We start from the raw sequence: 60,948 nt of genomic DNA, 5'->3' as shown, positions 1-60,948 counted from the left end.
TGACTATTTCAAGCAGCATTTCCGAGTGCAGAGTATACACAGTGGAGGTTAAAAGAGGCTATTTAAGGGCAGATACAACAATCTGATGACATTGGAAGGCTTTTCCAAGGAAGAAGATAATTCTTAAGACCAGAAATTGGAAGTAATATAAAGAAATAAATTGATCACACCGTGATTTAACTAAACAGACATCCCTCAATTTGCAACTCTAGATTCACATATATCTTAAATATATAAAATGATATGGGGGAAGTGACTCAGGGTTCAAGTTCCTGGGTTTTGTTGGAAGAACTAGTGTTTGTTTAGTGATTTAGAGTATGTGGGGAGAACCTTACAAGTACGCAGTTGTATTTTCTGTAAATAAAGGAACGCAATGACAGTTTCTATTTAGCAGCTATGAATGAACAGAAAATTATTAGTTTATGATATCCCATTTGGCACTTGTGGGTATTAAGACCTTTTGCATACAATCTACAACATTGTCATGAGGCAGATATTCCTGCTTTCATTTTACTGATAAGAGGCTGCTCAGAGAGGCTCTGCCACATTTCCAGGTTTACAGAGCGGAAGGCATTTTCGACGTCCAAGGATCCCAGTCTTATTCCATGTTATGAAGTAAGCCCTAAATTTAGAATTGCACCCATTCCCGAGAGTCAGGGGCCTGAGGTTTTGCTCACAAATGCTGTTGGCAAATCCTGTGATTTATCAGCGGGCAGATCAAACTAAGCTGTAGAGCCAAGTAGTCTTTCTTTTTACCACCACCCACCTGGACGAACCTTGAATTTCTCTTTCTGATACCCCAGTTTTATTGAGGTGTAATTGACATGTAATATTGTATTGGTTTCAGGTGTTGCTTTTGTTCAGCTTTAACGCCTCTGCTTCTTAAAGAAGAATTCCCAACCCAGGAGAGCAAGCACTCAATTTCCTCATTTTTGTCCATAGAAAACAGGCCCAGAGATGGGTAGTATCTGTGGAGCCTCTCGGAAAAAGTCCGAGATCTGTGCCGCCCGACGGGTCCCAAATGTCTATGCAGAGAAGGCCGACTACCTGGGGGCAGTTTGCAGACTCCGAGCTGTTAGGTATGGGGGCTTGAAGTGGAGTAACCCAAGCTTCGAACTTTCTCTCCCCCGTCCCCCAGCACTTAATCAGCGGAGGCCCCAAACCAAGGCCTCTGGGGGGTTTCCTCCTCCAACCTGCACCTCTGACAGCTGGACGGAGGAAGAGCGGAACTCCTTCCCCAGGTCCCAACGCCCCTCCCGAGACCCACCCGCCCGCCTCTCACTTCCTGCCCCTGCCCCTGCCAGGCAGCTCCGGGCCCGCCCCTCCACGCCTCTCAGGGAGGCCGGCGCCCGGCGAGCTCCTCCCCGGGCAGCAGCGGGAGCGGCCACTCCCTGCGCGCCGAGCTGGGCTGGGCCGGGGTCTGCCTCTGCTCTTGCTCCCTGGACGCCGCGAACCCCTCGAAGCCAGGCGGCGGCCGTCGCGCCCCGCAGTCCTCGTCCCCGTGACCCCCCTGGGCTGAGCCGACCCTCGCCTCCCGGACCATGCTACGCTGGCTGCGGGGCTTCGTGCTGCCTGCGGCGGCCTGCCAGGACGCGGAGCCGCCGACGCGCTACGAGACCCTCTTCCAGAGGCTGGACCACAACAAGGACGGCGTGGTGGACATCCGCGAGCTTCAGGAGGGGCTCAAGAGCCTGGGCATCCCGCTGGGCCAGGACGCCGAGGAGGTGGGTCGCTGTGCGGCCGGGACGGCTGCGGAGATTCTGGGCGCGGGCGGCAGAAGGCGGAACTGCGGGTTCCAGCCCGCGACTGGGTTCCGAAGCCCGGGAGTGGGGCACCGGGCCAGTTACTCCCGGAGCCCATGCGCGTCAGCCTGAAAGCCTACAGGTATTTTTCCGAATGAAATGAGTGCAGCGAACACGGTGGCCCACTGTAACAATTTAAAAACGCCGTTCCATAGCACTTTTGGTAGGAATGCATCCCAGGTCCTTCACCTGCCTTTTTGCAAAATTTAATCAATAATTTTTTTTTTTTTTTAAGCTCTCAGACTTAAATGGGCCTCACGTTCTGTAAAAGGCTCACATTTTGCATCCCTTAGAAGCTGCTTTGTTACACTAGCTAGTTTTGTCTAGTCTTTCAGAACTTTTGAAAACCAAAAACCAGTCCTATGTTTCTTCCAACTTCCTGTTGAGGAGAGGCAACATTCCATTGTTTAAGACCTTCTTAACGTCCTAACTGCATAAATTCATCTAAAGGGTTGGCCCGTCGCTGAGCAGTTTCAACTTCTCTGAGTCATTTTAATTGTGACTCTGAAGCTCAGCCCCTTTACCAGGGTGGAGATACTTGGAACTTCTCCAACTCCTCTGAAACATAAGAGGACACTATGGCATTCCCTATCCCAAGAGGGAAGGTGATTAAACTCCAATAGCCAACAACTGTTTCACAGTTATATTTTAAGCTACCCGTTCAATGTCTTTAGTAGTTCTAGGTGCCTTTAGTTTATTTACTATTTCTTATTGAGTCAGATTTAGTAAGTTACAATTTTTAGAAAACTTGTCTCCAAGGTTCGTTAATACTCAATTATGATTTTTTAGAACGTTCTGACTCTATGGGTGGTTATATGCTCTATTTCATTTCTGATATCGAGCTCCACCCCCCCCCTTCAGTCTTGCCAAAGATTTGTCTACTTTATTTATCCTTTGAAAGAACCAACTTTTGGTACTTTTTACTGATGTTCTCTTTTTAATTTTTTTCTCATTAATTTCTGTATATTTCCTTCTATTTTCTTTGGGTGTACTCATTTGCTCTTTTTCTAATTTTTTAGTTGAATGCTGATTCCTTAGTTTTGAGCTACAATATCCCTTTGATCACTTTTTTGCCTTTAAAGTCAATTAGCCAATATAGAGTACATCATTAGTTTTGGGGGTAGTGTCCAGTGATTCATTAGTTGCATATAATGTCCAGTGCCTTTCACATCATGTGCGCCCTCTTTAATTACCATCACTCAGTTGCCCTATTCCCCCACCTACCTCCCTTTAGCTGCATTCCACAAGTTTGTATTTCTGTTTAGTTTCAAGTACTTTGTAATTTCCAGTGTGATTTCATCTTTGACCCTGAATTATTTAAATGTGTGCTTTAAATTTCCAAAGACATGCTTTTTCAGTTGGTTCTTTGAAAATATGAATGAAATAGGGATGCCTGGGTGGCTCAGTGGGTTGGGTCTCTGCCTTCAGCTCAGGTCATGATCTCGGAGCCCTGGGATCCAGCCCCGCATCAGGCTCTGTGCTCGTAGCCCCGCATCAGGCTCTGTGCTCGTTGGGGGGGCCTGCTTCCCTCCCCGCTCCTCCCACCTGCCTACTTGTGATCTCTTGATCTCTCTCTCTCTGTGAAATAAATAAAATCTCTTAAAAATATGTGAATAAAATAGACAAGCCTCTGACAAGATTAAGAAAATATGAACTCAAAATCAGGAATAAGAAATATGTTTAATTTTCCAAAATTTATATATGAATAATTATAAATTGTATAGAATCCTGTCTATACAAACATACAATAGGATGGCATATATTTATCACTGTCATATATTTTATACATAAGCATAAAATGTACTTTATACATATATACACATATTTATAATATCACTCTCTGTGCTTATGATAGATATTAACTAACCCCAGCACTCTCTTCTGACTGGTGTCTTCTTCAATAAGGTTAGTAATGGTTATTTATGGATGGTAGGAGTTGCCTTTTTACTTTTTTCTTCACAATTTTTGTATTTCCATTTTTTTTTAAGATTTTATTTATTTATTTGACAGACAGAGATCACAAGTAGTCAGAGAGGCAGGCAGAGAGAGAGAGAGAGAGGGAAGCAGGCTTCCTGCGGAGCAGGGAGCCCGATGTGGGGCTCGATCCCAGGACCCTGAGATCATGACCCGAGCCAAAGGCAGCAGCCCAAACCACTGAGCCACCCAGGCGCCCCTGTATTTCCATTTTTAAAAATAACTGTATATTATTATGATTAGGGGAAAAAAGAGGTTTTTGTTTTCATTTTCATTTTGTTTTTATAAATACCACCTCCTCTGAGATGAGTCTTTCTGGGCCACCTTCTATGGAAGAGTTGATCACACCCTACTATGTGTAGGTCCTTGGTCTCACATGTCACTAGTATCATAATTTTCAGAAAGTGTTATGTTTAGTTATTGATTGTACCCTCCACTAAGACCAAGCATCTCAAAGATGAGGGTCATATCTTAGATGAGGGTCATCTAAGCACAATAATGCAAAAAGATTTAGGACTTGATTTGAAATAGCCTAAATAAGGCAGTGCCTCCTTTGAGATAATAGAGAAAAAAGAGATAAAATTTAATTGTAAAGTTGTCAGTCCTTGTATTTCCAGTATGTATAGGACAAGATGACCAAAAATCCTCCTACTGCAAGATATCAGAAATTCTGGATAAAATAAAATAAACACTTTTTTATGAAGACTTTATTTTTTTAAGAGCAATTTTAACTGAGAAGAAGGTTCCGAGATTTCCCATACACCATATGCCCTTGCATATCACGTGCACAGCCTCCCCCATTGTCAACATCACTTAGCCGAGTGGTACCTTTTTTTAACCAAGCGTGAACCTACACATCATTATCACCCAAAGCTCATAGTTTACCTGGGGGTTCACTGGTGATGTATATTCTCTGGGTTTGGACGAATGTGTAATGACATGTATCCATCATTATAATATCATAGAGGATTTTCACTGCCCTAAAAGTCTTGTGCTCTGCCTGCGTATTCATCCTGCCATCCTGCCCCCCACTACTGATCTTTTTCTTTGCTCCACAGTTTTTTTTTTTAATATTTTTAAATTTATTTTTTATTTATTTTCAGCATAACAGTATTCATTATTTTTGTACCACACCCAGTGCTCCGTGCAATCCGTGCCTTCTATAATACCCACCACCTGGTACCCCAACCTCCCACCCCCCGCCCCCGCCACTTCAGATTGTTTGCTCCATAGTTTTGCCAGATAATCCTCTCTTACATGTATAAGAAGAGAACGCTAATCAAACGGTCTGGGTTAAATCTTGATTCTGCTGCTAACTAGTTAACTTTGGGCAATTTTCTTTCTCTCTCTCTCTTTTTTTTAATGGAAGCATAGTTGACCCACAGCATTACATTAGTTTGAGGTGTACAACACAGTGACTCGACAACCCTGTTGGTTCGGCTGAGCTCACCACAAGTGTAGCTCCCGTTGGTCTCCACACAACGCTGTTACAGTGCCATTGACTACCTTCCCATTCTGGGCCTTTCATCCCCCTGACTCACCATTCCATAACTGGAGGCCTGTACCTTCCACTCCCACTCCCCTTCACTCATTTTGTCCCTCACCCCTCTCTGAACAATCTTCTTAATCTCTCTACCCCCAATTTCCTCATTGGCCACAGAGGCCACACAAGTATCTATCCCAAAGGGTTATTGTGAAGAATAAATGAATTAAAATATGTAAAGTACTTAGAAAAATGCCTGGTACCTAATAAGCAATCAGTTAGCCACTAACCTTTAAATTATTAATTACTGTTACTACTATCACTACAGAAAGAGAGATGTCAAAAACTCTATGATTATGGATTTGCCAACTTTTGTTTAGAATTCTGTCAATTTTCCCTTTTATATTTAAAAAAAAAAACAGACTATATAGTGGAATATACAGGTGGTATAGTCAAATTTAGCATTTTGGTATCTTCCTGGTGAAATGCTCCTTATAGAAGTATACTTTCTTGCCTATCCTTATAGCATATTTTTCAAATTCCTGAGCTATTACCAGAGTGTTGCCCTCCAACAGTCACTTCCCAGATCACCAGGGGGAAATCATCAGCACTGGGCTCCCACCTTGTGCAAGACATACTTCTTGCCCCATATTCCAGTCAGACTCTTGTCAGTTGGATGAGTGATCCAGTTTCCAAATTCCACGTTACCACCTCTTGGGTTGGACCACTCTTGGTCAGTTCTGGTCTTCTGAGGGGCAGAAACCAAAATGGGATTGGGAATGCAAAAGATGTATTGGGAGAAATCCTTGTGAAGGGTAAGGGAGAGGCAAAAATGATGAGTTGAGGTCTTAAGACTGGACACAAATTTAACCCCTGCTAGAAGAGTTCAAGAAGGAATGATTTAGGAAGAACTTCGACTGAAGTACAGTTCTTAGAATGTCTCAACTAAGGCAATAGGGGGGTTCCCGGGGGGAAAATGTTATCAGTTGGGGAATCCTATGCTATTGGCTGCCCCGTGCTGGTACCCTGCTGTGGCCAGTCGTTGGTTGGAGCAGCCCAGGGCAAGCATGGACTTGCTGGGAGTGCTGCAGCACAGGCGCGAAGGTGTTGCAGGCAGGGTTCCCTCAAAGGGTGATCTGACCTAGTCACCAGAGCCCTGTCCTCGTGCCACACACGTCTGCGTCTATCAGCTTGGGGAGCACTTACCTCACTGTTCTCTGCCTCTTTTTCTCAGGGAGGTCAGTGGGACAAACTACAGTCCCCATGGGTTTAGTTAGTCACCAATGGTACTCCTCATTTCCCTTTTTGACTGTTTACTTTAACTCCACTCATACTCTTCTATAATCACTGCAGGTCCTCGTGACTTTGGGTGGTGTGCCCCAAACCTTCATTTGTGAGGGGTCTGAGCTTCTCAGGCCACTGTTCTGCGTGCCTGTTCATAGCGATCATTGTATGGCGGAGTAGCAGGCAGCGTGTATAGGGTCCCAATGGCTCACCTGAGTCCACACCTATGCCTCTCTGTCTCCACTATGTAAAAGCAGCCCTATCTCCTGCTGATTAAGGTCAGCATATACCTACTAAGATGATGACTTCTTTTTTTTTTTTTAATGGGCAATTATTTTCTTTCTTTTCTTTTTTTTAATTTCTTTTCAGTGTTCCAGAATTCATTGTTTATGCACCACCTTTAGTGCTCCATGCAATATGTGCCCTCCATAATACCAACCACCAGGCTCACCCAACCTCTCACCCCCGCTACCCCTCCAAAACCCTCAGTTTGTTTCTCAGAGTCCACAGTCTCTCATGGTTCATCTCCCCCTCCAATTTCCCCGAACTCACTTCTCCTCTCCATCTCCCCATATCCTCTGTGTTATTCCTTATGCTCCACAAATAAGCAAAACCATATGATAACTGACTCTCTCTGCTTGACTTATTTCACTCAGCATAATCTCCAGTCCCATCCATGTTGATAGAAAAGTTGGGTATCCATCCTTTCTGATAGAGGCATAATACTCCATTGTATATATGGACCACATCTTCTTTATCCATTCTTCTGTTGAAGGGTGTCTTGGTTCTTCCCACAGTTTGGTAAGAGTGGCCATTGCTACTTTGAACATTGGTATCAGTGTTTTCACTACATCCGTATCTTTGGGGTAAATACCTAATAGTGCAATTGCAGGGTCATAGGGAACCTCTATTTTTAATTTCTTAAGGAATCTCCACACTGTTTTCCAAAGTGGCTGTACCAACTTGCATTCCCACCAACAGTGTAAGAGGGTTCCCCTTTCTCCACATCCCCTCCAAAACTTGTTTACTGTCTTGTTAATTTTGGCCATTCTAACTGGTGTAAGGTGACATGTCAATGTGGTTTTGATTTGAATCGCCCTGATTGCTCATGATGATGAACATTTTTTCATGTAAGATAGTGACTTCTTTCTTTGACTGTTAGTCCCTGGGCACAAGGAATTCCAAGTGTCCAGGTGGAAGTTGTAGCTTGTAGTTCATTGGGACCCTTGCTGTATTCCCTGGCAAGAGTGTGTCCTGTTTGGGACCAGAAACTAACCCTCCAGAGCCCAGAGTTGTGGAAGTGGGAAGCAAAGAGTCTCCCAGTGGGTCACTGGGAGTGCTAATAAGTGGGACTGCTCCTGCTTCCACCTCTTGGTTCCTGGACTCCTGTATTCTCCCTTTTGAGGGCATGGAGCTCTATGGAGGTCTCTCATGTCATGTGTACTGCATCCTAAAGGCTAGCAACTCATTTTTGCCAAATATTGTCTCGATAATGCTTCCGTTATGGTTTCTGTAGGCCATTCCAGCATCCTGTGAGGATGGCTACTTCTGGGTGATGTGATGTATGCGATGGCCAGTGGATCTCTTGGTCGTGGGCCCACCTACACACCTCTTTGACTATGAAGCAGATTCCCTGGTTAGATGCTATGTTATGTGGGGATTTCGTGCCGATGGATCAGACATTCCATAAGCCCCCAGATGGTGGTGCTCTCTAAGCCTCTGTGGGCAGGAAAGGGTAACCCCTACCTGGAAGAGGTATCTGTTTCTGTGGGGGTGAGCCAGTGCCACTCCCATATAGGAGGCCTCAGTAAAACTGACTTTTCACCTAGTGACTGGTTGGACTTCTTGAAGAATAGTGTCATATTGGGGGCAAAGAGGGGCCAGGTCATGAAAAACAATTTGGGCCCACTGAATGGTTTGGATTTCATATGAGTAATGGGAGCATTGAGAAGTTTTAAGTAAGAGAGGGACACAGGCTGACTGAAGTTTTAGGAAGATCACTCTGGTGGCTGTGTGGGAAATAGATGGAGGAAGAGAGGGCATTGAGGCAAACCTGGAAAATAGTAGCCAACCAAATACTTGGAATTTTGATTACATGGTCAGTCTTTATGGGGGAAGATTTCAAAGGTGTAGGTCAAGGGTTTGCATAATGTCAAGGATTGGGGAGATTTATCTAGAAATGAGAGTATCATTTGAGCATCTACAAATGAGAACTATGAGGTGACTCTTCAAGGGAAGGCTTCAAGATAATAATTTGCATCTAAGACAGATACTTAGCTTGAAGTGAAACTCTACTAAATTTCTACCTGATTTTTTCTCCTTTCTGTGTATCAAGCTTTCGTAATGAATTTAGCAATTAGAAGAGAGCAAATATCCATTTATGGTATAAAGAATATTAAATGGAAAGAATATGGAAAATAAAAGTAGAGTGTAGAAAATGGGCATACGGGATACAATAGCTAACTGTTACTAAGCGTTCCAAGACTACCCAGGGAAGAGAAAAGGCTTCAAAGCAAGTCTACTTTTTAGAGTATTTTCTTTTTTATATTCCTCCTCCTCCTCCTTAATGTTTGTTTTTTGTTGAAGACCACATTAGAACATTCTCAAAGATAGTCCCAATGTTTGTATGTCATTTTAGGTACTCTAAGGAACATGTTTTAGGACATTAAAGAATAGAGGAAAATATGTGAATTTTAGTTTACTCAAATGGAAATTGTGAGGAGAATAAGCTGATGAAGAGTGAGCAGTTTAAGCTGGAAATATGCTTTTTAGTTTCAATTTGGGCTTGGAAGAATTTGGAACAGTAAAGGCCCCAAAAAACACAAAAAAACACAAAAAATTTCCCAGTTTTAGAATGAAGGCAGTAAAATGAAAAAAGTGGATCTTGCCCAAGAGGATTTTACAGATTTTTTTTCTTACCTCTCCAATCTTGACATCATTTTAGTGGTATCTCTTTTATTGTATGTGGAGGAAAAAGGGGGGCAGGTTTTGTAGGGATTCCTGTATCCAAGTTCAGACCTGGCTGGCTTGATGAATGTGTTCAGCTAGCCTGGTAAATTACAGGTAGTTTGTTTTTTTTTTTTTTAAAGATTTTATTTATTTATTTGACAGACAGAGATCACAAGTAGGCAGAGAAGTAGGCAGAGAGAGAGGAAGAAGCAGGCTCCCCGTTTAGCAGAGAGCCTGATGCGGGGCTCGATCCCAGGACCCTGGGATCATGATCTGAGCTGAAGGCAGAAGCTTTAACCCACTGAGCCACCCAGGTGCCCCTTGTAGTGTTTTGTTTGTTTGTTTGTTTGTTTGTTTTTAAGAATTACAGGTATTTTAAAAACTAAGTTGTTATCATATCTTCATGTGCACAAATTCTTACTTTAACTTTCTTAGGAGAGATTTATCATCATAAGGGGCCTAGGACTCTTAAAACAGAATTGCTGAGAGCATCTTGGCCAATGAGTTCCATACTTCGTGTAACTGTGTGGCCTTGGTCAGGTCATCGAACCTTTGGTTTACTTTCTTTATTCTTAAAATGCAAGTATCTTCCATGACTCCTGGACAGAGCTTTTGTCAAGATCCCATGTGACTGGATATGAAAGTTGATGTAAAAAAAAAAAAAATCCTTTAAAATGTGGTGTCACATGATGGGCTTCTGGAGGACCCGCTGTCCCCATCAGTACTGAGTAAGTGCTGAATGATTAGGCAGTGTCTGACAAGTGGTTGGACTGGTTGACCTGATTTAAGGGCTCTTCCAACTCTGATACTCTGATTGTTCTGATTCTCTGTCTTAAAATTTTCTATTTACAACTACAGATGGAATAGGTTCACATACAAAAACAGTAGCTTAATAAATGTTAATTGCTTTGAATGGATTTTCTTTTCAGGGTTTCACTCCATAGCGTAATTCCTCTGTTAACAGGAGGGACTTATTTTATTAGCATTTTTGTTGTTAGAAACTTTAGGAATGTGATAGAGAAGTCATAGAAGTCATAAAATGTACTCAAAAGTACATTTTAAGGCATCATAGCAGGGAGTTTATGGTATAAGAAGAACAATGAATTTCAAATACATTTATGTCAAATGTTTTAAAATTTACAACATCTGTACCTTTTGTGTTTTCTCCTTGTATTCTAAAATCTGATGTTATCCCTTCTTTGAGGCTCTTTATTTTGGAAAGAATGAAAAAAATAGAAGAATTCTTTCATAAGGCATAAAATACCCTTTTCACCTTGGTAGCAGTCTACCTGTTAGTCTCCTTCCCAAACCCCAACATTTTGTTTCCCCAGCCAGGCCACAGCCATGGACATTTGTCTCTTTATTTTCTTTTCTCTGCTTGGCATTGCTCTCACTTCTTTTCTGCCTTGTCAGTTATTACCCATTTGTTTAAGGCTTCAGCTCACCTGTATAATTGTACCCTAGCACAGTCAGAATTATTATTTTTTAATCAAAATTCAAGTTAATATGTTTAGAAATAAATATACTAACTCTCACAAGGCAACATACTGTAAGGGTGCTGCTTGACTCCTTTTGACCACTCTGAATTAAAAGATGTTATCTTTTTTTTTAGTTAATTTATTTTTAAAAGATGTTATCTTTTTAAGGGTCACATAGAGTACACTGAGAAGTCTGTATTGGACAGGATCTATGAAAACAACAAGAGAGTTTGAGGAAGTTTGATGCCTCACTCTGGAGTGCAGACCATCATATCTACATCATTCACTGGTGCAGTGTTTGTAGTGGTTATTTTTATGAGCTGTGGACTCAGACCAGGGTTCAGATGTTTTCACTGTGTGCTATACTTGTGGCCTTGAGTGAGCTATTTAATGCTTGGAAAACACAAATGTAAACTAGGAATGCTACATAGTAAGTAGTACAAATATTATATAAATCCATTCAACTAATATTTTTGGATAGTTCAAGACACTGTTCAGTGAACTGGGGTATATTAGTGAATAAGACAGATAAGGTCCCTGAACTTTCTTTATAGGAGGTGTATTTGGGGGTAATTATAAGTAAATAAGGAACAGGATAATCTTTTTAAAAAGTGGAAAGAATTGTTGAATACAACAAAAATAGTTGCCCTTTTATTAGATGAGACTGTCAACTCTGTTTGGTTCCTTCCTATCCCTTGTGTAAAATTCTGTCAGTTTTCCTTATTACTCTGGCCCTGACTTTTGTCCTTTTTCCTTGGACCACTGGACTCTTGTGCCCTGTCTGGACGTCTCTCTCTCTTCGATGGCTCTTGGTGGCTACGTGCCTCTCTGCAGTGCACAGTGCCCCTGTGGATTGTACAGTTCTCTTGTGTGGGAGAATTCATTCTTGACTGGGCCACAGCACATCTTGTGAAACAGGATTAGATGTCTGCCACTGCTCAGTTGTTCTGGGGGGAAGCGTTTATTGCAAAGCCTACAGTGGAACTTAGAACTAACTGTGGTGCAACCTCCTTCTAAACGCAAACTGTGGATATTTCACGGACATATGACAGGCCTCTATATGTTGTCAGTACTTGACAGGATGAGTGAATAGAGAAAGAACTAACAGATAATGGCCAGATTAAATTTTCTTTGAGAATTTTTAAAAAAGAATCTATTTATTTGCTTGGAGCAGTGTTAGGTTCACAGCAAAATGAAGAAGTTACAGAGTTTCCCCATAGACCCTGCTCCCACACATGAATAGCCTCCCCCATTGCCAACATCCCCCACCAGAGTGGTGCATTTGTTTCAGTTGCTAAACCTACACCAACACTTCATTATCACCCAAAGTCCATAGTTTACCATAGGACTCACTTTTGGTGGTGTGCTCTGGGTTTGGACAATTGTATAATGACATGTAAGCATCATATCTTCATAGTATCATACAGGGTACTTTCACTGGCCTAAAAAAGTCCCTTGTTCCCTGCGTATTCATTCTTCCACCCTCCCCAACCCTCTGGCAACCACTGCTCTTTTTAATGTCATAATTTTGCCTTTTCCAGAATGTCATATGGCTAGAATCATATAGTATGTAGCCTTTTCAGATTAGCTTCTTTCACTTAGTAATATGTAATATGCACTTAAGGTTCCTTTGTCCTTTCATGGCTTGATTCTTCATTGCTTTATAGCACTGAATAATGTTCCACTATCTGGATGGACCACAGTTTACTTATCCATCACCTACTGAAGGCCATCTTGGTTGTTTCCAAGTTTTGGCAATTATGAATAAAGTTGCTCTAAACATCTGTGTGCAGGAGTTTGTGTGGACGTAAGTTTTTACCTCTTTTGGGTGGACACCTAGGAGCATGGTTACTGGATTGTATGGTGAGAGTGTGTTTAGTTTTTGTAAGAAACTGCCGAACTGTCTTCCACAGTGGCTGTGCCATATTGCCTTCCCACCAGCAATGAATGAGAATTTCCTGTTGTTCCACATGAATTTTAATAGTCAGCTTTTTAAAGAGTACTCCATGTTTAGGAAAATAGATTACAGAAAAAATGGAATTTTTACTGTGAAACTACACTTCCACATTTTCAGTGGAGCAGGTGAGGGACCACAGGTCCATGAATAGGGAGGCCAGAGGCCTCAGGGACTCTGAAGAGTGGGATTAAGAAGAAGCCACAGACATCGTGTATGAATACCCACTGATTTCTCTCTGTGATCCCAGCTGACTTAACTTCTACCCATTTTGAGGATAACCTCCTGAGTGTGCTGGCAGCATCTGTGAGGACAGAGCTGGGGCCCTGGTGGTTAGCATAGCATATCCTTGCTCTGAAACCACTGCAGATGCTGGGTGAAGATAAGGACCTGGGGGTGGCGGGAGTTGGGGCTGGCTAGAATCAAAGCAGGAGAGGCACAAGTGGGCAGATTTTCATTAGGTCCTCAGTTCCTAATCACCACAATAGTCAGTGCTTCAACCTTCGAAGAAGGCTTCTAAGAAGGTGTAAGGAAACAACTATTTAAAAACGTGGACTTCAGGGTGCCTGGGTGGCTGAGTGGGTTAAGCCTCTGCCTTTGACTCAGGTCATGATCTCGGAGTTCTGGGATCGAGTCCCACATCGGGCTCTGCTCTGCAGAGAGCCTGCTTCCTCCTCTCTCTCTGCCTGCCTCTCTGACTACTTATGATCTCTCTGCCAAATAAATAAATAAAATAAAATAAAAAAAACATTTTGTTAAAAAAAAAAAATAACGTGGACTTCACCACCGTCAATATGGCCCCACCATCCGTGTCCCAACACTCCCCCACCCACTTCTCTCTAAAAAGAAGCCCTACCTTTAGACAAGCCCTGTGCAAAGTTCTTTCCGGAAGTTTGGGGGGAAGGATGTGAGTTGTCCTTTCTAGGCTCCTCCTGGATTGGGGTGAGAGCCTGGCGTCTCAGCCGCTGGTGTAAGAGCACAGCCCAAGTGCCGAGGCCTCGGTGTCTGGGTCAGACCCCTAGCCGTCGCCACGGAAGCTGCAGGGCTCACGGATGCACCTCGTGCCTCGGCCCTGGAGCCGTTGCGATGGGCCCGCCCCTTCCTGCGCCTGATCTCGCGGAAGGAGCCTGAGGAGGACATTGCTATCGCAGGTCCCTGCTAACTGGATGGGTGGTGCCCCGGAGGCACCTTCCTCCCCCCCACTTCCACCTCTGCGAGGCTCCCGGGGGCCAAAGCGTGGACCACCCCTGCTGCTGGAGACGTCGCAAATGGAGGCCCTCTATGAAGAACTCTTTCGGTACCTGGACTCTAATAAAGATGGGACCCTGGATATCCTTGAGCTTCAGGAAGGCCTGCAGCGTATAGGGTTCATCGAGTTCCTGGAGGAAGGGCAGGTGGGCCTCAGTGGGGCTGTGGTCAGAGAGATGTGGGGGCTGGGAGCCCTGGAGACTCCTTGGGCAGAGACGGAGGAAGCCAAATTGACACCTTATCTGGCTTCACCTGGGACCCACTGTAACTTTCAGGTTGATTAGCAACGTGTTACCGTTTTAAGAAAAACAACACAGCTGATACTTTTCTCAAGCGTTTTTCTTATTTCCCCTGGCTCTCATAAAACTTCCACATTCAAAGTGTTCTCAAGATGTTGGCTACCACCTTGTTTTGGGGAGGGTGGTCACCTTGTTCAATGTACTCACCTGTTACTAGTAGCCTGGACGGGTATCTAGGCCAGTGAGGCTCCCGCCCCACTTTGGGGAACTGGGATCGTTTTAGATGTGTTGGGAGTGGGATGGTAGTTAGAAAAGGTCTAGTATTATCTTTTGGTTTTTTTTCCTAGAAGGAGGGCATTCAGTCTGGTGGCTTGTACCCTGGGGGTCTGGCAAGCTCTGACCTTTCCTCCTAGCATGCCTTCATTAGCAGACTTTTTTTTTTTTTTTTTAAAGATTTTATTTATTTATTTGACAGAGAGAGATCACAAGCAGGCAGAGAGGCAGGCAGAGAGAGAGAGAGGAGGAAGCAGGCTCCCCGCCGAGCAGAGAGCCTGATGCGGGACTCGACCCCAGGACCCTGAGACCATGACCTGAGCTGAAGGCAGTGGCTTAACCCACTGAGCCACCCAGGCGCCCCATTAGTAGACTTTTAAAGACGGAGCTCGGGCATCATTTTGCCTGGGAATCCCTTTTTCCCAGCTGCCTAGATTCCAGATAGCGTCTCAGTATGTAATGCTTGATGCATATTTCTCTCACTGTATTTCCAGGTTATATTCTGTTTGGAAATTATTCTTGAATATAAGTACTTCCAATTATATTTTCTCTTTGGGTGTTTACAGCAGTAGACTGGGTAGGAGATTCAGGAGAGTGAGGACTGTTGAATTCATTTCAGATCATTGGTACTTCGTGCTCAGAAATCTCTTGGCTGAGTTCTGTCGTGTTAAGATTGAATAAAGCTCTTCTTACTAGCTGTGTGGTCTCTGGGGCACTCTACTTTCATCGCCCAGGGGTTGAGCAGCTGTATTTTGGGCACGTTCTGTATGCCAAGTGCTACAGCTCAGTTTTCTCATTTGTGGAATCAGAGGCCTGGACGGGGTGTTGTCTGTAGATTAGGCCAATCCAAAATGTTATCTCCATAAAGTTCACTTGGTTTTTGTAATTTCTAGAACAAAAATGGAAGTTTTTTTTTTCTTTTTTCTTTTTTCTTTATTTTTAAAAAATTTTTGAAGTGCTTTTCTTTTTAAAGCTAAATATCTCTTATGCTCATTATTTATTTGTTTGCTTTCTAAAGATTTATTTCTTCATTTGAGAGAGAGAGAGAGACAGAGTGAGCAAAGGGAGAGGGAGACATACAGACTCCCAACTGGGCAGGGAGCCCAATGTGGGGTTCGATCCCACAACCCTGAGATCATGACCTGAGCTGAAAACAAGAGTCGGATGCTTACCTGAGTCAGATAGGCTCCCCACACTTTATGCTTATTTAAATATCGTTTATTCTTGTACTCAGGTTTCCAAGTGTGACTTGTATTTCTTTGATACAAACTAAACTTTCATAAGAAATTCTTTTATGCCATAAACAAGTTCAGTTCTTTGAAACACATTTCTTCCTTAAAAAAAACAATTTTTTTTGCGAATCTGTCTTTTGTTTCTTAAGAGACAGTGTGAGCCATATAAGGGTTTGTATGCCTGGTGGTGGTGGCAGGGCTCACACACTAAACCCAGGAAGAGTTAGCTCTGGGGGGCTGTCATCAACCACACAGAACCATTGCAGGAGAATGCTGATGTGGCTTTTCCTTGGGTGACAGTGACATCTTTAGGGGGTTCTAATGTGAGTTTTCTCCCACATGTCTCCATCTTCCCTAGTAGAAAATTCACTTATATAAATTAAGAATTCATCAGTTAAAAAAATAGAAATGGTACTTACATTATATAATGATAAGAAAGAAAAGATACAGCTTTTTAAATTCTGATAACAGGTTCTTTGAATGATGTTTAATTGGCTTTTTACTGTGGGGAGGAAGAGACTGAATATACAAGTATGGATCATGGTTTGCTCATATTTAAAATTGAACTTTGACCCACTTGAACTTAGAGTAACCTGCTCAGGAAACCAACCCCTTTTCTGTCGTAAACAACCCAGGGAACCAACCTGCTATAAATCAGACTTACAGGAGTCCAAACTGCTATCTCTAGAGACAATCCAGGAAGCAAAATAACTTCTGTAACAATCAGCCCCAATGGTCGGAGATTGATACCTGACACCTTCCCTAGTTTTTGTCCCCACTTCCAACTTAGGACCATCTAGAGAGAGGGAAATACTTATGCCTAACCAGTCACACAGGATGCCCCACTTCTCTTTAGCCTGCCTATGACTTCCGCAGGCCCAGAGCCGCCAATCAGGGCGGCTTTTCCCCAGAATAAAGCTTGCCCCACTCTTCTGCCTGCCTTTGAGTCTCAGCCAAAACTGTCCTCGGCTTACTGCCTTGCTATGTAGTAGGCTCAGAACAAATTGCCTTTGCTTTTCTCATTTGATTGGTCTTCATTTATTTTTACAGAGGAATACAAAAGAAAATTCAAAAGGGAAACCCTAGTCTTTCATACTATTGTAGGTTAGAGTCCTTATTTACCATAAGAAGGGTAAAAAAACCAAGCTCTTCAAAGATAGGGTCTTTTAACTTGCAATTTCCCAAATGATAGTTGTTCCCTGATACTTCCATGGACCAAAATATAAGCTTAGATGAAACTTCAGTACATAAATGGGGCCCCAGAATGCTGTGCCATTTTCTCTTGGATTATGCACATCTCAGTATATGTTGAGGAATCAAGATGTAATTTTTAGGTGAACATGATCCTCCATCTAATTTGAAAAGTAATTAAATAGTAGTAATTATTTTTTAGTGATAATATACATGTATTTGCATTTATTTATTTATTTGAGAGAGAACGTGCATGGGTGGGGAGAGAGAGGAGTGGGTAGGGGAGAGGCAGAGAGAGAATCTTGAACAGGGGGCCTGATGTCATGGCCCTGTGATCATGACCTGAGCCGAAATCAAGAGTCCCAGGCCTAACTGACTGAGCCACCCAGGCACCTCAGGAAAAATACTATTTTAGACATCTAAATCCTGTGCTAGGTCAAGTGTATGTTTTTTATCTTGGGGTTTATAAAGTGCATGTCTTACTGGGAGATAGCTAATCAGGCTGCTGGAACTGTATGTCCAAATAATTCAGTAGTTTAGCCTATTTAAAAAAACTCTTTTCTTTTTTTTATAGAAAATCTTTACAACTGGTGATATCAACAAAGATGGGAAGCTCGATTTTGAAGAATTTATGAAGTATCTTAAAGACCATGAGAAAAAAATGAAATTGGCATTTAAGAGTTTGGACAAAAATAACGATGGTGTGTCTTTATTTTATTTTCATTACCAGCTACGAAGAAGTACTTCTCATATTTCGAAAAGTGTAAAATGATATGTATTTAGTCTCTCTTTTTTTGGGAGAATAATTACTAGTAGTTTTAGTACTTGTTTTTCATAGTAATGTGATTTTTCTGTAGAATTTGTTTTTAATGTGGAAAACTTGTACATAGCTTTGTCTACTGAATTAAAAACAGTGAATAAGGCTTTGTGTATATGTTCACTATAGAATATTGTGCTGATTTGACTTACGGTTATATATTTTTAACCTCTAACTTTTGGGTTTTTTTTAATATATATATGAACAAATTTGTTTTTGTTCATATATAGGCATAATGCTATATATTCTAAAGTTTAAAAACTTTCAGATTACCTTAGATTTAATAATCTTTTTGAAAGGCTTACTTTAGGGCAACTACTCTCTAATGAAAATTGGGAGGAAAAAATAGATAACTATTTCAAATATGTATCTTCTTTTTTTTAAATTAAGTAAACTCTACCCTCAATGAGGGGCTTGAACTTGCCACCCTGAGATCAAGAGTCACATGCTCTGCTAACTGAGTTAGTCAGGTGTGCCTAAATTATGTATTTTCTGGTTGAGATAATGGTTTCACTATTTAGATTAATAGTTTAAATTTAGAGTCCCAGTATGTAGAGAAAAAAGCAAGTGCCACAGGAGGAGAAAGGTGGAGTCATGAAACCCTTAGCACTAGAGGTAGCCTTTAATAGGAAGTAGGAATTTATTTTAAAACATTATAACACACACAAAACTTAATAAAAAAACTAAAACGCATCGTCAAACCCCTCACTCTATATGAATAGTCAGGGCCATTCCATTCACAGACTTGTTATTCAAGAAACAAGTTAAACAAATAGATTGAGGAAAAAATATGGTTCATACCTGGGGCAGGCAATTTTTTTTTTTTTAATAAAAATCCAAATAGTAAATATTTCAGCTTTGTGAGCCATGTGGTCTCACAGGTTGTAGCTACTCATCTCTGCTATCATCGTGCAAAAACAGCCATGTACTATATATACATGAATAAACATGGCTGTGTTCCAATAAAAATTGATTTACAAAAGCAGGCAACAGACCTTATTTGGCTGGAAGGTCATAGTTTGTTGGCCCCATGTTTATACTTAATAAAGAAATGTAACTTTAGTTAGGGATAAAGCAAATCACTTCAAACAGCTAAACCCTTTGAATGGATTAGATGATGGTCCGTGATGAGTATCAGTCCATGATACTCATCAAGGAAGTTGAGTTTGTGGTGGAAAGTAGTGCTCTTTGAATGTTTGTTACCTCCCAGAAGCCTTACACTGCATACCTCCAAGTCTAACCTTAGTCCAGTCTTCTAGCAAAATGTAGTTATTAAAAGCAGCTTTGCTTCTCTGCAAACTTTCATCCTGTCTTGAGCCCACTATGGTTCAGCCACATAGGTAGGACTGTCTATGTTGTGTGAAGGCCGGCAGTAGCTGAGAGATGGAGCTACCTCAGGGGCAGAGGTTAATCATCCCTGTACATAAGTTGTGCCCATATCAGTTGTCCATTTCAGAGAAGTCTCCATGAACCAGAGGAAATAATTCAAGGTGAAATTTTGTGATGCGTTTGTAGTAAATGAAAACTGTTTTTACTTAATTTATCTTGTTTGTAGATTTTCAAACAGTTTCTCATTAGAAGTTCATATTTTTGTGAATCAGACTTCTTCAAGCAAAGCACAGACAGTCTTTTGCTTATTTGTGGATTGTGTATTTGAGAACTTGCCTACTTGCTAAAATTTAACCCCACAATTAACTCCAGAATCAGTGCTTGCAGCATTTTGGCAGTCCTTCATGGACTTGACTTCATTCGCTTGACGAGCACGTTTCTCTCTGAGAGAAAAGAAAAAGATGTTTGAGCTCTCGTACTATAAACAGGTGTCCTTCTGTTTAGTGCCATGTGTCTTGCATTTCTGTGCTTTTTGTTGGTGATTTTGCTGATCGCAATGGCTCCCAAGCATAGTGCTGAAGTGCCATCTCGCATTCCTAAATGCGAGCAGGTGTACGTCGCTCAGGCATGAGTTGTAGTATGACTGGCCATGAGTTCAACGTTACAGAATCAACACTATAATATGGAATTACATAGTATTTACACACACCTGTAACAAGGTTTTATACCGACAAGGTTTTATTTTGATTGGTTGATGAATACGTTGTGATCAGAGGCTCAAGGAACCTAGCCCTGTATTCCCCATAAGTACAGTGGTTTGTTAATTCAGAGTTTGTAGTGACCCTGTAGAACATAACTACAAATAATGATAAGGATTGGCTGTATTTCTTTAAGAGTGCAATTGTAATGGAGGATATTCAGAATGGCATTTAAGGAATTTCTTTGCTAACAAACTGATCCCTCTGTTTTTTACGCTGTGCAGATTCTCATGTTTCTCTTTTCCTCTACCCAGGAAAATTCTTCCCAAATCCTGGGACTTCTTCAGAGTCCTTCTCTTTTTTTTTTTAAAGATTTTATTTATTTATCAGAGAGAGAGATGGGGAGAGAGCGAGCACAGGCAGACAGAATGGCAGGCAGAGGCAGAGGGAGAAGCAGGCTCCCTGCTGAGCAAGGAGCCCGATGTGGGACTCGATCCCAGGACGCTGGGATCATGACCTGAGCTGAAGGCAGCTGCTTAACCAACTGAGCCACTCAGGCGTCCCCTTCAGAGTTCTTCTCTTAAATGAAGTCTTTGCCTTCACCACTAAGAGTAATTTTTGTCCTCTTTTCCTGGAGAACTCCCCCGTCAGGCCTGCTTGGCATCAGACCCTCTCATGCTTTGTTTGGTTTCCTCCTGTTTCATGCATATTGCTCTTGGGCTCATGAGTCTGTGAGCTGCCAGAGGGAAACATAGTATTCATCACTCCCATTTATTGCTTCTCTTTTCTCTTTCTTCCTCTCTTCTAATTCCTCTCATTCTATCTACAAACATGCTCTAATTTCTCTAATAATAATAATCTTCCCTCTTCCATTGTCCTACCCCCCCCCCCCACTTTCTTTAGTTTTATTGCCAGATTTCTCAAAAGAATAGTCCACAGTCTTTGGCTTCTTTTGATCATTTTCTACTTCCTTTTAACCCTGTGCAACACATCTTTACAAGTGTGAAAGTTGCCTAGTCATTTATTAAAGTGTAGAAACACATACGTGTAATATTTTTTTTTTAAGATTTTATTTATTTGTCAGAGAGAGAGAGGGGGAGAGAGAGCGAGCACAGGCAGACAGAATGGCAGGCAGAGGCAGAGGGAGAAGCAGGCTCCCCGCCGAGCAAGGAGCCCGATGTGGGACTCGATCCCAGGACGCTGGGATCATGACCTGAGCCGAAGGCAGCTGCTCAACCACCTGAGCCACCCAGGCGTCCCGCATACGTGTAATATTGATAGATCCTAGCCTAATGGACTTCACGTCAGAGTCAGAGTGTCCTGATTTGAATCTCAGCCATGCTGCTGCTTACTGTTGGTACTTGGTAGGGCCACATAAGTTCTCAGTCTCTTCTTCTTTAGGTGGAATATCATTATTTACTGATGGGACTGCATGCTTTCTGAATGAGGTAATGTCCATGTACTTGTTAAATGTATTTGTTACACTTTGAGTTGGTGTTGCAATATGTATTTAAGGAAATCCGTAACTTGCCTAGAGTCATAATTTTGCCCTAATGAGTCCAAGACTTTCCCTTACAAAATGAGAGGTTTGGAATTCATGACTTCTAAGATCCTTACCCATTCTGAGTCTGAGTTTATGCTCTTTTTCATTTTTTAAAGGTGTAATTGAAGCTTCCGAAATTGTCCAGTCTCTCCAGATACTAGGTCTAACTATTTCTGAACAGCAAGCAGAGTTGATCCTTCAAAGGTGAGCTCTTTATCTTATTGGCAATCGTGGGGTTTCTTTGACATTATTTTTCATATCTTGTATTAGGGATCTTCATTTTAAGAATAGCTGAAACTCCCTGCACCTTAACCATTCCTCATTATGTGTGTTCAGTGTCTTTGTCTTCCCTTTTGTTTCATATGTACACATTAAAGTGTAGGAGTGGGTAAGCATAAGCTCAGCCTGGATTCTCTCTTGCAAGGATGGCCCCTGGGCAGTGGAATGGCAGTGAGATATTCACTCCACAGAGAAGGAGCCTAAGCATTTTCATGCTGCTGTTTTTCCCATTTGGTCTCCAAGGTGATAATGGATCTCATTATTCCAAGATAAGATGTTGAGCAGGTTCATCATGTTATTTAACCTACATATGACTAGGTAAGAAGGAAATTCCAAAGGTTCACAAAGAAACACCGATTTACACTTAGAAAACAGAGATGCCCGTTTGAACATTATTGCCCAGGGTAATCCGTTCAACTGTTCAATGAGTTCAGACCATTATAGCCTTAATGTTTTATTTCTCAGGATAGAGCAGTGATCTCTGAAGTCCCCGTGCCCTTGAAGATTCTATTACAAACACACCCTCGGGACTAATTGTTTTGTGGTAATAGAAAACAGGAAAAGGAATTCTATTCCTATGGATGCTTTCAGTCTTTGATGTTATCTCAAAAGTTTCTGCTAAATGGCTTTATCATTGAATTTACCTCCTTTTTTATCTGTACCCGTAGCATTTTCCTCCTTTCTGTCTATTCAGAATTTCTTTTAAAAGCAGCCATTCAACAGGAGACCCAATGTCAGAGCTGGGCATGCTGTTGTTAATATTGGATATGGAGAGCTTTCCTGGGGAAATGATCAACTAAAAAATGAAAAGAAGTAAACTGGATTTTGACAGTAGGTTATGGGGTATGAAATATTCTGTTCCTGAAGTCACATTCTTCCAGGGAAATGAAGGTTTTTCTCTGGTTCTTAGACCAGAAATCATATTCCTCTGTTTTTGTTTTTTTTTTTTTTTAAGATTTTACCCATTTATTTGACAGACAGAGATCACAAGTAGGCAGAGAGGCAGGCAGAGAGAGAGAGAGAGGGAAGCAGGCTCCCTGCTGAGCAGAGAGCCCGATGTGGGACTCGATCCCAGGACCCTGGGATCATGACCTGAGCCGAAGGCAGAGGCTTTAACCCACTGAGCCACCCAGGCGCCCTCCTCTGTTCTTTTTGATAGCTTTAGGAATAATGTGAATTATAAGCCCAAGTTCCAGAATAGACCATGGGTAATGCAAGAGAATGGATATTTGAAATTGGCTGAATAAAATTATGGAAGTAGCCCAAACATCCTTCAGTAGATGAGTGGGTGAAAAAGGTGTGGTATGTATGTATCTATACATACCTACATACAATGGACTATTACTCAGCCTTAAAACAGAACAAAATCTTGCCATTTGCAACAACATGGATGAAGCTAGAGGTATTATGCTAAGTGAAGTAACTCAGAGAAGGACAAATACCTGATTTTACTCATATGTGGAATTTAAGAAACAAATGAATAAAGGGGGGGAAGATAAACCAAACAACAGACTTTAAGAAAATTTTTTTCATTTTTTTAATTGACATATAATGTATTATTTGTGTCAGGGGTACAGGTCTGTGATTGATCAGTCTTACACCCAGCACTCACCACAACACATACCCTCCCCAGTGTCCATCACCCAGCTACCCTATCCCCCTACGCCCGTCCCCTCCAGCAACCCTCAAACCCCAACAAAACCTTTGTTTCCTACAAAAAAAAAAAAAGAATAAAAACTGACTCTTAACTAGAAAACAAACAGGTCAGTGGGTAGGGGGATGGCTGAAATGAGTGATGGGGATTAAAGAGTACACTTGTCTTGATGAGAATCACTGTATTATACACCTGAAACTAATATAACACTGTGTGTTCACTTTAGTGGAATTAAAAAAACAAATGAAAGTGGCTAAAGAATTATACATGTAACTAATTTAGGGCAGCTTTATTGATATATGATTCACATACCAAAAAATTTGATCTTTTAAAGCACATATAGTTTGGTGGCTGTTAATATATTCGCAGAGTTGTGTAATCAGCATTACCTAATTTTGGAGCATTTTCATCACCTCAAAAAGTAACCCTGGGAGCACCTGGGTGGCTCAGTGGGTTAAAGCCTCTGCCTTCGGCTCAGGTCATGATCTCAGGGTCCTGGGATCGAGCCCCGCATGGGGCTCTCTGGTCAGCGGGGAGCCTACTTCCCTTTCTCTCTCTCTGGCTGCCTCTCTGCCTACTTGTGATCTCTGTCAAATAAATAAAATCTTTAAAAAGAAAATTACCATGTACCCACTAGCAGTCACTCCTTATTCCTCCTCTGCAAGCCCCCAGCAACCACTTATCTCCATTTTGTTTCTTTGGATTTGTCTGTTCTGGACATATCAGAAAAAAATGGAATCATACAATATGTGGTCTTTTGTGTGTGGCTCTTTTCACTTAGTGTGATATCTTCAAAGTTCATCCATGTTGTAGTGTGTATCAGTACTTCATTCCTTTCTTAGACCACATCACTTCCATTGTAAGGATATATCACACTTTGTTTCTCCATTCATCGGGAGATAGGCATTTGGGTTGTTTCCATTTTTTGACTATTATGAATAATTCATGCATAAATTTTTGTGTGAACATGTTTCCAGTTCTCTTGGGTATGCACCTAGAGGTAAAATGACTTGATTGTATGATAACTTGATATTTAACATTTTGAAGAACTGCCAGACTGTTTTTGAAAGTGACCACATCATTTTACAGTTGCAATAACCAGGAAGGGGGGCTTTAGTTTCCCCACACCCTCCCAACACTTGTTATTTGCTGTCTTTTGATTTTTACCATCTTCATGGGTATAATGTGGTATCTCGTTACTGTTTGGATTTGTATTTCCCCGATGGCTAATAAACTGTATATTCCTTTGCACCTTTGGGCTATTATTATTATTATTATTATTATTAGCATTTGTGCTTCTTTAGCAAAAATACTGGAATATGTTTATACTGGAAAAACCTGAGTTTTCCTTTCTCTATGTGTCTTCTTTACTATTCACACAGAAAACACTTCACTTCTGATACCTGTGGTCACCAATCATGTGCCCTCCATCCACAACAGGCAATTAATTATCCGTGACATTAGCCCAGGTACCCTACAATTTAAGTTAATTCTAACACTCTCTGCCTGGAGATAGTGTCAGGTCCCATAGGCTAAGGGCTCAGTCCCAGAAGACTCCTCCCCAGTTCAGATGCCAATGACAAGTGGCAGGTCCCCATGTTACCCACGGTTTCTGTCCAATTTGGCTACACATTGGAGGTTCCCAAGACCTCCTTCTTCATTTCATTTGATTAATTTGCTCAGGCAGCTTACAGAATTCAGGGAAATATTTACTTACGTTTTCCAGTTTATTAAAGGATATGATGAAGAATACAGATGAATAGTCAGATGAAGAAATACATAAGGTGAGATATGGGAGGGCCCCAGTCATAGGCTCTTCTGTCCTTGTGGAGCTGGGGTGTGTTACCCTCCTGGTATGGATGTGTTCACCAACCTGGAAGTTCTCTGAGTCCCATACTTTGGGGGATTTTATGGAGGCTTCCTCACATAAGCATGTTCAATTATTAACTCTACTGTAAGCCTCTCTCCTCTCTATGGAGAAATTGTAGTGGGGGACTGAATATTCTTCCTCTTTTTTTTTTTCTTTTTTTAAGTAGGCAGAGAGGCAGGCAGAGAGAGAGAGAGGGAAGCAGGCTTCCTGCGGAGCAGAGAGCCCGATGCGAGGCTCGATCCCAGGACCCTGAGATCATGACCCGAGCCGAAGGCAGCAGCCCAAACCACTGAGCCACCCAGGCGCCCCTTCCTCTTTTTTTTAAAAGACACATTTATTCAGTGTCGTGATCAGACTATTACAATTAGCAATCAACAGTGTGGGTGCAAAAAAAACAAAAACAAAAACACTACATTAAAACCCTTTGTTGGAATGCTTTTTACTTTCCACAGAACAGAAACTAACATGACCTGTTAGACAATTAGCCACAAATACAGTCCTCAGTTTTTTTGCCCGTACACATGGGTATTGTCTAAAACATGTTTTCTTTGTAGCAGCTAGGCCCTCCCACCGCTGTGCTCAGCCGAGTTCACGAATGTCTGGTAATCTGTAGTTTCCATGTCACTTTCTGGCTCTCCTCTCCTGCCAAGTTATGTTCCCTGGCAGTAATGAAAACCTTCTCCCACTCCCATAGCTACTGCTAGAACTGCCAGGATTTCATGGTTTGGCAAAGTATTGTCCTCCACCACCACAGGGGCCAGATTGTCAGCCTCCAAAATTTCATGGGTACAAAATTTGAGGATTGATTGTTGTAATTGCCAAAATAATTATAACTTCTGCCACCTCCAAAGTTGCTTCCATCATTACCAAATCTGTTATAGTCATCCCCACTGCCACTGTATCCACCACCACCTTGACCACCCCAAAGCCACCTTGCCCTCTGAAGCTCCCTCCATGATCAAAGTTGTCATTCTCACCAAAACCACCTCCACAACCACCCCAGTATTTCCAGAATGACTTCGACCTCTTTGGTTGGATGAAGCACTAGCCATCTCTTGTTTAGATAGGGCTTTCCTTACTTCACAGTTGTGGCCATTCACAGAATGGGATTTTTGAATGACAGTCTTGTCTATGGAGTCATGGTCATCAAATGTTACAAAAGCCAAGCCTCTCTTTCTGCCACTGCCTTTTTCAGTCATAATCTCAGTCACTTCAATTTTCCCATGCTGTTCAAAATAATCTCTTAGATGATGTTCTTTGGAGCCTTCTTTAATGCCACCAACAGGAATCTTTTTCACAGTTACGTGGGCACCAGGTTTTTGAGAATCTTCTCTGAGACAGCCCTCTTGGGTTCCACAACTCTTCAACCACCTTGTGTGGCCTTGCATTCATGGTCGAATTCTCTTCCTTCAGAGTGGCATACGGGACAAACCCAAAGCCTCTGGAGCATCTGGTGTTTGGATTTCTTATTACCACACAGTCCGTCAGCATTCCCCATTGCTCAGAGTGGCTCCTCAGACTCTCATCAGTTGTTCCAAAGCTCAAACCTGGGATGAAGATCTGATCAGGCTCTTTGGGAGTCTGTGACTTAGACATGATAGCAGTGGGAGGGGAGATTTTTTTTTTTAAGATTTTATCTATTTATTTGACAGAGATCACAGGTAGGCAGAGAGGCTGGCAGAGAGAGAGAGAGGGAAGGAGGCTCCCTGCCGAGCAGAGAGCCCGATGCGGGACTCGATCCCAGGACTCTGAAATCATGACCTGAGCCGAAGGCAGTGGCTTAACCCACTGAGCCACCCAGGCGCCCCGGGAGGGACTAATGATGCTTACTCAGCAGTGGGGGACTAAGCTTCTAATTGTGGTTTGGTGTATCTGATGACCAGCCCCCATCCAGGAGCCCACCGACAGCCACCTCATAAGAACAGACGCTCCCAGGGCTCTTATCACTGAGGAATTTATAAGGGTTTTAGGAGCTTTGTGTCAGGAACTAGGGGCAGAGACTAATAAATATATTTTCTGTTACCTCACGAGTAAAGGCAGATTGTAATTAGGGTTTTCAGCAGTGGAAACCATGGACCTTCCCTTGAGTACTCAGCTGTCACTGTGGCTCGCATACCTCCAGGTATCAGCTTCTTTGCTGCCATTTCACCATCCCTTAGTGGCCCAAACCGGAAATGGAGAGAAATCTGAAAGGCGCTGCTTGAAGCAGCTGTGGCTAGGTTGTCAGAGTATGAGACAGGAGTTATTCAGCTGAAGCTTAGACTCTTTCAGTCTTCCGTAGCCACAGTGATTATTCCAAATGTTTACCATGTCATTCCTGCCTGCCACTCTCTTAGTGACTGTCCACTCTGTGTTACTTCAAAGAGCATGTTCAGCTAGGCATGGCTGAAATCTGTTGAGGTTGCTCCCACCCCGTTTCTTTCAGTTCTCTGAGCTCTCTAGGAGTCATTTAAGATTAGAGCAGTTCTTACTGCTTAAGGGAGTAAGCCCCTCCCCCCATCCTTTCTTAGCCTTCAGTTTTCACCTCAGAGGGAGCTGTACTGCCGCCTTCTATCCTACAGTAGTTTTCTTTATTTGTACAACTCGTTTCTCTGCTCTGTGGCTCTTACAGGTGGTAACCATGAGCTTATTTCTGTAGTTAGTGGTTAGAAATGCAGTTTCTAAAGTTAGAATGCCTACTCCACTTACCAGGCCTGTGAGCCAGGACAAAATACTTAGCCTTTCTCTCTGTATAAAGCTGAGACAATAGAAAGTGTATAGGATTATTTTCAGGATTAAGTAAATTTACTTGAAGAGTGCTCAGAACAATGCCTTCAAAGGCTCAGTGAATATTAGCTATTACTTGCCATTGTCTAGTGACTGTTTTTCCTACTACACTAAGCTTTGAGGACACAGACCACTTCTGTCTTGCTGACTATTACATACTCAGCACCTTATAATCGTGTGCCCTCAGAAAATATTGAAGAATGTGTTGAAGAATGAGTAGAAGTTATTCTAGTGAAAAAAGGCTGGTGCCAGGACATTCTAGGTAGAGGCAGAGACACGCGAAGACATGGAAGCACATTGTAAAGGGCACATTCGTGGACTGGTCTCTAGACCACCAGTGGTCTGTTTCTTAACTAGTGGTCCGTGTGCTGTTTGAGTGGTCCATCAGAGACAACCATGAGTGTAATCATAATGACTAATTTGTGGGATTTAAGAAAAGGACAGCTGAAATAGTAGACAAGAAGAGTGAGTCAGGGGAGACTAATTTGTTTCAAACTGTCCTAAGGTTCTTACTCAGGAGAGGGAGGTGAAATACTAACTTTAGATTTTGTTGTGATACGTACATCGCAAAATTTCATGGTAAGCCACTGAAAGTCTTGGAATTGGGGATATAACTTCTAAACCAGCGAGGGAGGAAAATGGAATAAGAAGTTCAACAAGCATGAAATTCTTCTTCAGTCTATGGACCATGGTTTTGGAGCAGTGAAGGAGGAGACATGGGATGACAATGCCTAGTTGAAGTTGCTGTCCACTGAGGGCTGCACTCAGAGCCCGTTCCCTTCTGTGCTGATATGTGCCATGCCCCATGGAGCGCAGAGGAGGCATGGGAACTCCTGGGCCTGCACTTCTCCCCTCGTGCTGGTGGGGGCAGCCAGGAAAACCTGTACAGGGACACACAGATGGACTCCTTCATATCTGCCTGACACCAGTGGCCATGCAGGAGAGACGGCTCAGAGCACACAACCCAGCTAAATGGAACTGCAGACATGGAGCCATGGTGAGAGCCAGGGGCCTGTGATCGCTGAGCGACCTTTATGAGCAGCAAGTTGGAGACCACCGGCTTCTTTGGTTTGGTTGAGGATGACTATATCCGCAGGTTCCACAGCTCCACAGAGCAGAGAGCACTTCACAGCTCATGAGAAGACAAGTGGTGTCAGAAGTAGGGCGTTTCATGGCCTAAGTGGACCTGGTCTTTAAGCAGCACCATGGATTCCACCATGTCACTCAACATCATGGTTACTCTCATGGAAAAGTACACATTTCTGGGCATCTCCACTGCAGGCCAAGTCAATGAGTGTGGTGATGGAGTCGTCTGCGTTGTCTCTGTCATGAAGGCTGGGGCCACAGCTGCTGGTGGAAGCGTAGATCTAGGGGATATGCTGTTACAGGCAAGCTAGATGGGCTGTGAGAACATGAGTAATGACAGCACAGTATGGGTTTTGTGGGAGACCATGCACAGACTGGGGCCATCACCCTAACTGTAGCCAGAAGGGCTGGGACCCAAGTCCACATAGCTACTTCACACTGCCCAGGAGTGAGCCCATCTGGCCCATTGACCCGGCATCCTGGGTCACCCACGCTGTGGCCTCTGCCATGAATCCTGTCCTGAGCATCATCACCTCCACTGGTTCTTCCATCATGAACTCCATTCATGACAGTGCCTGGATGACTTACACCTGTCCTTCCACATGATGATGATGGGGCCACCATCGTCAAAGCCGTGGCCTCTGAATCTGGGCTGGAGGTTAGTGGCTGCATATGGCTCATCCCCAGTGCTTTCACTGATTTGGGCTTGGTGGACTTGCTGTGCCACAATGGGGAAGGCCTCCATGATTGGCAGGAGGCCAACCAGTACACTAGCAGTCTTCCAAAAGCAACTTTACCCACTGCGCTAACAACAAGCTCACCTCTGGGCAGTGCTTCTCCATCTTCAGGGACCTCTGTGGCAACATGGTCAACGTGTCCCTCTGTGATCACGATGACTTCCATGGTACCTCTGACCAGGACACACTGGCCCCCCCTGCCATAGCCGGGGGCCACCTCTTGGTCCAAGGCTTTCCCTTACCAGTACCTGCTGCCCTCACACCCCTACAGCCTGTGCCTGGGCTTCCCAGAGCTTTTTTTTTTTTCTTTTTTTGTTTTTTGTTTGTTTGTTTGTTTTGAGAAACTTGTTAATCTGAGTCTCAAATTAATATCAAAGGGCAAAGGCCCAAGAATAGCATAGACATTCTTGAAGAGCCTATGGGAAGCAGGGGACCTGCTCTATCGGATATCAAGAGTTGTTATTAAGCTATGATTAAGACAGTGGTAGTGGCACCCATAGAGACAAGTTGACAGAAGGGACACGATATCCCAGAAATGGATCCATCCATATCTGGGATTTGTCACACAAGATAAGTAGCTTTGCAAATCACTTTGCAGAAAAGAAGAGATTATGCAGTACATGGTGATAGTGCTTCTGTTATCCATGCAGACAGGGATGAAGCTGGGTTCCTACCTCACACCATACACAACAATTAACCTAAATGTGAAAGTGAAACTATAATACTTGTAGGGGAAGAAAAGGAAGTGTCTTTACCTCGGTGGAGGAAAGGATTTATTAAAAAAAATAAAATAAAAAGACACAAAAGGCAGTAGCATAAATGAAAAGAATGATATATTCAGTTCTATTAAAATTAAGAGCATTTCTTCACGGATACCATAAACAAAGTGAAAAGACAGAAGATATTTTCTAATTTATAATTTGGTGTATTAGAATCAACTATATAAAGAACTGTACATACAAAAGAAAAAGATAGCCAACCCACTAAAAAAATGGGAAAAAGACAGAAGCAGGTATTTTCCACATGGGGAATATGCAATAGCAAGTGGATGAATAGCAAGTGAATATGATAAGGGATGTTGAACCTCATTGGTGATTTGAAGAGAAATGCAATTTAAACCCACAGTGAGACTAGTTTATTTAAAAAGTTTGTCAGTGTTCTGTGGCTTTAAGCTATGGAATTTAGAATTCATTTGTTCATTCAGTATATATCCTCTCTGTGCCGGGCACTGTTCTAAATACTTGGGCCATCTCAGTGATCCAAATCAACAAAAATCCTTGTCTTGTGGAAGATACTTATGAGTGCATATACGAGAGGTTGAGGAGTAGGGTCAGACAATAAACAGTTGCATTAAAATAGAAAATAGTGATAAAAATAGAGCTCTAAATATTGCAACCCACAATAATGTTATAGACAGAGTAGTAACTAGGGCTCTCATGTGAAATGTTAATACCCATGTGCTGAGACAAATTAAAGTTTGTGCATTTTCACATATGCAGATCAAAATTAATTCGCACCCCAAAACATAGTATTAAGGCCTGAAAATTGCATTTCATTTGACTGTCATCTTTATGTATCATTTTTATATGAATTATTGATAAATATAAGGTCTAGGGGAGACACCCAAACTTTTTTTTTAGAGACAGTCGTTAATTCAACAAATAAATGAAAATCTTCTTTGCACCAACCATGTTAGATTCTGGTTTAGATAGTGAACAAAACAATCAAAATATCTAAGACTAGAGGATATTAATGTTAAATGTTGAAGATGAGGTACTAGGATTTCTTAAGATTCAAAAGGCCCAATCACCAAGTTAGACTTTTTTTTAACAATTACTATAATTTTCTTAGCTTTGAGGAGGTTGGAGAAGGAAATTGATAGAATATTTTGAGTATATTCCAAAATCACATCCAAATGTTGGAACATTAAGAAGTATCTTCCTAAGACAATGCAAGAAAAAATGGGTCATAAATCCATTCATTACTACTTCCTAATATTTAATTTCCCAGCTTTAGTATTTGGTAGCTCATTGGTTAGAGTCTGACACAGTGCCAAAAGTAGTCTTTAGTGAGATTTCTTTGTGACTTTGAGGTCCTTCTTCACCTAAATGATGAAAATTATCTAACAGAATGTCAAAAGCTTGCTGCCATTTCCAACAACGTATTATTGTGAATTGGGATCTTTTCATAAGAATATTGTGTTGGAGAAGAAACTATCATTCTGCAAAATGGCCAATAAGGTTTTACTTGTAAGTTTTTTGTTTTTTAATTAGCTTCTTTTTATTTTCAGTATTGATGCTGATGGAACAATGACAATAGACTGGAATGAATGGAGGGACTATTTCTTATTTAATCCTGTTACAGACATTGAGGAAATTATCCGTTTCTGGAAACATTCTACTGTAAGTATGCCATATGTATTACGTTATAATGTAAATGTAAACTTTGTAAGCCCATAGTTATTACATGAGAACAGTCTGTAATGCGTACAGGCCAGCCAGTAGCTCCTTAAATTGTAGAGTTCTGCTTATTCTACTAGGTGTATATTCAGAATGTCATAAGAAAAACAAACCCTAAGGCTGTATAAACTTTGCAAATGTCATACCCATTTCTCCCATTCTCAATACTGGGAGGAGATACTGCCTTCCAAAAATCTCCAAAAGGATGAGCAGCCCAGCTTTTATTGCATGTAAGTATTTTGCCAAGAGAAGTGTGAAAGTCCTAGGTTTTTACTTTTCATAGATAATACATTGCTTAAATAACCTCAGCATCTCATGATTGCCGAGATTTTACTTCCTCGGCCATGACTAATGTCCAGGCATGAGTTCTGAAACTTTTTTTTAATCTTTTTTTTCTTTTTTAAGATTTTATTTATTTATTTGACAGACAGAGGTCACAAGTAGGCAGAGAGGCAGGCAGAGAGAGAGGAAGGGAAGCATGCTTCCCGCTGAGCAGAGAGCCCAACGTGGGGCTCAATCCCAGGACCCTGGGATCATAACCTGAGCTGAAGGCAGAGGCTTTAACCCCCTGAGCCACCCAGGCGCCCCAGTTCTGAAACTTTTGCTGGTTTTGTCAACTGTCTAGATTTATCTCTGGGATAAGGTACTTAATAATAATAATCATTGATGGTTAAAACACTTTTGACTCTTTTGTTTAGCAGTTCACACCTGTCTGTCTGTATTTCTCAAAACTTTCAAATTTTAATGAAATTTCATTAATATTCTGCTAACATATATTGATGTAAGTGAAGGGCAGTTTATTGCACAATCTGCTACTGAAACCAATGGGAACTCTTGGGGGGAATTTTAATTTTTCCAGTGGGCTTCTCTGCTAGTTTATTCTTGGATTTCAATAAGTTTTATGTGTAATAAATGAATCCTAGCATTTACATCTCTGCTAGTAACAATGCCTACACTTAAGTAGAGCATTGTAAAATTATGGTGATTAATGCCTCTTCTGTGAGTATAGAATAATATACTATATTAGTAATTCAGTTGCCTAGATACATTTTCTACTTATGTGAATTTATATTTATGTAATCAGACCCTTACTGTACCTTTGAGATAGTTGTTAACAATTTTGTAATCATTTTATTGATAGTAAAATGAAGAAAGAGGGGGTTACTACTATAGTATAGCCTCTTACCCCTACACTCCTACCTATAAAATCTTTACAGCAGAATCATTTAGATAATATCCTTTAGAACTCCATTTATCTCAAGCTATATTTATAATCTATGTAAGGTTTATAGAGTAGATTGGAGGAAGGATTATTTTTAAATAGTATCTCCCTGTTAGCTAAATTTTATAAAGAAGCTGTTGCATGTTTTGAATGACAAGTCTATAAAAATATTTATAGGAGATGAGTTTTGGAGTGTTCACATATATAGCTTTAATTTAATTTTCATTTACAGGTTTAAAGCATGTATCATGGTATAAAGAATAACATGTATAGAATTTTGAGATAAAGGGAATATCTCTTAAGAATTAACAAACTAATTTCTTTGTGTAGCTAAGAAGGATTCCCATCTTTTAAAAGGCTGACCTTTCTTTCTGACTTAGACCAAGAGGAGAAAAGTTACTCTGAATCTATTAGGAAAGAAAGTTATCATTGTTGGTTTGGTAAATGTTTAATTACCATTAACTTTGATTTCTTGTGAATTGATACTGTGCTTCATTTTGTGTGACCAGGCTATTTAAAGTCATCTGTATGCTCAGGTCAGTATGCTTCATACTTTCTAAGGAATGAAGGTGATTATCTCTGTAAAATAACACATGATTCTTCTCTACAAGAAACCTGGAGTGATCGCTTTTTTAATGGAGGGACCGTGGGGATCTTTTTTCCATCTTAACAGGGTATTGACATAGGAGATAGTTTAACTATTCCGGACGAATTCACGGAAGATGAGAAGAAGTCTGGACAGTGGTGGAGGCAGCTGTTGGCAGGGGGTATCGCAGGTGCCGTTTCTCGAACGAGCACTGCCCCTTTGGACCGTCTGAAAGTCATGATGCAGGTGAACCTTATGATCTTGGGTCTCGGTGTCTCCTACATACTCTAAAACGGTGAGAAGTGGGCTGCTTGGAGAAGGAAGTTTAAAAATTTCTCCATAATCTTTTCTCATACCTTTAAAAAATAGGTATGAAGTCTCTGTTGTTATTAACCCAGAATTCAGTCCCTATGAGTATTTCACCAAACTTTAAATTGTGGGTCCAGGTGTGTGAGGGACTTTTAATCTCTGGCATTCTGTCACTTGTCAAATGGTTAATGAGGGGAAAAGTTCCCAGCCATTATTGTAGGAAATAATAATATTTTCCTTCTGTTTTATGCACTTTCTCAAAAGTGAGATATTTCCAAAGTTGAGAATCTTGGAGCAGGGATATCATTTGTATGATTATTCTCAAGATGAGGTTAGCAGAAAAGACCTGGATTTAGAGATCGACTTTACTATTTATTAGCAATGTGGTCCTGACTGGTCAGAGTGGAAAGAAAGACAGAAAGGAAAGGAATTGACACTTCCTTGGTGCTCATCATAGTAACCCATTTAATCCTCAGAGCAAGCCCGTGAGGTGGGTATTTTATCCTCACACTATCTGTGGAGAACCTGAGGCTCAGAGAAGTAAATAACTTTTCCTTTTCAACAAATTAGATGAGGAATAGAGTATGTCTGACTCCAGAGTATGTGGTTCTCACACTGCACGAAACCCCTGAGGTCTCAGGGGTGAAGAATATCTAACAAGGCTGGTTGTAAGAATTAAGTGATGTAAAGTATGTGAGAATGCCAGATATACTGGAACTCCCTACTGCAATATAGTAGTTGCTTAAAAAAGAGTTTTAGAAGTTGTGTTGTCGTACCTATGGTCAACGCTTTTTATGTCTGTCCTTAGATTTATGTATAAATAAATCTGACAGTATTTTAAGCTATCATCCATTCAGAATGTACCTAAATCTCAAAATACAATTAGGGGTAAAAATAGTGCTTTAAAGAGAAAGAAGAAGGAATTGGTGCTTGTATTTTTCTTTGGGAATGATAGAAAATTGACTTTGAAAGAGCTTGAATAAGCCTTCCTCTTTCCCTTTGTCATATTTTATTGTGAAGTTTCTTTAAGATAAAACTGGACTTTATTTCTTGCAAGTTATTTGGGGTCAGTGGGTGGAGTTTTCCAAAATGACCTTCAGGTTCAGTAAGTCAATAGGGCTCACAGAACACACTAGAAGCTTTAATACTCCTGGTTGTGGTTTATTACAGGGCAAAGATACAGATTAAAACCAGCCAAAGAAAGCAGCATAGCAGGACAAGTCCGAGGAAGTGCCAAATGCAGAGCTTTTGTTGTCTTCTCCCTGTAGAGTCACAATGTGTTACTTTCCTGGCTTTGAGGTGTGACGATGCACACAGTGTTGCAAACTGACCGAGAAAGTTCATCCGAGTCTTTGATGTCCAGAATCTTTTTTTTTTTTAAAGATTTTATTATTTGACAGAGAGAAATCACAAGTAGTGGGAGAGGCAGGCAGAGAGAGAGAGAGGGAAGCAGGCTCCCCGCTGAGCAGAGAGCCCGATGCGGGACTGGATCCCAGGACCCTGAGATCATGACCTGAGCCGAAGGCAGAGGCTTAACCCACTGAGCCACCCAGGCGCCCTGATGTCCAGAATCTTTATTGTGGACCAACCACACACTGCCCTCGTGGCTGATCTTTAGTCTTCAGCACATCTTGTTTTTCCATTTTTTAACAGTAGCCACTCATTTTGTGTGTGCCAGCAGAGAGCTGATTTCTTTACTTGTTTTTGGCTTTTTGGATTTAGCTGTTTTTCCATGGAAGGAATTAGAAGGTCTAGTGTATATAAACAGCGATCACATCTGTAGTCTGAACCAAGTATTCATGGGGTGAGGCGTTCATGTTGCCATGAAGTTATTGCCTAGAGAGGGCCATAGAAGGTATAATCTTTATTTTTGGTGCCAGGCTATGTAAATTCCAGTGTCTGTGGCTCTGACACACATAATACAAAATTGTTTTCTGACACATTTATATTTCATATTGGTATTACTTCTCTGGGGAAGAAATAGTGTATTACCTGCAGTATATTTTTGAAAGTTGTCTTAAAATGAACTTGTTTGCATTCCAAGGAGTGTTCCATAGCCTAATTCATAATTCAGTTCATGTTGTCTTATATGAATGTTGTTCATAATAATTTTAATTTAGATCATGTCCTCCCTGCTTTCCCACGCTGAGGATACTGATTTTTCTTAGTTTTAGATTGAGTCAGGCCTCTAAAATGGTGGTAGTAATTCTTCCCATCATTATACATTACCTGAACTTTCTATATTTTATTTTTAAATGCATCTTCTTGCAGTAATATTATTGAAATAAAGAGGATGGTTTGCATGGTTACTTAAGAAGTGGTAATAGTAACATACCACCACTGTTTTATATGCTTTTACTTTTATTTTTAGGTCCACGGTTCAAAATCAGGCAAAATGAACATATATGATGGCTTTCGACAGATGGTGAAAGAAGGAGGTATCCGCTCCCTTTGGAGAGGAAATGGTACAAATGTCATTAAAATTGCTCCTGAGACAGCTATTAAGTTCTGGGCATATGAGCAGGTAATTGTTGTCACCTGTGGAATTTATTAACAAAGAGGAGTTAATAAACTGATTCAGTAGCAATGAACATATAGTGCTTTTTGGATTCTTGTTTTACTATATAATAATTTTCTGCAAATACTACAAGAGGAATTTCTCTTCCAGGACATTACAACTATATGAACTCAGATTCTTTATGACCAAACTTTAGAATTCTTCATTTCCTATTTTTTAAAAAGACTTATGTATTCATTTCATAGTGGCTCTTTTAGGAAATACAGCATTTTTGCTTATTCATTTTGAATTCAAAGTAGAAGCTGCATGCTAACCTAAGTTTTATGAAAGCGTCCCAGTCTAACATCTGGACAGGAAACTTTTAAGTTGAAGTCCTTTGTGCAAATTAACATTGCTAGAAAGTTTAATTGAAATTAAAGTGAAAATTCCTTGAAGGCAGGGGCTTGGCTTCTTCTTCATGGCCTCCAGCACTTAGAGCCTGGCATGTGGTAAGTGTTCAGTATGTGTTTGTTGAATGAATGTCAGATAGTGGTGAACATCCTGCAAGACTTGACTCAAGAAATTTCCTCCAGGAAACCATCTGCATTGGCACAGTTCCTTTTGTCTCCCTCTGTTGTAGCACTTTCACACTAAATTCTAATGTACTCAGTACTTCTCTCTCTCCTTAACAATACTGTGACCCTTCCTTGGGCAGTATTTGTTTTCAGGTTTGTATTCCCAGCACTTGTCCCAGTACTAGCGAGTCCTTACTGAATGAGTGAAAACACTGAGGCGCCCAAGCTAGAGTTTGAGCCCAAGCCAGCCTGAATCTCAGGTCCACTAAGGTGAAGGGAAAGGTGTGTAGTTCAAGCAGAAGCAGCTGAGTGTGGACAGAAATGCAGGCACAGGGGAGCACTGTTCACTAAGGAAATTGAAGGTGGTTCATTTGGCTCTGGTGTAGTGCAGTGTATTCCTGGGAAGACAATGATGAAAGCAGGCTGGACAGGTAGGCAGAAGCCAATTGTAATGGGAATCTTGATTTTATCCTGAAGAGAGTGAGGGGGCTCTTGAAGCATCTTCTGTAGAAAAGTGAAATGAGAATATTTACATTTAAGAAAGATCAACCTGGAAAAAATGGAGAATGTACTAGAGGAGTGCAAGGCCAGACTGGAGGTAGGAAGACTAAGGAAATATTTCAGTCGTCCAGGTCAGAAATGATGAGCACCAAGATAAGGTGGTGGCTAGAGAAACTGGAGATGAAGGAAATGAACTGAGAAATATTTTGGAAATAGAATCAACAGGACTCACTGACTGAGTGGATATGGAAGTGAGAAAGAAGGAGGAATCAAGGATGATGCTCTGGGTCCTAATTTGGGCAATGATGTACATGGAGAATATAATAAGAGGAATAGATTTGGGGTACCATGACATGCTGAGTTTGAGACCTCTCTGCAACATGAACAGGTAGCCGTCCAGTAGGACTTTTGCTCTCTGATAGAGAGTTGGTTTTTGAGTTGAAGCCATTGGAATGGATCACTGAGGAAGACTTACAGAATGGGAGAACTCTGGAATATTTCCAGGGGAAGAAAAAGGAGCCCCTTGTAGAGGAAACCAAGAAGGAATAGCCAGAGGGATGGAAGAAATGCAGAGACTGATGGCCTAGAAGTGAGAGGGTGAAAAAGGATTTTGTGAAGGTTTTGTGAAGTTTCCACATGCTACAGGGCAGTACATACAATAAGAAGAGTATCTTTTAGGATTCATCAATCCAGAGATAGGAGAACTTGGAAAAAAGGCTCCAGGGAAGTGAAGAGATGAGAAACCATTCTGACATGGGTGAAAATAAACCAGGGGCTGACAAAAATTATACAGTGTAGACACATTTGGGGGGAATTTGACTTGAGTAAAAGGAAGGAGAAAAAATGATGGAGTGATAGATAGGAATGATGGTGGGCAGAGGGGAGTTTTGATAGGTTTTATTTTAATGTGCTCGTTACTGAAGGAAGCATGTCAACACAAGGAAGTGGAAAGCATAGAAGGGAGAGGCTGGTGAATGCAGTAGGTGTTCACAGGAGGTATGTGTGCTGGGGAAACATGGTACCATCCAGAGGCCTTGGGAAGGATTGGCATTGGTGGCATGGGGGACTCTTCTTCTGTCACTTGGGAAGAGAGAGACGCATGTGGCTATGGATAGTTCTGTGGAGGGTGGGCAGGAACATCCTTACTCAGTGGCTTCTGTTCTTCCTTGAGTTGCCAAGAAAGGACAGTTCCTGAGAATGAGGAGGAAATGGTGTTGGAAGCTGGAAGAGAATGGAAATATTGAAATAGGTGTTGTAACAAATGGAAAAGAAAAGAAGAGACACAGGGATTTCAGGGTGGTTTGGGGAGCGCTGTTAACCTCCTGCTTCTCTCTGTTGATTTATCCACTTCTTTCTCCTGGGCCAGTGGCTAATTACCTCTGTAGACTCACCTCACCTTCTAAAACAAGCAGTCTGGTTTGCCTGGTTTATGACCACTCTGTGTTTGGGCAGAGCCTTTCTTTCCAAGTTGTAGGAGAGAATGGTAATATTAATAGCGTTTACTGAATATTCATCATGTACTCAGCACTATGCTGTATTATATGCATTATCTTATTTAATCCTTTCAGCAATCTTGCAAGAATAGATGTTACCACAGATGAGGAAACACATATGTGAACTTGCTCAGGGCCACGTGTTTCCGGGGTTCCAGCCCAGGTCTCCCTGACTCCACAGCCCATGCTACTAACATCCTTGTCTGTTGATATGTTGCCAGCATTGGGGTGCCATTTTCCCCTCAGCCCGATTGGCTATGTTGGTTGCTTTAGTACCGCTGGTCCACGTGGGCTCTGGGGTTGATGTGGATGTGTAATTATGTGTTATTTTAAATGTTACCTACAGAAATGTCTTTCTCAGTTGTTCTGTTAATGTTTGTCACTTATTTTATTTATACTGGTGAGAATAAACTCATCTTAAAAAAAGAAAAACTAGGGCCACCTGAGTGATTGAGTCAGTTAAGCATCTGCCTTTGGCTCAGGTCATGATCTCAGGGTCTTGGGATCAAGTCCCATGTCAGGCTTCTTGCTCAGCGGGGAGCTTGCTTCTCTCTCTGTCTGCTGCTCCGCTTGCTTCTGCTCTCTCTCTTTCTCTCTTGATCTCTGTCAAATAAAAATAAATAAATAAAATCTTAAAAAAAAGAAAAATTATGAGGAAAACATCCAAAAATTGTGAATACTTTATCAACCCTCTATTTTCTGGCAAAGAATGCTATTATTATGTTTTAGCAAAGGAGTGACTGGGTCCCATCTGTGGAACATCTGTTCTGTGGAAATCTAAGTTGAAAAACCACTGTCCAGTAAACTGAATGTCTTAGCATCTGAGCTTTCTTTTCTGCTAGGTATTGTTAATGCAGTGTATACATTTGGAAAAACGTTGTTGTATTGTCAACTGATTACTAGGCATTGACTTGTGTTTTGGTATTTATGTAGCTTGGGCTGCCATAACAAAATACTGTACTGGTGGTTTAAACAAGAGAAATTCATTTCTCACAGTTCTGGAGCTGGGGGATCCAAGACCAATGGGTGACCAGCTTGGTTTCTGGTTGAGGGCTCTCTGCCGCACTTGCACATGGCTACCCTCATGCCTCATATGCCTTTCTTTAGTACACATATGTATAGAAAGAAAAACAAGGGAAGGGAGTGGGGAAGAGAAAGCTTTCTGGTGTCTCTTTTAAGGACACTAATCCTTTCACAGGCCCACCCTCATAACCTCCTCTATCCCTGGTTATCTCCTAGAAGCCCTCTTCTCCAAATATTATCACAGTGGGGGGTTATAGCTTCAACTTAAGAATTTGCTGGGAGGGAGAGACATGACTCAGTCTATAGCAGGTTTTAATGGACACTTTTAAATGTATTTATACAGTACAAGAAATTGCTTACTGAGGAAGGACAAAAAATAGGAACCTTTGAGAGATTTATCTCTGGTTCTCTGGCCGGAGCAACCGCACAGACTATTATTTACCCCATGGAGGTAAGTAGCATTGTGCAGCCTGACTGTGTTGGTGGTGTTCAGTTCATGATCTATCACTGGGTAACAGGTCATCCCCAGATTAACAGTTTAACAGGCCTTTATTATCTCACAGTTTCTATGGGTCATGGGGTACCCCTGGATCAGGGGTCTTCTAGGCCTAGAGTCAAGGTGTAGGTCAGAGCTGCAATCAAGGCAAAGTTCAACTGGGGACGGGTCTGCTTCCAAGCTTGCTCTCATGTTTGTTGCTGGGCCTCCCTGGCTATTAGAGCTGGAGATGTCAGGTTCTTATCTCAGGAGCCGTCTCCTCTGGCTGTTTCAGTACCCGTACAACACAATAGCTGCTTTTCCCAAGCTGGTGATATGAGAGGGAGAGAGAATTGTTAGCCAGCACCCAAGATGGAAGCTGCAATCTTGTCATTTCTGCTATTCCTGTTAGTCACAGACCACTCTTTGAGAGCATGGGAGGGAACACCAGCTGCTACAATGTTGATAAGAATTATAACACCCATTCCTGTCCAAAGAGTTTCTGTGCTATAAATTTAAGAGTAGATTTGATTAGGTGATGGTAATCCTCACTAGACATCCTCCCATTAGAGCATGGGATTGGCAAACCATGTACGTGGAGAGTACTTTGTACAGCCCTGGAGCTAAGAATGGCTTTATACATTTTAAAAAGTTGGTTAAAAAGATTTTAAAAATATGCAACAGACCTGAAGTTTTAGACCTGCAAAGACTAAATAAAATATTTACTATGTCACCTTGGTAGGAAAAGTTTGCCAACTCTTGCTTTAGAGAAAAACAGTATTGTAGACATGGCTATCTTTATTGATATGAAAAAGGGTTTTTCAACAAATAATAAAATCTAAGCAAAACATACTCTTAATCCTTACCTTTGTGATATGCCTATTAACATGGCTTTCCTTACAAGCATCTTAATATGGTTATTTCTATGATGAGCCACACTCCTCAAAAAATATCCTAACTGAATACATCCTCTTACATCCCCCATCTCAGTTAATAGCATCACCGTCCTGCCTCCCTGCTGCCCGGCTCCTGTGTTCCAAGCTAGAAACATTGGGGTCATCCTATAAGCTGCCATTTCCTTCACCCTCCATATCTAATTGATCAGCAGTCAATTTTAAGACATCTTTAAATTATTTGCCATTTTCTGTGCCCTCATTCAGATCCTCTTTACAATAAACAGATCTTCTTGGCTCTGGTGTTAGCCCCGAATTCAGTAGACATTCTATGTGAGGGATAACACTTCAACAAATTGGGCAGTCATTTGAGAGACAGTATGTGCTAGGTATTTATTCTCTGTAAAATCACTTCCTTTGACTTCCATGATGATTGAATTAATATAAATGATAGTATTTGTTACATTCTTTTATAACTAGGTTATGAAAACCAGGCTGGCTGTAGGCAAAACAGGACAATATTCTGGAATATTCGATTGTGCCAAGAAGATTTTGAAACATGAAGGCATGGGAGCTTTTTACAAAGGTTATGTTCCCAACTTATTAGGCATCATACCTTATGCAGGTATAGATCTTGCTGTGTATGAGGTAAGTCTGTAGCAATCTTCTGAATCTGAAAATGTAATTAAATAGTTCTTATTGTTAGAATTCGACTTTATATAAAGAAGCCCATATATACCAGGAAATAATTTGTCGCTCAAAGTAGATTCAGGGGTGTGTTATTTGATCAATTTTTTTTTAAGTACCTTGAATATGAAACTCATATGCCTGTGGTCACCTCTGTATCAGATTTCCCTGTTAATTATGTTTATTAAGGAAGAGCCTAAATTCATGTTATATAATGTAAATGTTAATTGTTATATAATTATAATGTAATATATATTTGTTCAGCTTAGAAGATGGTACTAGGGATATTTTTTTTTTTTTGAGGGGAGAGGGCACATTTTCTTTGATTTGTTAAAATCTGCCATCATAAAGCCAAGAGACTGATGTGGATGGCACAGATTCATCCCTGGCACTGAAAAGACAACTTAGACTGCACATCTTGGATCAACTCTGCCATTTAAACCATTTAATAATTTATGAATCTGACAAACAGTCTCAGTTTTTGCCTTTAAAAAACTGAAGTTTTTGGCTCAGGTCATGATCCCAGGATCCCAGGATCGAGCCCCATGTCAGGGTCTCTGCCCTGCGGGGAGCCCGCTTCCTCCTCTCTCTCTGCCTGCCTCTCTGCCTACTTGTGATCTCTCTCTGTCAAATAAATAAATAAAATCTTTAAAAAAAATAAAATAAAATAATAAAAACTGAAGTTTTGGTTGGGGAGGACGACAAACCAGCTGCTAAGTCACAGTGTAAGGGAACTAACTGTGCTGTGGTGGAAATAATTCTATAGTGGAGGGAAGGGATGGAACATGGAATGCAAATAGCTTTATTAGAATATAACTTACACACTATACATTTCACTCATTTAAAGTGTACAATTAAGTGGCCTTTGGAATTTAAAATTTAATTTAAAAATTGTGGTAAAATGTATGTAGCATAATATTTGCCATTTTAACCATTTTTAAGGGTACAATTCAAGGATGTTAATTACATTCACAGTGTCCTGTCACATCCAAATAGATCGTAATCTATTTCCAATACTTTTTTTAAAGTATTTTATTTATTTATTTGAGAGCAAGAGTTGAGTTAGTGCAAGCAGGGGGAGCAGCAGACTCCTCCTCAAGCAGGGAGCCTGATGTGACTGAGGCTTAACCGTTAACTGAGCCACCAAGATGCCCCCATTTCTAATACTTTTTCGTGATTCCAAACATAAACTCCATTAACTGTATTGAAATAATTCTCTACTCTCCCTTCCCCCACCAGCCCCTGGTAGCCACTAATTTACTTTTTGTCTCTATGAATCATCCATTCTAGTTATTTCATACAAGTAGAATCTTATAGTAATTGTCCTTTTTTGTCTGGCTTCTTTTACTTAGCATAATGTTTTCAGGGTTTGTCCATATTGTAGCATGTGTCAGAACCTCATTCCTATTGGCCGAATAATATTTCATTTGGTGTATATACCACATTTTGCTTATCTGTTCATTTGTTGGTAGATACTTGGGTTTTGGGGGGTTTTTTTGTTTTTTGGCTTTGGTGAATAATGCTGCAGTGAATATTGGCAATGAGTATATGAGTATCTGGTGAAGTCTCTGCTTTCAATTCCTTTGCGTATATCCTGAGGCATAGAATTGCTGGGTCCTATGGTAAATTTATTTTAAGCTTTTTGAGGAACTGTCAAACTGATTTCAATCTGATTTCCATGGTAGTTGTACCCTATTTCATCCTACCAACAGTACACAAGAATTCTAATTTCTCTACATCCTTGTTAACGCTTGATAGAAGAAACTATTTTTTTTTTAATAGTGACCATCCTGATAGATGGAAGGCAGTATCTCATTATGCTTTTGATTTGTATTTCTTTTATAATATGTGGGGTTGAACATCTTTTCATATGCTTGTTGTCCATTTATATACCTTTTTGGAGAAATGGCAACATTTTTTGCCAATTTTTGGTTGAAGTATAGTTGAGGCACAGTGTTATATTGGTTTTAGGTGTACAACATAGTGATTCAGCAACTTGATATGTTACGCTGTGCTCACCGCAGATGTAGCTTCCATCTGTCACCATACGACACGTGTATAGTGCCATCGACTGTATCCCTTGTGCAGTACCTTTCATCCCCATGACTTACTCATTCTGTAACTGGAAGCCTGTACCTCCCCTTCCCCTTCACTCATTTTACCCATCCCTTCCCTTCCTTTCTCCTCCCCTCTGACAACTATCAATTTGTTTTCTGTATTTAAGAGTTTGCTTCTGCTTTTTTTTGGGGGGGGGGGTTGTTTGTTCATTTGTTTTGTTTTTTAGATTCCACATATAAATGAAATCATATGGTATGTGTCTTTCTTTGTCAGACTTATTTCACTTAATACCCTCATCATACTCTCTAGGTCCATTCATATTGTTGCAAATGGTAATACCTTAGTTTTACAGCTGAGTAAAATTCCTGTGTGTGTGTGTGTGTGTGTGTGTGTGTGTGTGTGCATGCGTGCGTGCATATGCATGTACACACACACCCCATATCTTCTTTATCCATTCATCTATCCATGGACATTTAGGTTGCTTCCATATCTTAGTTATTGTCAATAATGCTGCAGTAAATATAGGGCTATGAATTAGTGTTTTCATTTTCTTTGGGTAAATACCCAGTAGTGGAATTGCTGGATTGTATGGTAGTCCTATTTTTAATTTTTTGAGAAACCTCTGCACTGTTTTCCATAGTGGCTGCACCAGTTTACATTCTCACCAACAGCGCATGAAGGTTTCTCTTGTGCCAATTCCTCACCAATACTTGCTCTTTCGTTTGTTTCTTTCTTCTCTTCCCTTCTCTTCTCTTCTCTTCATGTATGAGCTGTCGGGGTAGGCAGAGGGGCAGAGGAAAAGAAAGAGAATCTTAAGCAGGTTCCACATCAAGCATGGAGCCCGATGCAGGACTCAATTTCATAACCCTGAGATCATGACCTGAGCCAAATCAGGTGTCAGATGCTTACCTGACTGAGCCACCCACGAGCCCCTATTTCTTGTCTTTTTTATCCTAGTCGTTCTAACAGGTGTAAGGTGATATTTCATTATAATTGTAATTTGCATTTCCCTGATGATTAGTGATGTTGAGTCTCTTTTCATATATCTGTTGCCTTTGCCCATTTTTAATTTTTTAAATTGTTGTTTTCGGAGTTCTTTATGTATTTTGGGTATTAACCCCTTATCAGATATGTGGTTTACAAATACATTCTCCCATTCCATAAACTGCCTTATCACCCTGCTGATTGTTTTAAGTTGGTGAAGTTCTTTTATCTGTTTTTTATTTTATTGCCTATGCTTTTAATGTCCAAGAAATCATTGCCTAGTTCATTGCCTGGAAGATTTTGTCCTATGTTTTCTCCTAGGAGTTTTAAAGTATTAAGTCTTCTGTTTAGGTCTTTAATCCATTTTGAGTTAATTTTTGTACATAGTGTAAGGTAAAGGCCCAACTTTATCCTTTTGCATGTAGATATTCAATTTTCCCCACAACATTTGCTGCAGAGACTTCTTTTTCCAGTGCATAGTCTTGTTGATCATTTGGCCATATATTCAAGACTTTATTTATGGACTGTTTTGTTCCATTGATCTGTGTATCTGTCTTTATGGCAGTACTACACTGTCTGATTACTGTTGCTTTGTGGTATCTATTTTTTTTTTAAGATTTTTTTTATTTATTTGACAGAGCACAAGTAGGCAGAGCAGCAGACAGAAGGAAAGGGAGAAGCAGGCTCCCTGCTGAGCAGAGAGCCCAATGCAGGGCTCGATCCCAGAACCCTGAGATCATGACCTGAGCCTAGGGCAGAGGCTTTCAGCTGAGCCACCCAGGCGCCCTGCTTTGTAGTATCTGTTGAAATCAGGGAATATGAGGCCTCCGAGTTAATCTTCTTTTCTGAGATTATTTTGGCTCAGTGGGGTCCCTTGAGATTCCATATGAATTTTAGGGTGGTTTTCTCTTTTTCTTCAAAAATTATCATGGGGTTGTGGTGCCTGGGTGGCTCAGTCAGTGAAGCATCTGCCTGGGCGCAGGTCATGATCCCAGAGTCCTGAGATTGAGTCCCACAAAGGGGTCCCTGCTCAGTGGCAGGCCTACTTCCTCTCCCACAACCCCCTGCTTGTGTTCCCTCTCTCTGTCAAGCAAATAAATAAAATCTTTAAAAACAAAATTGCCATGAGGATTTGAGTAGAGATTGCATTGAATCTGTAGATTGCTTTAGGTAGTATATTACTTTGCTTGCACTAGCATAACAATTACTTCCCCCGCATGTTAGCATAGATTCTTATACTTAAAATATCATATAATTAAAAAGTGGATTAGTATATTTTATACAGTTACTTTCAATCATCGCCTTCCGATGGAAATACAAGGATGTAGGCTAATCGGGGCAAAGGCACAGCCTGGAGACTAATACCGTTGATTCTGCACCCTTGTTAAAAAATATTCCACTGAGGGGTGCCTGGGTGGCTCAGTTGGTTAAGCATCTGCCTTCAGTTAAGGTCATGATCCCAGGGTCCTGGGCTCAAGCCCCACATCGGGCTCCCTGCTCAGGGGGAGGCCTGCTTCTCCCTCTCCCACTCCCCCTGCTTGTTGTGTTCCCTCTCTCACTATTTCTCTCTGTCAAATAAATATGTAAAATCTAAAAAAAAAAAAAAAATGCCACTGAGACTCCTTTCCCTTGTTTCTAAAATTGGAAGAATAGTTCCACCTCAGGGAAACAACAAAATGAAATATATGTGTAAAGTATAAAATTGATGCAATTAGTAGAATTATATTGTTTTTATTAATACTCAGTGTAAGAAATGTTCTTGAGATACTGTGTTTGGAGTGCTGTTGATCTTAACATTAGTTTGGAAGACAAGGAGCAACCAGTGCAAAACTCAGGTGTTCTGGATCCCCACTAGCTCCGCCCGCCCCCACCTCTCTGCTCCCTGCAGAGCTGGTGCCTCCTCCAGGGACTGCTGCTCCTGGGAGTGTACCCCTTGATCTTGCAGAAATGTGGTCCGTCTCTCCTAAGGACAAGAGTGGCTAAGAAAGTGTTCATGCTGAGTGAGAGCTGTTGTTGAGTTGGTTGTTCACTATTTTTCTTCTTTCCTATATCTCTGGCAGCTCTTGAAGTCCCATTGGCTGGATAATTATGCCAAAGACTCTGTAAACCCCGGAGTTGTAGTGCTGCTGGGGTGTGGTGCTTTATCCAGCACCTGTGGCCAGCTGGCCAGCTACCCCTTGGCTTTGGTGAGAACACGCATGCAGGCTCAAGGTGGGTTTTGCTTTTTTTTTTTTTAAAGATTGATTTATTTACTTGAGAGAGAGAACATATGGCAGTGGGAGGAGAGGCAGAGGGAAAGAGAAACCCAAGTGGACTCTGTACCGAGCAGGGAGCCTGATGTGGGGCTAGAACTTATGACCCTGAGATCATGACCTGAGCTGAAATCAAGAGTCAGATGGCTGAGTCACCCAGAAGCCCCTCCCTTGGCTTTGATTACACTGTGTCCTCCTGGCTCTTCTGCCAGCTCATTGAGTATTCTCTTTTCCTAAGCCTTGCTGGCTTTTATTGCTATTTAAAATATGTAGCCTGTAACTTTCTTTTCTTTTCTTTTCTTTTCTCTTCTTTTCTTTTCTTTTCAATTGTTTTCTGTTAGTCACCATACAAGATTAGTTTTTGATGTAGTGTTCCATGATTCATTGTTTGTATATAACACCCAGTGCTCCGTGCAATACATGTCCTCCTTAATACCCATCACTGGGCTCACCCATTCCCCCACCCCCCTCCCTTCTAAAACCCTCAGTTTGTTTCTCAGAGTCCACAGTGCATTTCTTTTCTTTTTGGCTCTTTTGCTGGCCAGTCTCACTCACCCACTGCCATTTCTTTAAATAGTGCCCCCTGGGTATCTACAGCTCTATATCCAGTCTCTCTTCCAGGTACCAACGACTCCCACCCCCAACCAAGTCATCACTCATTATTTAATGACTACTTCTAGAGCCCCATGGTCAGGTGTTGGAAAGTCTGCCAGACTTTAGGGTTAGAACAGTCCACAAGACAGATGTTGTCCCTGCCTTTGCTGAGTGGAGAAAACATAGGATCAACAAGTAAACAACCTTATTAACACGCTTTGTAGAGGAAGCACAGAACAAGGGTCCCAAACCTTACTTGGGAGCCTGAGAACGTTATCATTTAAGCTCCTCCTGGAAAGACAGGTGGGAGTTAGCTGGGCAAAGATGGGTGGAAAAGAAAGAGCATTCTAGCCCAAGGAAAAGTATTTGTGAAGGCACTAAGGCAGGGGAAATGGGGACTGTTTGAGGCACCAAAAGACCGTGTGGCTGGAGAGAAAAATGCAACATAGTAACCAAATACTATGTATTCTCTCATTTAACCATCACAGCCATCTTTGGGATTGATACTAATATCCTCTGCATTGTGTAGATGAGTAACTGGGGCAAAGAGAGATTAAGTAACTTCCTTGAGGTTATACGTTTGGTAAATAGTGAAGCTAGACTTCAAACCCAGGCTTTCTGATTGGCAGCATCACCTGGCAATCCCTCTGCTCCCGTATGCCAACTCCACTTCAGTCCTCTCGTGGGCCACAAGGCTGTTGTTTTTAAAGTCAAGTTCCGATCCTTCTATGCCTGTGCAGTAACCTTTGTGATCTCCAGTGTCTTCCAAATAAATTCTGAGGTTCTTGGTGGGACTTTCAAAGCCTGTAGTAATCTGGCCCCACTTTATTTCTCCGCCTCCTGCCCCTGCGTGTAATAACCACGCAGATGGTCAGCAGTGTCCCCTAGCACCTGCATGTTCCCCCCCGTCTTTGTTGTGCCAGAAACATGGGCTTCTCCTTACCCTCTTTCTTGCCTCTTGAGGTCTTTTGCACCGCCCTGGCACCCTACATTTTCCCAAGTTCCCCAGAGTGTTCCCCTTGCTCCCCTTAATTCCCAGGATTGAACTACTCTCTTTTCAGTGTGTGATTAATGAGGAGGTGTGGCAGTGGCAATGCAGGGCTCGAGAAAGTACGTGAACTTTGGAGTCAGAAAGACTATCGGCTCTCAGTTCTCCCCTTACTAGCTAAGTGGACCAGGCCAAGTTTTTCCATCTTTCTAAGCCTCCAATTCCTCATTTATAAAATGGCTATAATACTTACCTCGCAGAATTGGTGGATAAGGTAACTAGCCCAGTATCTAACACATGATAATCAGTCAACATGTAACCGTTGTTATCATTGTTATTATAATTATGGACCTTACTCTCAAGTGCCGTGCAAGGAGAATTACATAAAGGGGTACTTTCTTGAGCCCCTTGGAATAAATATTATCCTTTCATTATATTCTCGCATGTCATTTGGAATCATAATTATGTATGACAGTAATAACAAAGCATGCTTGAATATTAAATTACCCTGGTTTCTTTTCTCTTCTTTTTTTTTTTCTAGCCATGATAGAAGGAAACAAACAGATGAACATGGTTGGCCTCTTTCGACGGATAGTTTCTAAAGAAGGAATCCCAGGACTTTACAGAGGCATCACTCCAAACTTCATGAAGGTGCTCCCTGCTGTGGGCATCAGTTATGTGGTTTATGAAAATATGAAGCAAACTTTAGGAGTATCCCAGAAATGACATGTTGAATTTTTTGCTTTAGCATGATTTTTGAAATTTTCAACAATCTCTGGAGTGACTTTTCCTCCGAGAATTACAAGTGTATAGCAAAAGAAGGCCTTTATTTCTCACCAAAAAAAGGAAGAGCATATCAATGATTATTTCAAACATTTGGGCTCAATTTTATATATATATATAGAAATGTCAAAAATCATAGTTTTGATAAGCTCATACAATTTTGAAAAGGCCAGAAAAATTGTATTTTATCTTTTCTTATTAGTACCTTTCTATACATCTAGGCCCTGAGTCCTAAATCTGAAAAATGTATTGCTCAAATTAAATATGTTTTATGTGATAATTATAAATCACTAATCTTTATTTTGGTTGGTTCAAGTACATGCCAGTTCCTTAACACTTAAGTGTCTTTTTGTACAAAACAAAATGATCAGAAAAACTTGAAACTTGAGTTGTTTTATGTATTTGGAATGTCTTTATAGACTGCTTAAAATTTCCTTGTAGAACCATTAGTAGAAAATCATTGCATGATAACATATCTTACAGCAGCCAAATAAATATAGGGCTTCTATCCTTATCTTTCTTGAAGCTGAATGAGGAAGAACTTAAGTGGCAGAATTCCAGGACATGCAAATACTGTAGTCCATTTATATTTTTGTATAAGGAGGAGTGATGAAATAATATTTATTTCAGCGGTCCCTTTTCCATTTTCCTTGCACGGTTATTTGGTTCCTGGAATGGCACACTGATTGTCAGTGTATTACTGTTAAATTATCAACACAAGGCAACTTATTTGAAAGATTCTATTTATTCTGTCATTACTTTGAAAAGCACCAGGAGACAAAACCCTCTTATTTATGTCAGCTTCTTCAGAGCATCTCTCTTTGTCCTTTGTTTCCTACTTGAGTCAGATTCTGTTTTAATCAGGAAAGCTTCTAGGGTGCATTATTAGTAATCTGACATTTCTTAATTACATGGGTAGGTTGATCATGGGTGAATGATATTTTCATTTCCCCCACCCTGTTGAATTTGTTTGAGCCTGCAGTTCTCAGTTTGGACAGCACAAACCTAGGAGATTAGTACATTTTAGTAGTAGTATATATCAACGTTATGTATTAGGTACCTACATTTAAATGAAAGGCCCAAGTTATAAACATATAATTCATATTCCCTCTTGCCCCCAGTTTTAGGAACATGTTATAATATAGAAAATTCATAATATTGATAACATTTTTTATTTTACTAAAACATTTTTGTAGTCAGCCATCTTGTTTTGATTTGTGTGATTAAGACTTAGATATTTATTAGTCAAAGTTGTTCTGTAGCTTTTCAGTTTAGTTCCTAAACTCACGTTTGATTTCTAGTGGTTTCTGTTATAAATTGCCAACATTTTAGTGAAAATCCAGTGATGTAATAGGCACTTACTTTACTTGAACCTACCTCTTATTTTTCCTGAACCAAAGAGAAATGTTGGAGTTGTGTTTATGAAACATTATCCTAAAATACAGTTTTTAATACATTAGTTATACTTGATAAATGTCTTTTTATTTTTATTATACCTGTGATAAACACAGGACCCTATTTTCTCTTCAGAGTTGTTTATACTATTGAGTAATCCAGAAATGACATATTAAGGTACATGATTAGCTTTTCCTTTTTTTACTCATGAGAATTATGAAATGAATGACTAGAATTTCAAGCTACTGAAAAGCAGTCATTGTTTATTATGAACTTAAATTTTTTGCTACTTAACATTGTAAGGTATGAATGTGATTTATCCATGCATCTTGTATCTTTTGAAAAAATCATCTGTGTCTTTCAAAAAGAGCCCAGAGTTGAAGATGTTTATTTCCGGTATTACTGCATATGTACTTTCCATTTATATTAAAAAAAAAAAAAGCTATATATTTGTTTTAAAAATGACTCGTTTCCTCATTTAAAAAGAAAAAAAGGGCCACCAAAAAAAAAAAAAAAAAAAAGGTCTGTATCTTACAGCTTCTATTCCTGGCAGCAGTTTGAATAATTGTTTTCACATCTGACTCCATATAACCTTCCCAAATATTTTGGCTTTTCCTGAATATCCATAGCAGTTGTCTCTGTCATATATTTTGGCATAAGATGATGTTTTTCCTAACATCCGAATTCCACATTTACTAGTTAGGGTTACACCTCAGTGTCAGGGTGAATTCAAAATCGTGGGATTTCTTGACACAACTTGGTGGCAAATCAGTTTGTCTGGAAGCCATGGGAAGCAGAGCTAAGTCAGTTTACTGGTAAGTGATTGAACATTTTTTTTTACAATGCAGATTACAGGGGCGCCTGGGTGGCTCAGTGGGTTAATGCCTCTGCCTTCAGCTCAGGATATGATCCCAGGGTCCTGGGATGGACCCTGAGTCAAGCTCTCTGCTCAGCAGGGAGCCTTCTTCCCCATACCCCCCACTGCCCTTCCTTCTGTTTGTGATCTCTGTCTGTCAAATAAATAAATAAAATCTTTACAATGCAGATTACAAATCTGATTTTAAAAAAATAAAAATAATACTAAGACTGCAAAAAAATTTCTGCATTCCAACTCAAATGCCAGCCAGACTCCAGGAATAAACATATATATCAGCCCTTCTCTGTCTGCTGTATGGGACCCTTTGTTAGAAAAATGCTGCTGGATTTATTTCTCAGTCTTGTTTGCACACCAAGAGAATAACCTTCACGCAAACAGGGATTATATATTACGCTATTTTGTTCTTTGAGCTGTACATCAGGACACATATAAAAGTGTGGTGTGGTTTTCCTCTCCCAGATAGGAATTTTACCAGCCCTTTTGTTATGGAGTTTGTTGTTGTGGTGGTTGAGATGTGCCCCACAGGAGGGTGCTTTGCTGTATCCCCTTGTTGGGAGGAGAATGGAGTGGACAGAGCTTATTTAGACAGCTCTTGGAGAGCGTGTGCCCTGCCATGGTCCACCTGCTTTCTCCCTCCTGTATAGGACAGAGCTGAGCTGAAGTCCAAGCTGCCCCAGCCTGGACCCACTGGGGCCCTCTGGCCCTGCGTGATTGAAGATGCCCATTCACATCCCTGTAACTGGTATGAGACATGATTTTTTTGTTCTTGTGTGTGGGTTTTGTTTCTGTTTGCTGTTTGTTTGTTTTTCAATTTTATTTATTTTTTTTTTTACCAGACATGCATGTTCCCTGGTTGGCAGCAGGCCCCCTGGCTGTATACTCAGCTGCTCGGCCACAGCCACTGCAACATTGTTTGCTGTGAAAACAGAAGTACCCCAAGCCCAGGCTACTTGGGCATTTATTCTGTAGAAACATATGTGCTGGGACACCTGGGTGGCTCAGTGGGTTAAGCCTCTGCCTTCGGCTCAGGTCATGATCTCAGCGTCCTGGGATCAAGCCCCGCATCAGGCTCTCTGCTCAGCAGTGAGCCTGCTTCCCCCTCTCTCTGCCTGCCTCTCTGCTTACTTGTGATCTCTCTGTCAAATAAATAAATAAAATCTTAAAAAAAAAACCACACACACAAATGTGCTCATTTTTCATTTCAGCATTTATTAAACATGTACTTGGTGCCAGATACTTTTAGGGGCTGAAGACAGCACTGAACAAAAGACATAGTGCCTTTCTTTGCAGAGAACCCTAGAGGCAAGAGACAGACAAGACACACAATGAGTAAAATATGTGATATTTGCAAAGGGGGTTAAGTGCAGAAGGCAGTGCTGGGGTTGGGACTGTAATTTGAGATAGAGAAGGCCTGACTACAAAAGACCCAGAAGACATACAGGAATGTACATCTAGGGAGTACCAACGTCTAGGGAGGGCATTCCTGGTAAAGAAGATGCAGATGCAGGCCTCATGTATGGCTGGAGCAAAGCTGGGCCAGCAATGGGGGGAGGATGTGAGCTAAACAGCCCCAGGGCTACCACGAGAGACATATCAGCTGAGCCCTTCTCTGTTTCTCACTCTCCAGGACTCCAGGACAAGACTTACATGTCTCTCCTTTGCGGGAGGGGCTTTCTCATTGGAAATGCTGGAAGAGGGGCCGCTGTTTCTGGTCACCTTCACATCCGTCGCCACAGCTGTCTCCACTGCAGTCTAACACATTGGTCCCTTCCCCAGGTACCATGTCTCCTGGCTGCTGTATGCCTCTCCCTCTCCGGGGAGATTTTTAATTTTTTTTTTTTTTTTTGAGAACTTAAAAAAGTAAAGAAATCAGAGACCTTAAAATCTTTCTAGATTATTTTCCTGAGAATTACAGAGAACTTCAATCTCGGCAAACTAGCAAGTTCTCTTCACATCCTTTCTCCGACCATCCTGTATCTGCCCAGGGTTTATTTGTTTATAATTTTTACAAGTTGTACAATATTGGGAATAGTACTTTTATTTTTTGTTGTTTGATACTGTCCTGCTTTGAATCCACTTCCACAAAGCCAAGATAACAGTAACAAAGAAGTGATCTGTATTTTGTTACTCCTGAAAAAGGCACTGATCTGGCCAGGAATTTTAAAATATTCTTAAGTACTCTTTCAAACTTAAACTTACCACACACCCTCAGTATTCGTTCATCAGTTATGTTTTCCAAAAGTTCATATTTGTCTCTTTATACAAGTTCTACAAAACAGTAAGGACCATGGGCTCATGATGAAATTGGTTAAATTCCAGCCCTATAACCAGTGTGGGCTACAGGTATGCATCAGTCATACCCCACAAGAGGTCCACACATGACTCTTAGTGCATCAAATGGGTTGTGCAGAAAACATGACATTTCCTAATTTTCTTTGTATTAGCTTAAATGCTGAGCTGAGTTCTGTACTTCTGTGTAACTACAAGTTGCCGCTCCAAACACAACGTCACCAAGTATCTTAAATAACCTGGGGTCTTGGTCCCTCTGGGTCATGGTCTGCATCTGTGCCATGCTTGGCATTGGTGTAGATGGGAACACATGGGCCATCTGTACTTGGTGTCCAGCATTTCCATTCTGAAGGGCTAAGAAGTCAAATGTAAATCTCTCTTAACCCCGGGACCCACCAATCTTTATCTCTTTCCCACCCTCTGAGTTTACCTCTTTTTCTCTTTGGTCTTAAAAGCATTCGTCTTGGGGGGCCTGGGTGGCTTGGTGGGAAAAAGCTTCTGCTTTCGGCTCAGGTCTTGATCTCAAGGTTCTGGGATCAAGCCCTACATCGGGCTCTCGGGAGGCCTACTTCTCCCTCTCTCTCTGCCTGCCTCTCTGCCTACTTGTGATCTCTCTCTCTGTCAAATAAATAAATAAATAAATAATCTTTAAAAAAAAATAAAAAGGTATTTGTCTTTATACCCCCTGGGGCTCCTAGCATCCTTTCTGTAGGTAATTTAGATGTTTGCAGAAGACACAAGAGACTAATCAAAGTGACTTCTGTTTTCTGCTTTCAAAACTCATGCAAGGAGGGGCGCCTTGGTGGCTCAGTCAGTTGGGCATCTGACTCTTGTTTTGGCTCAGGTTGTGATCTCGGGGTCGTGGAATGGAGCCCCAAGCTGGGCTCTGCCCTCAGCATGGAATCTGCCTGTCTCTCTCCCTCCTCCCTTCTGCTCACATGCACCCGTGCTCTCTCTTTAACAAATGAAATCTTTTAAAAAATTAAAATAAATAAAAATTACTCAGGAAAGAAATGCTAAAGACTCACCTCCTTGCCTGAAGTGAGATGAAAGGGAACATATAGGGGAATAGAAACAGGTTAATATTTCCCTAGGTTATCCTGCTATCCGGCTCTCTAACTCCCTCTTGTCCCTTGGCCCTCTCTCTCAGGAGTAAGCCTCCTTGTTCTATGGGGCAGGGGCTCTGTACAGGTGAGACACCACATTGTTCCACCTACTAAATCTCTAAATCCTTACAACTTTATTGATATATGGCAATGTAGCTTCATAGCCAGACAGTTCAACAATGTCCAAATAGAAAAGTCAGCATTGTCACTGAGAGTCAACACTTTCCAAGGGCTTGGGACGAGATAGGAAAGACAGGGAAAAATTAGTCGTAATGGGGAAAAGAATAACTGGGAGTCTAGAACTGTTTCTGAATCTTTTGTTTTGGATAGCATAGGGAATACAGATGATAAGGTGCAAGCGTAGGTAGTATTAATGAGTCAGGTACTTGAGAATTTTACAGTAGAAGAATCTGGAAGAAAACCAAAGGTGAGGAAGAATTTTTAAAGCCTATTCACTTGTGATCTCTGTTCTTCTAATATTGTTCCTGTCCTACTTTACTATTCGTTAAGATACTCTTCCTGGAAAGATATGAGAAAAGCTTCTGTAAGGTAATAAAACTGTTAAGGAGAGGAAAAAATAGACAATTGATGAATTTTGCTGCAGCTTGAAAATTTTGCCTTTTTATCTGCATTTGACTAATAGAAATGTATGATTATTATTTTAGAGAATTTTGGCCAGAGATTACGGGAGACTTTCCCCTCTATACCAAGCCTTAATAATTCACTTATTCTTCATATAAGGCATGAGCAAAAAAATTCAGAACATCAAGAGACATACACTGGTCAAAACGGTTATTCAGCAAAGTTTTAATTTTTTTTTTAAGGATTTTACTTATTTATTTGAAAGAGAGAGAGTGAGTACGAGCAGGGGGAGGGGCAGAGGGTGAAGAGACTCCTGACTGAGCAGAAAGCCAGATGGGGGGACCTGCCAGGACCCTGGGATCATGACCTGACCCAAAGACACACACTTAATTGACTGAGCCACTCAGGCACCCCCTATTTTTTTTTTCATGGTACTATTAACTAATAATCAGATGGTAACTGCTGGTGAGGTATTCCCTCCGCTTTTCAGAATTCCCCACAGTGGACTTCCCCTTGGAGGAAACCTGGGCAAAAGGACCATGAGAGTTTGCTTTGGTACAACTCTGTGGACAGGCCTTTAGGGTAAGAAGTGAACTGACATCCTTGTTTATAACTAATAATTGCTCATGATGTTACTCAATTACAGATTTGTCTATTTGGGGCACCAGGCACCATAAATATGGTTCTCCAATACAGGCCTTGCAAGTATCAACCACGCATAATTTCCGAGAGGAGAGAGAGGGAAAGAGAGAATAGATTTATGACTTTTGCATCCCATTTCATGCCTTCTCTTGTTGAACTGCATAAATTATCTCTTTGGAAATAAATAGCACAGGCTTTGGGAACACTAATACAATCAAGCTCATCCATTTCTGGATTAATGGATAGTCACGTGTCAAATGGCCAAGAACCTCATCCCAGAAGTCGTATTTTCCAAGGATTTCTTGCCATAGTCTACCCTTTGCTTGCCTGACTGCAAACAGAGAACTTACACAATTCTAAGTTTCTATCATCCAACGCAAAATGAAATAGGAAGGCTGTTTTTTGCCTCTTGTGGCAATAGCACAGGACCAGTGAAATAATGACACCTGGCTTACAACAGCAAGTCTTTGAAGGTGCTGGTCATGGGACTTTTTCCCACAGCAGCCTAGTGACCACCATTTAAAAAGTATAAACTGGGGGCACCTGGGTGGCTCAGTCACTTAAGCATCTGCCTTTGGCTCAGGTCATGATCCTAGAGTCCTGTGTTGGAGCCCTGCTCAATGGGGAGTCTGCTTCTCCCTCTGCCTGCTGCTTCCCCTGCTTGTGCTCGCTCTCTTTCTTTCTCTCTGTCAAATAAATAAAATCTTTTAAAAAGTATAAATTGTTTAAACCCATTTTTAAATTTAATTTTCAACACCATGGTCTACTTTGTATTAGTTTTTCACATAGCCCCAAATAAGATTGTTAAATTTCAGTTGATCTAGATTATGATGACATGCAAACTGAGGTCGAGCCAAGTTTACCTCAGCCAGGTGGGTCCAAAGATTCTACTCCTGACTCACATAAATTTTAATTCAAATACTATATGTTCCTTCTGAGAGGTATCATTTTTTTTTTTTCCCCATACAATAGACTTGGTGCTTCTAATTGGAGGAAGGGACTGTCTCTGCATCCTTTGCTGACTGCGTCTCTCGCGGGTATACTGACAGCTTTGGTTGGGTAAATTAAATGCACGTACATAATTGCCAATATACTGTTAGAATGCACTGTCCAGGCTGCCCCCACTGTCAGAAGTCAGCCACTGCAGTGCATATTTCCGTTTAGAGCAAAGGCAGGTATTTTTATTGAACCAGGACTTCCAAAGTGAGCCAAGAATTATGTAAATCATGCTGATTCCCTATGGAATATATGCATAGTGAGCGTCCCCTTAGCAATCTGTGGTTTCGCTTTCCGCAGTTTCGGTGGTGGTGCGGTCGGTGGTGGTCCACGAGCAGACGATCCTCTTTCTGACGAATCATACGAAGGTCAATAAGTAGTCTAACTCTGCGCCGTCGCAATGCCTACGTCATTCACCGCGCTTCATCTGGGTGTGTAGGGATTTTCTTCTCTCACGTCGCTGCAAGGAGGGTGAGTGTAGTCCGATATTTTCATAGAGGCCACATTCACATAACTTTTGTTACAGTATATTGTGATAATTGCCCTAATTTATTATTAGTTAATGTCTTACTGTGCCTAATCTATACATTAAACTTTATCACATGTACGTATTACAGATAAGAAGAAAAAAAAAAACCAGTATAAAGAGGGTTCCGTATGATCCCGGCATCCACTGAGGGTCTTGGAACATATTCCTTGTGGGCAGGGGGGACCTACTATCATGCAGGTTAATGAGGATGTTATAAATTGAATTGCTTTGAAGAAAAAAAGTGAACTGATATTTATAGGAATCACATTTAGACATTGTAACTTCTTAAGCAGGTCTTAGACCCAGTTGAGTCTTGTAAGTAACATTTTTTACACAATCTGATTGGTGTATAATTGAGATACAATAAACTGCACATATTTAAAATGTATAATTTGATGAGTTTTGACATATGTATATCCCTATAAATACAATCCAGGCGATGAGCATACCATGAGCCTTAAAAGTTTCCTCCTCCACTAGGAAACTGTTGATCTTCCTTCTCGCCATCACTGTAGATTAGCTTGCGTTTTATAAATTTCACATAAATGTCTGGCTTCTTTGACTGCACACTGGTTCCTCTGTGTTGCTGCAAGTCCATTTCTTTTTCTTGCTGAGCAATGTTCCATTGTAGGGATATTCTACAGTTTGTTGATGGACACTGACCTGTTGATGGATGTTAGAGCAGTGTCCAGCTATTACAATAAAGCTGCTATGAACATTGATGTACAAACTTTGTTTGGACATATGTTTTTATTTCTCTTGGGTAAATACCTGGGGGTGGCATGACTGGATCATCTGGTAGCATATGTTTAACTTTTTCATAAATTGCCAAATTGCTTACTAAAGTTTCTCTACTATTTTATATTCCCATCAGTGAGAGTTGTAGTTACTCCACATTCTTTTTTTAAGATTTTATTTATTTATTTGACAGGGAGAGTGCAAGAGAGAGCACGAGAAGGGGGAAGAGGAAGCGTATGACATCTGCTGAGCAGGGAGCAGGATGTAGGGGTGGAGCCCAGGACCTGAGTTCATGATCTGAGCCAAAGGCAGACGCTTAACTGAGCCCCCCCCCCAGGTGTGCTGTTACTTCACATTCTTGACTTGTGGCCAGTCTTAAAATTTTAACCCTTCTAGTAGGAGTAGTGCCATCTTCTTGTGGTATTAATTTAAAATTTCCATAATGATAATGATGTTGAGCGTTTTCTTAGGCATTTTTATTTTTTTGCCACTAATTTTTTTTCCACTGTGTTTATGGATATATACCTAAGTCAAAACTTAAGAAACTCTTGTTTCATTTTTTTGAAGTATTTCTTCAGGTCTTTTGACCATTTTTAAAAATTGTTTCCTTATTACTGAAGAGTGAGAGTTCCTTATATATTCTTCATAAAAGTCCTTTATTAGATATATATGTTTGCCAATATTTCCTCCCACTCTGATGCTTGCCTTTTCATTTCCATAGCTGTGGCTTTGGAGAACAGTTTCTGATTTTGATGTAGTCTGGTTTATCAATTTGTTCAGTTTTAAATTTTGATATAATCCAATTTATTAATTTGTTCTTTATGAATAATAGTATTGTATCCAAGAAACCTTTGCTTAAACTAAAGTCACAAAATTTTTCCATTGTGTTGCTTCTAGAAGCTTTGTAGTTTAAAGGCCTTTAAATTTGGGTCTATGACCTGTTTGGGGTTAATTTTTTTATATATGGTGCAAGGTACGGTTTAAAGTTCATGGTTTTGCAAATGGATATTCAGTTGTTCTCATGCCATTTGTTGAAAGAACCATTTTTTCTTTACTGACTAGCCTTTGTACCTTGTTGAAAATTATTTGTCCATAGAGATGTGCTTCTATTGTTGGACCCTCTTCTATTCTGTTGATCTACTTGTGTATTTTAAGTCAGCATGACACTGTTTTTGTTACCATGGCTTTGTACGTCTTGAAATCAAGTACAGCAAATCATCCAACATTATTCTTCTTTTTCAAGGTTGATTTGGCTGTTTTAGGTCCGTTGCATTTCTATAAGAAATTTGGAATTAGCTTCTCAATATCTACAATAAAGGCTGTGGAAAATTTGATTGGGTATTATATGGAATGTATAGATTAATTTGGGGAGAAATTACATTTTTTGACCCATGAAAAAGGCATACCTTTCCATGTATTAATTTTAAAAACCTCTCAGTAGTGTTTTGTAGTTTACGAAACCAACAAAAATCCATAACATAGCCAAAAAACACCATACTTTACAGATGTTTTATTTTTATAATCTTTAA

The 60,948-nt window shown here is 40.9% G+C and overlaps 1 protein-coding gene across 1 annotated transcript; it reads left to right on the top strand.

The window, feature by feature from the left end:
* Nucleotides 1-1,187: 1,187 nt before the first annotated feature.
* Nucleotides 1,188-52,027, top strand: SLC25A24 (solute carrier family 25 member 24). The gene is made up of 10 exons (XM_082688271.1): nt 1,188-1,724; nt 17,682-17,808; nt 21,611-21,698; nt 32,177-32,288; nt 34,241-34,399; nt 36,834-36,986; nt 40,895-41,002; nt 42,400-42,567; nt 47,709-47,859; nt 50,024-52,027. The coding sequence occupies exons 1-10, from the start codon at nt 1,542-1,544 to the stop codon at nt 50,206-50,208; spliced, it is 1,434 nt and encodes a 477-aa protein (XP_082544397.1). The 5' UTR covers nt 1,188-1,541; the 3' UTR covers nt 50,209-52,027.
* The last annotated feature ends 8,921 nt before the right edge of the window (nt 52,028-60,948 follow it).

The sequence above is a fragment of the Mustela nivalis genome (genome assembly GCF_964662115.1).
Source record: "Mustela nivalis genome assembly, chromosome: 10".
In the NCBI taxonomy this organism is placed as follows: Eukaryota; Metazoa; Chordata; class Mammalia; order Carnivora; family Mustelidae; genus Mustela; species Mustela nivalis.
Note: the sequence above shows the minus strand (reverse complement) of the source record. Positions and strands in the feature narration are given on the sequence as shown.

Coding starts and splice junctions, on each gene's coding strand:
- SLC25A24 (XM_082688271.1), top strand. CDS start 1,542: ATGCTACGCTGGCTGCGGGGCTTCGTGCTGCCTGCGGCGGCCTGCCAG. Junction 1,725..17,681: donor TGGGCCAGGACGCCGAGGAG/GTGGGTCGCTGT, acceptor TTTTTTTTATAG/AAAATCTTTACAACTGGTGA. Junction 41,003..42,399: donor CTATTATTTACCCCATGGAG/GTAAGTAGCATT, acceptor TTTTATAACTAG/GTTATGAAAACCAGGCTGGC.